This window comes from Sander vitreus, chromosome 1, assembly GCF_031162955.1.
Source record: "Sander vitreus isolate 19-12246 chromosome 1, sanVit1, whole genome shotgun sequence".
NCBI classification, from domain to species: Eukaryota; Metazoa; Chordata; class Actinopteri; order Perciformes; family Percidae; genus Sander; species Sander vitreus.
The window spans coordinates 25,023,363-25,095,092 of record NC_135855.1 but is presented as its reverse complement, the minus strand read 5'-3'; the positions used below and the strand labels follow the sequence as shown (position 1 = coordinate 25,095,092).

Below are 71,730 nucleotides of genomic sequence, written 5' to 3'. Positions count from 1 at the left end.
TTTGTTGCTAGATACAACTTCTGAAATATGCATGTACTCACAGTGGTGTAAATTAAAGACATTCACAATTTGGGTCAGGCATTTGCCATTCTTGACATTTTACACACTACAATGCAAACTGATGAATCAAAAAACTATATACAATGATCTGTGGGTCCTCCCCGAGGAAATCTTGAGCATTAAACACTTCATTTCCTGCATTCTGGTGGTTTTTTTCCCTCTAATTTATAGTGGATTGTCGTTATATTTTGAATTGTCACCCGTGTTTCCTTTACATAAATAAAGGAATATAATGCACTAAGGCTCTCAGGCAGTCTGTATTGCTTTCAAATATGTATTCTCCTGTAGATCAACTTTTCTTATTTAATGTTATCCCTGCTGAGTAAACACACATGTAGGCACGATATACTATTCCCTTCTTTTTGTGTCTTTTGTTTGAGGAAGTAATTTCTCTAAATGTGCATGTTGCACCTGTTCATGTCAATTTTAATTATAATTTAATTCATTTATAACCACCTACATTTTCATAGCTCATATGCGTTTCAGAAATATTTCTGCAAAATGTGCACATTCAAAACAAACTTATCCCATCCGTGTTCTCGGAAATTTGGAGAATAGTCATATTTTAATAAATATAAATATTATGAGGATAGCTATAATTAAATGAGAATGAAGTCACAATGTTATTGCTCTGCTGATATCTCATTCAGACCGCCGGTCTGACAGACACAGAGCCCTGTTTCAGACTTTGGATGAGACAAATTTTAACAAAGTGGCTGTATGCTGCTCTTCTTAAAAAGGAGGTGGAAAACTATGGTAGAAATACATGGAGCGACACGTCTGCCGCAGTATGCCCGCAGCAGAGTGCGTTCATTATAATCAACTGAAGCTGCTACACTGACCACGGAAGCCGCGCTGCTCACCTCTATTTTTACAGAGACAGTGGACGGATGGGTCTGCTTCAGAGCTGTGTGTGATTGTGCCTGAACACGACGAGAAGACGGGTGGGCGGTGGGCGACTTTGGAGGCGGGCTGTAGGCTGCCCACCCAATCAGAAGTTAGAAACAGTACTGGTATTTTCTGTGCTATTTCTTCCATTGGCTGAACACATTTTCTTAACTTTTGATTGGGTGGGCAAGACACACATTTGGGTGGGCTGAGCCCACCCCTGCCCCTAGCTACCGCCGGCCTTGATTTCACCTGTACTGGACAAGATAAAGAAAATAATAAAAGTTCCATGACACAACATATTCAGAACTCTGATGAAAAAGGAAACTAACCTGACAGTCATGGACAACAGTAACCACCACAGTAGACTCATCGACAGCTCCCATTAAGGCCATCATGCCATACTCCAAGTCAGCAAAGCCCTCTCCTTTTCCAATTCGTAAGCCTGCAGGAGAAGACAGGAGAACCTTTTTAAAAGGCAAGTTCTGCCAAATGTGATACAAAGAATAACAGTCTACATTAATCTCCAGTGTAGCAATTTCTTGGTTGGACTATGTCACAGATCCACCTTGCGTATACGGTCAGAAAAAAACAGCACCTGCATCATATTCATTGTTTTTCCCCCCCAATACTGGAAAAAACAGATTTTAATCTAAAAACTGCACTGAATTAGAACACAATGATACGTTGAGAGCGGCTGTAGTAATGTTTTCAATTCATAAAAATAACTAGACTGATAGGAGCATGGATGACCCCTGTGCAACAAACGCGTAATGAGAACCATGTGGAGTGGTACACTTAGAGCCATTTGGAAGTACTGTACACGCATTATGATAAACATGTCTGTTTCACCGCAGCACTGCATCACTTATCTCAGGCATTTTGAAAATGAGGATTGAAATGTATTGTGAGTGATGGGACAATTTACATGGAGGGCAGAGCACAGCAGAACCCACAAGGAGCAAAATGGATCTGATTATGCTCATCTGCCCCCATTCCCGTTTCTATTCTTCTTCACATCTCCCTGACAGGGTGTCCTGGTGTCTCAAATGGGCTAGAAACACATTAACTGATCACATCGCAATATTTAATGTCTTAAGGTCCTTTCAGTCTCCTGTCATTTTCAACAGTGTAGTAAACAACCACTATAGGATATCATTTATCATCTTCCAAGTACTGGGTTAGCAGAGTCAGTATCTAATAACAGACAGAGTCTTCAGTCACAGTCAAATTCTGCTGCGCCTACTTTGCACAATACATAAGTATTGGATGGAATAAAATACTAATGATTTTGCTGCTCATAGAGTCTAACCAGTCATTAGTACTTAAACTAAAATGAATAATTTGTAAGTTATCTAAATCAGCAACAACACCGGCCACACATGTGGCTTTAACTACTGTTTATTTATGGGTGAGGCGTGTGTTTTAATCTGGTCTTGTTCTGAGGCCTGTACTACGAATCAAGATCAACATGCCTTGGATTGATTTCAGTTACCCGGCTTCACCTAACATAACAACCGCGGTCCCGCATAAACTGTGTCACGACGGTGGTTAACAACTAGTTCAAACAACCCAGGGTTTCCCAATACAGCAACACGCGCGTTCACATAAAAAGAGGCGGTGTTTGCGCAGCAGGGCCAATCACAAACATCTACCAGAGCCGCATATTTTACATAAAATAGAGCAAACTATAATTCTGCCCAGAAGACACGGTTTTACAGGCAAAACAGTAGCTGCTTCCTAAAACAGGAAGGAAAGCTGGCAAAAAATAGCCAACACTGTAAATGCGTAAATCACAACGCTTATCAATGTCACTTCCCCAGCAATCCGGCACAAGATCTGACCACAATTGCACTTTTGCTTTCAATAAACTGTCGTTGCTTTAGCCTGTTATTTCAGTTGCAACCCTGGCAGTGGGAAGCGATCGTGAGAGAAAATAAAATATAAAAACATAATTCAAACCGATGTGCGCATTGGCAACACACGGCTCAAGAAGCCGACAAATAGCCTATACGTAATTCCCTCCGCTGAAAATATATTTCTTTCATAAAAATACCCATCAGGGAATGTTAACGGGGTTGTCGGTGTCTTGACTTTTATGAGCGCACCCCTCTCTCTCTGCGCACCGAGCTCCACCTGATCTTCTAAGAATGGTGACGATGTTATCAATCGAGTATTGATTGGTCAGTAGGCGGTGCTTTTACACCGGTTGATCTCTAATCTCCAACATAACCTGCTCCCGAGCAGGTTAGGTGTTCAGCATAAGTTACCACGGCGATTTAACCCGGTAACAAGTGATCCACCGTTGTGATACACAAAACCCTGGGTTGAACCTGAAGTTACCTCGTTAACGCCAAATCTTGCTTCGTAGTACAGGGGCCCGGTCTCGGTTAAATTTGACTTTACTGTCCGTATGGGGAAATTGGTCTTTGGCTCACAACACTTTTGATTTACCATACTATATCCATAAATACATCGATACATTATTAGGCATGAGTTTATACTAATTGGCCATCTGTTAGTGAAGCACATTTGCAATTTCTTTAGGCTCCCGGTATTTAATTGAACTGGTATGGTGAGGAGGTAAATTGTTGGGTCACCTTTCTCTGACACCGCCACAGAGCCGACCACCACCAGGTCTACCTTCACCTTCGTATCCAGGTCAACGGGCACACTGAAGTCTTTCACACCCTGAAGGAAGAGGTTCAGAAGACAGGCAGAGAAGATAAAATAGGAATAGGTTAATGAATCATAGTAAGATTCCGTGTTAAAATGTTCATGACAAATATGTAACATCAGAAAGTTGAAACCTGAGAGGAAGAGCATATGCGTAGCTGTTCTTTGCTGGCCCCCTGGGGAGGAGTGATATTATTGAAAAGGCCGGTACGAAGACGAGGAGTAGGGACCAATAATTTTTTCTGCGCCTGCGAAAGATTATCCCAAAAATTAGCAAACAGACATTTACAGTTATTTTATGATAAGTAGATTAATACTGGATTTGGGGGGGGTGGGGGAGGGGGATCAGTGAGTGATGGTGAAAATAAATATGTACATTCAAATTCAGTAGATGCAAAGCAATGATGTGCATGAAATGTCACTTCAAGAAGGGAACCAGAGGATGTAATACAGAAACTTACATACTTCTTTAGCAAGTTATGGAGTCTAAAAAAGGATTTGTAATCATTCCTCTTAAATAATTCTTCTGAATTTCTAACACAATTTGTAAAACAAATGTCGGTTATACAAAATGAGGTTCCATGTGTGTGTTTCCATAGTGAAGTGCTACCTCTAGCACTGCCAGCCGGGCACCTTCCAGAGGTTTATCAGGATCCACCTTCACCTCTGTGGCCTGGGTGAACACCAGCAGTTCAGACACCTTGACACAGGCTGTGAAAGCACCCTGGTTGAGAGGAGAGGAGAGTACAAGCTGACAGCAGTTGTTTTTTTCAGAGTCAACTTACTTCCAGAGTGACAAAACGCGTCTGCAGCTGGGGTCTGTCTGGGTTTACTTTGACTGTCTGGCTGGACTTAAACTCCCACAGGTCTGAAATCCTGTTGCATGCTTGAATTGCACCCTGGTCAGTAAGTACACAGTAGTAGTAAGTACACAAAAGAGCATTGAAGCAGACAGGACACCAATAATCATTAAAAATTCAAGAATGTCAGTCAAGAGCTGCTGTGAAAACCACATACCCTGGTGTCATTACTGTAGCATTGATTTTACCCATACAGGCATTTACTTCCTAAAAAAATGTGAGTGTATGATCTCATTTTCAGATTCATACTTCTATTTTGGGTTTCTACTATAACATGTTTACATTCTTTAGTGTTTAAAAAAAAAAAACATTTTCCTCACTCTGTCAGTCTGAATATACCTGTATTCCCACTCTGTCTCTTTAAGCCCCCCCCCCCCCAAAAAAAGAAAAGAAAGCTCAGTCTGCTCCAATTGGTCAGTGTTTTCATGTCTTCCATTGGCCTCACTGCAATGAGAGCACAGAGACTCACAGCGTGCAGATGTGGATATGTATAGTTGTGACATCACAACCATACAAAAGACGTGACGGTTCTTTTAAAGCCACCGTTTCTGAATACGGGCTGTGTACATTTCTCTGTGGATTGAGCATTTTAATATTTTCACAGTATTTATACATCACCCTGACCTGCTTTATAATACTAAAAAGACATTATCTACACATATTTACTTTCGCAACATATGGAACATAACAGAGCCTTGTGTTCATTTACATACCTGTTCAGTAAAAGATTACTTTGTTCAATAATTATATTTGCTTTAATTATGAAACTGAGCTTTATATTTATACATTCATATTTAGCTTAATGGTCTAGGAGTGATTGATCACAATAGCGTTTACTATGTAATTGCATAACCTATTGTTTTTGTCCAATTATATAGCTCTCTGTGTGTGTGTGTGTGTGTGTGTGTGAGAGAAGTGTTTGGACTCATATTTGTAATACATACTACCACGGAATGTACTGTCCTATATACACGTGCCCCCCATGCAAAATACAGTTAAGTATGAGATAAGCAGATACCAGCCTTCGCAACAATGTTGACAGTAATGCCACTGTATATCTGAGTTAACTGTTTAGGAACTGCTAGTTTCATAGCAACACTGTGTTTGTCAGTTAAATTGCGTTAACCTACCTTGAAATTTGGGATTCTGTTGTGAACAGGCCTGGGGAAATTGGCCAGATTATTTTCTTCGATGTAGTCCCAAACTTTCTCACGAATGTCCCATTTCGTCGCTTCTGGAAGAGAAAATGACACAGGCTTTTATGACCGACTCAAATTGAAGTAAACGCTAGCATTAGCCAAACATTTACAATGGCTATATTAGCATGAGTTGGCGTTTATTTATAGCCTCAAAACAAAAGTCACTAAGATTGAACCGAAGTAACTTCTATAACATGTTCTATTGTGTTATTTCGGGATATAATTTAGTATCTGCTACAACGGATCAGGCTTTATAACAACCTCACCAAATAGCTAGCTAAGCAAGACGACGCAGCATTAGCCAAACATTTACAAACGCTATACATTAGCATGAATCGACATTCATTTTTAACGACATAAGAAACGCCACAAACATTCAACCTACCCGGATTTATTTCTATAACAGGCTGCATTGTGGGTTTTGGTGATACAAATTAGTCTCTGCTACGACACTCAGTTACACTACACGGAGCAAAGCCTTACACGTGAGCTCGGTAACATAACACTGATGGAACAGCTGCTTGTCAGTGTTTATTGGTGCTACGGCGGCTCAGAAAAGTCAGTTTTAACGTTTTAACTAATCGCGAAGCCGAACGCGTCAAGGCCTAACTGTCAGGGATACATTAGTAAAAGCAATACGTTTAACAAAGCACTATATTACAGCACAGTTTTGAATTACCTGTTCTCACACCAGTAGCCGTTATCCTGTAACGTTACGCACTCCACATTTTTTATGATTTTGTACAGCTAGTTAGCGTAGCCAGTCTTTCATATCCTGTGGGGATAGGTCTGGTAATACGAGACAGGACTCCACGAGAATCTCCCAGCTCTCTGCCAATCACGGGAATGCATGGTACATGCATGGTCAGTGTGTGCGTGCGTTTGGTGGAGCTGTAATTTCTGTTGTTACCAGGGCTGTTGAGTAAGAGTAAGGGCCCTGTTTCTGTAAGACATTACGACACGTGTAAGTTTTCTAGGCACTTTTCTTAGTGCTTTAATAAACCTGTAATGTGAGAACTTTACTCGTCTCCGACTAAGTGGAACATTGTGTGCGCGTATGGACTTCTGTGAATAAATGGACATTGGACACTGGACGTTGATTTATTTTTAGCCCAGAACTGCGTTCAAAACAAGTTAGATAGGTCTATTAGTTTTGTTGAAAGTCAAAGATATGACTGCATTATTTTGTGGTGTATTTGGCCTTCTGCATGACTCTTGTGGGAATGAGCTGTACGAGCTGCAATTTGTTTCGTGCGTGTGAAAAAAAGTCACACAAAATGGGATTTTAAGGAGTAAAATAATATAGAAGCTAAAAAGAAGAAACACATACAATTGAGGGCTTCTCAATGATTGTAGGCTAACAATATTCAGACATATGCTCATAAAAATATGATGTAGGCCTATTGCTAAACACAAGCATATTTCTCAAATAAAATACATGCAGCTGTCAGAATGAGTAGTTGCATTGTGATCTTTACTTGTAGCATGTGTTACTCTACTTTTCTACTCTATTCTTCTAGATCTAGCTGACATCATGTAGTAAAGTGAAGATGGATGCTTAGACTGCTGATGAACAGAGAATTTGTGGATTGTACTGACAGATGAGGGCAAACAGGACTGGGCTCTGAGGAGCACCAGTGGAGAGAATACAGTATCCATACATGTTGGTATTCCTGTGTGGTCTGAAAATGTAATAAAGTAGTGGTTGCCATAGGTGTTCTGGTCAAAGGCTTTTTAGATCTGGATCCCCAGCTATTGCAAGTGTTTTGTCATACAGATATTTGGAGGGGCTATTGCTCTAACCTGGAGCCTTGTGGTAGGGCCTCATGTTAAAGGACAATTCTGGCGCAAAACGAACCGATGTTCGGGGCACAGGGAAAGTAAAAACAAATCGCTATTTTGTACCACTAAAAAGGCTCAAAATATCACCAAACTTCAACGGTAGCATAATGAGGGTCCCTAAATGTAAACTGAGGCATTGAGAACTTTGTAAGTGTACAGACAGTTTATTGAACGAAGAGCTGCGGGAGCTCCATGAAAGGGCTACGAGAGAGAGAGAGCTACCGGTAGTCAATCCCGCAACACAGCCTCGTAGGCTACTTCGGGAAACTGGTGGTGTACCTGTGGACATTGTGAAGCTATGGCCACCGAACAAGAGTTTCTGTGTTGCACAGAGTGGGACCTGTTGCGTCGCAACACCCAAGAGACGCAGTGTTTTGTACAGTCTGAAGATTTCCCCTCTCTGATAAACAGGGCTGTACTTGAAACTTTTTTCCATGTCCAGAAAATAAAATGGAGACGGCGACCCCAGACCGGAGGGACCAGATGGACAGTTATCCACCGAGTAAGTACACTAGACAAGTTATATTTTACATCGGTACGATTATTTCAGATATATTAAGCAAATTGCTTTTGATTTTAGTTTGCATCGCCAGCTGTAAGTCATGACTGGTTTTCATGACGGCGACCACATATAAACATGAACGTGAATGTCTTTATAATCTATCTTTTCAATAAACTACTTGTACACTTACAAAGTTCTCAATGCTTCGGTTAACATTTAGGGACCCTCATTAGGCTACCCTTGAAGTTTGGTGATATTTTGAGCCTTTTTAGTTGTACAAAATAGCAATTTGTTTTGACTTTCCCTGTGCCCCGAATACTAGCATTGTGAGCTAATCAGCGGTCCGCGCTAGCTTCTTTCAAACTACAAACACATTCAATTAGCATGAAAAAATGTCCCAGAGAACGATTGAGTGGGTACACATCTGTTATTAACCCCTAGGTTCATTTTGCGCCGGAATTGTCCTTTAAATAGAATGATTAGAATCAGAATTTTGTAACTTCAACAGTATGCTGTATTTTATGCTACTAAAAACGCAACAGAACACTAGTGCAACCAGTTTGTGACCTTACTTCCTGGTTTGCTCCCGTCATAACTACTATGGCCACTAGAGGGTAGCGCCACTATAAACGTAAATATAGGTTGTAATTGCACAAACGATTTTGGAAATTTTATTGGGGAATGACAGTCTCTTTAATATTAATTATCTCTCTTTCTGTGTTAAAGGTTACATGACACAAACTGTACATGTAACAGTCTGCACACTAAAACAATTTTAAAGTGATAACAATTAATTACTTTTTAAAAATAGAAATTCTGAAACTCATTGAAATTGATGTTGAAAATTCGTAAGTTCAAATCGATGTTCAAAATTTCAAATCAGTGTTGGAAATTCACAAGTTGAAATTGATGGAAAATTCGCAAATTTTAAATTGATGTTGGAAATGTTATGGTTTTGGTGTTTTATTTTGGTAGTCTGTTTCTGTTCTGTATTTTGGTTCGCTTCCTGTTTCATTTTGATAGTCTGGTTTTCTGTCTTGTCTTGTCTGGTTTTACTTCCTGTCTTGTGTTTTCCCGCCTTTTTTGATTGTTCTGCCCAGTCCTAATGTGTTTCACCTGTTTCCCAGCCCTTGTGTCACCTGTCTTGTGTTACCTTGTTACCCTGTGTACTTAGTCTTTGTGTTTTCCCTTGTCAGATCATTGTTTGTAGCATGTCCCTGCCTGTTTTCTGTGTATTTTCCTCATTTTTTTGACCTGCCGTTTTTGTGGACACCTTCTGTTTTTTCATGGATTTTTGTTAAAATAAAGACTCTGTGGTTGAGTCATTTTGTTCCACGCCTGGATGAAATCAAGAAAAAACTAGAGTGTTTTCTTCAAACTTGTTCCAATGACTCACCCACCTGCCTGCTACTTCTTGGTCTGCTAATACCGTGGCTACTGGATTTATGTCAGTCACCCAGCCAGCTCCCTTGCCTATTATTCCTAGTGCTGTTGTTTCTCCACCTGGAGGAGAGCCAGTGTCTTATCTGACTTTGTTCCAGTATTTAGCTAAGTGTGCTAAACGGACTGAGGATGACAAAGCCGCCAGCTTTCAAGCTGGTAATCAGAGGCCCAGTACTGCTGCTAGCAACTCCCCTTATGCAACCTGGTCGGCGTACACCTCCGACCACCAGCAGTCCTTGGAGGGTACCCGTCTGACCATCTTTTTTGAGACCTGTGGAGGCCGAAGACGGGGAAAGGGACGTCATGGCTCCCGTCACCATGCCCCGCTCTTCACCCCAGAGTCCGAGCTGCCCAGTGCCCCCAGCGCTGCCCAGTGCCCCCAGCGCTGCCCAGTGCCCCAGCACTGCCCAGTGTCCCCAAGCTTTCTAGTGTCCCCGAGCTTTCTAGTATCCCTGAGTCTTCTTGTGCCCCAGAATCCCGGCTGCGTAGCAGCCTCTCTGATCCCCGGCTGACTAGCAGCCGCCCTGAACTCCGGCTGGCTAGCAGCCTCTCCGAACCCCAGCTAGCTAGCAGCCTCTCCGAACCCCAGCAGACTAGCAGTTGCTCTGAACCTCAGCTGGCTAGCAGCCTCCCTGGACCCCGGCTGACGTCCAGCCGCCCTGAACCTCCGCTGACATGCAGCCGCTCTCCCAGAGTCTACGTCGGCCGCTCTCCCAGAGTGTTCGCTTACGGGCAAACCAGTGACTATGCTGGTCTCCGGCGCCCCAGAGACCACCTCAGAGACCGCCCCTGAGACTTTGCCGGTCCCCGCCGGCCTTGAGACTGTCACAGTGACTTTGCCCTTGTCCTGTCCCCCAGAGACCTTGCCTTTATTGTCGGTCAGACCCACTCCTGCCCCTCGTACCATGTCGGCACCCCTGTCGACCTCTGTTCCCATTGCCTGTTTGGCAGACTCCAGCCCAGCTGACCTGCCGCCTGGCCCCAGCCCAGCTGCGCCTTTGCCTGCCCGGCCCTAAGAGGGTTTTAGCCTTCGCCGGCCTGCCAGGTCTCCTGAGGGATTCAGCATGGGCCGTCCTGTCTGGCCTCCAGAAGGGTTTCGCCTTCGCCGGCGCCCTTCAGAGGGGGATTCGCCTTCGCCACCGGCCTTCAGAAGGGATTTGCCTTCTCGGGCGGCCTCCAGAGGGATTTCGCCTTCACAGACAGCCTCCAGAGGGATATCGTCTTTGCCACCGGTCTCTAGAAGGATTCTGCCTTCGGACGTCCTTCAGAGGGGTTTCGCCTTCGCAGATGGCCTCTAGAGGGGCCTTCACCGTCCTACTCGGCCTCCAGAGGGGCGCTACCTTCACCAACCAGTTCAGCTGCCTGGGAGGTTTCGTCTTCATCAACGGCCGCCTCAGAGTCCGACGTCCTGTTCGGCTGCCTGAGAGGCTTCGCCGACCAGTTCGACCGCCTGATCGGCTTCGCCTTTGCCGTCCTGTTCGACCTCCTGAGAGTCCTCAGTGGCCTGCTCGGCCGCTCAAGAGATTCCACCTTTGCTGCTGTTCACAGCCCTGGACCCCTGGCTTAGCTGGCCGCGGCACCTTGGTGCCCAGGTCCCTCTGTCCCCAGGTCCCTAGGCCCCCCTGTCCTCAGTTCCCTTGCCCCATTGACTCTTGTTCCTCCCTTCGCCCTCCGGGGTTGCTTTTCTTTTTGTTGTTACTCCTCTGGTCCCCCCCCACCACCCTCCCTGTATTGTACTTTCGCCTTGGTGGCTTTTGGACATCTGGGATCTGTCCCTGGGGGGGGGGAGAATACGTTTTGGTGTTTTCTTATTTTGGTAGTCTGTTTCTGTTCTGTATTTTGCTTAGTTTCCTGTTTTCTGTCTTGTCAGGTTTTACTTCCTGTCTTGTGTTTTCCCGCCTTTTGATTGTTCTGCCCAGCCCTAATGTTTCACCTGTTTCCCAGCCCTTGCGTCACCTGTCTTGTGTTACCTCATTACCCTGTGTATTTAGTCTTTGTGTTTTCCCTTGTCCTTTTGTCAGATCATTTGTAGCATGTCCCTGCGTCGGTGTGCTGTTTCCCTGCCTGTTCTCTGGATCTTCTCGGTTCCTGTTCATCTTGTTTCCTCGTTTTTTTTTTTTGTTTGTTTTTTTTTTTTTTTTCATGGATTTTTGTTAAAATAAAGACTCAAGCTCAGTACTTCACCTGTCATCTTTGCAATTGGGTTCAACCTTCTCCACCACCCTTAACAGGAAATTTGCAATTTGAAATTGATGTTGAAATCATGTACGAAACCACATCCATCACAGCCACTCCTGTGGCTCACCTTAGGCGCGTTTCGAACTCCCATCTACTGAGTGTCAGTCAATGTCATTCCCCGCTGGACCATCTCTGGGGCTGAGAAAGAAGAAACCTTACCTTCATCAACCTGCAAAGAAACAAAGTTTGTCTTTTCTTTCTGTTGCCCCTTAAACCTCTTAAACATGCAGATAATCCATTAAAAACATCTTAAATGTGCTGCTAATCCTTCAAAAAAATTAACACTTTCCAAGACTTGACTGATAAGCAATCAAAACCTTTAATATAGTGTAATACATGTATCTAGTCATTGACTAACCTGAAACCTGCGTCACAGATGTCAATCGACTCTGAAGTTAACCTTAATTAAAATAATGTGATAAATTGTTAGTGCTTGATAGCTCAGTTGGAAGAGAAACTGTTCCACAGTCTTGAGGTCAAATCTTAGCCATTTTTTTTTCTGTTTCACAAAGGATTCTCTAATTGTGAAAAGCCTTTGCCTGAACTCATTTAAATGCATCCGAGGAGGTCCCAACATTCTGTCTTTTAGGACGAGGAGTAAAAACGTTTTATCAACTCACCAAACAGTGACTCATAACTCAGCTAAAATGTCTCAGCGGAGTTTGAACTTGCAGATGGAGGCCACAGTGATGTTTTCAACCTGGTCTCATGGGATATACGTACCTCTGCCCACATTTTCGCAACGCCACAAATACGGACTGCCAGGTAGCCTATAGTCTCACTTTACCAGACCTTCCTCCACCGCTGCAGAGGAGGGTCTGGCTAGTCCACACAGCCTTTCAGGATGGGATAAAAACGTGCTCTTGTTTATTGGCATTTCTTTAAACCAGTCACAATCATCATGGTCGGTGCTAAGCTCCGCACGGAGCAGCTGTAAAATAGCCTCGGCAAGGAACTTGTTTTGGTGGAATGTGTACGTTCAAAAGTTGTTTAAGTCGTGCGAGAGAAAACTCAGATTGGATTAGGTAGTGGTCTCGATTTACCCTGCAAAGATCTGAGGAGCAGTTAACCATAGTCCTCATAAATCCACCAGAGTTAAACATTCCAACACAAAGAAAGCGTAAGGAAACGGACATTGGCGAAAAGACATGCATCCGGCGGAATTTCCTGAGGCACTGGAGCAGTCCCGGAAGTGGAACGTCGAGGATGTAGACTAGGTAGCCTATATTCTGCCAGAGTTTTGAGAAACAAATGTCAACTGGAGGTGCTAAAGAGAAGAACTGTAATGTGGCTGAAATGGAATTATTTTACATTATTTATTATAAAATCATTATTTAAAAAAAATAAATGTTTAAACTTTTTTTTTCGTGTCGCTCAGCACAAATTCCAAACTAATGTATTTTAATTACGAGAAGCCTATATTTCATGCCTGTACCACATATTGTTTCTGTCAGAAAATGTACTCAACTTTACTAATGATGGACTGCCACAACATCAAAAAAAGCTAATTCAAAAATAAAGACATTTATTTTCCAGAGGGTTAACTGAGCCAATAAGGGTAACATTAGCCTGTACCTGTGCACGTCCCTGTTCTACAGGCTTTTCATAAGCAACCTTAAAAATTCTGAAAGATCTGAACATTTGGATTTGGGTTTCAGATGAAGATGTGATGTCCATCTTCAGGTGGACCTCCGCTACCAGTATATGCATTTTAATTTATTGCATTTAAAAACAAAAACAAAAAAAAAAAAATTTACCAGATGTGTTCAGTACACTTCCATTGTTCAGGTGTCAGTTAGACAAACAAACTGAAGGAGAAAGGATGAACACAGTGGTTGAACAGCAGAATGGTGCCTCTGTTGAAACACTGTTATCCCAGTACTGGTTTTGTTTGCTGAGTTTTTACTAGATTTAATATATTTTCTGTTCCTATTTCTGTAGCTTCTGTCGTCTTTCTCTTCTTACAGTAAATCTTACTGTGAGTTCAACTGGAGCACAACCTTCAGGCCTATATTATGTATTGTGTGCTGCTGTTCAGCAGTAATTGAACTGCAGAGAATTATTATAAAAAATATAATGTCCACCCACTTTGACCTTCATCTTCTGCAGGTAGTTATCAATATTTACATCAGTATGTATGTGTATAATCTGGATACTGCATTTCCATGAAAAAAAAACATTTCTTCACAGTGTACTTTACCTCCCTGAAATGACCACATTAAACCTCTGCAGTCTGAATGTGAGCCCTTGTGGTGCTTGAGTCATGTTTCCCGCAGTCATACTGGTAAGGACTTTGCAGTGAAATTCCAGTGGATATAGTTGTGGTGGTTTTGAAGTAGTTGCAGATGGTCTGAAGTATTCCAGTGAAGCCAGAAGTCTTGGAGAACAAGAACTGTTTGACATTCTTCTACTGGTATTCAGAAAATGAGAAGAGTCCTCCTCTGCTGGTGAGCAGTCTTCTATACAAGGAGCTATCAGACATGAGGGGGGAAAAACATTATACTTGTGAACTTATAAGGATCTTTGTCACTTAAATACATAACTGTCACAACTTTATTTAACTGGATACAAATTGAATTAAAGTAAAGTGAATTAAACAAAGTTACACCATACAATCCAGCACTTAGTAAACATGAGAATAGTACTTGTATTTGAAAAAATCAAACTGTGGTATGCAGTATTAAAAAGGAGAAATATTTTTAAAAATTCCAGTAACTAAATAACATAAACAGTAGGTACATAACAGGAAAAGTCATCTGTGGAAAAAGGCCTATAGTAGAGGTCCACAATTAAATCCTCAAATGTAAAGGACAGTGTTTGAAGGAGACTGATTCTGTTCAGTTACAGTGTAATGTTTATGAATATAAATATTCTGGAACATTTATGAAGAAAACACTGAACACACAGCACAGCAACAACAGTCTATAGCCATGCTAGCAGCTCTGAGTGTGAGGCTTTGTGCTTTGAGCTAAAATGCTAAAGCCAGCATGCTAACATGCTCACAACGACAATGCTAAGGAAAGAAAGCATACCAATATTATTCTATCGAAGGAAAATTTACTTTTTTGACCCTTTTGTTATTTTACACATTACACACACAGGCCCTAAATACACACACATGCACAAACACCTATACCAACACACTGTCATAAACAGCCTGCCTATCCCCAAGCATTAATGGAGATGTGTCAGAGCGAGGGGGCTGCCCATGGACAGGTGGCCTGAGCAAATGGGGGTTCAGTGCCTAGCTTAAGGGCAAGAGGCCCAAGAGGAAAACTGGCACCTCTCCACACTCCGGATTTAAACCAAAGTAGAAAGAAGTTTTGATTGTTCTTTCGTTGCATCTTGTGGCAGACTCTAGTCACAGAAGTAGACGACGGGTGTGACCATGATGATGATGGTTTCTGGTGGTTTTCAGGCATGACACCAGTATCACATATGAACAAGACAAATCACATATATCTGAAGAAGTCAGATCCTGCCACTAGAGGGTGACCTCTACCAACAGATTCCCTTCAGCAGAATGAAGCACCATTTCCTGCTTTCCTGAAGGCATGGAATTCAGATTCCCATCCTGTATCACAGACAAGTAATTCCTTGATGGTTATATCTATTATTTGTCATGTTCTTAAACTGTGTTTGATTGCCACATATCTCTTTTAATCACCTGCCTTGCTGTCATCCAGGCACCATGCCTGCCTGAGCTGTGCCTATTTGAATGACCCATAAGGTTTAATAACTTACCTTCAAGTGTTTCCACAAATTGTAATGCTACAGTCCAGCAAATACACACAGGGGTACTCATTCACATACAGGCACACACACACACAATGTCCTCCTTCCAGTGGTCCATAGACCTCCCCTCTTTCATTCAGTCTGGGCAGGCTGCCAGCTCAGCCCTCCCTTCCTTTCTGCTCTCTCTCTCTCTCTCTCTCTCTCTCTCTCTCTCTCTCTCTCTCTCTCTGTGTGTGTGTGTGTGTGTGTGTGTGTGTGTGTGTGTGTGTGTGTGTGTGTGTGTGTGTGTGTGTATTCTGTACATACAAAGCCAAGCCTCACAATGCTGCATTTACTAAAATAAGTGGCTTAGCCATTTGCAGTGATGTCGCTGTTCCCAGACCTCCCTCTCGGTGGTGGAGACGCTCAGTGAGGCAGTGCAGCACTCAGACGGCTCTCATGGCAGAGCGGGTCAGGTGGACTCAGTGAGAGGAGAAACCAACATCACCTGTTTGGGAAATCTAGAACAACGGAGGACGAAAAAAGAAGGAGGAGCGGAGTCTTTGGAGAGCTGAGGTCTCGCTGTCTACCCACCCACTCATCCACCCCACCCTAGTCTCTCTCATATGCACAGACACACTCTCCCCTTGCCTCTCCCTTCTTCCCTCCCTGTTTGTCTCCTCCACTCTCCGATGCTGGTGTGGTGAACAGCAGGACACTCGGCTGAGCTGCATGGAGGCACAGGGAGGGGCCGGGAGCCCAGGTAAGAGACATTTTCTATTCTTTCTTTTCTCTGTGCTACTGCTTTTGTCACATTAGCATGGTTGTTGCAGAGTGTCTTTGTCTTTAGAATAACTTGTGCTCTTGATACCCTACCTGCTGTTAAGTTAATGTCTTTCTTAAAACAGCATGTTTTAATATATAGACACTTTCTCGATGGTGCTACTTAATACTATTTGTCAGATGAGCTGGTTTTAAATCATGTAACTACATTTTTCTGATTGTCTAGCAAGATGTAGTCACTGATATATGTTAGGTTTAAATATAGCAGTCCACCAGTACTCTGTCTTTGATCATTTCATCTCCTAGGATCCAATTATGGAGGGTTAATTTCTACATTCATCTTCGTTTTTAACCTATTGCCTATCAGTACAGGTCATTTTATATCCACACATTGTAGGTCAACCATGCAAAAGCTGGACTGATAAAATACAAATTGCAGTACAATAGTAGACGCATATGGCCTTTGTGTAAAGGCCATCCAGAGAAGCCTGTGCTGTGTGGCAGCACTGCACAATGCCTCTGTGCCACTATTGCTCTGTAACATCTAATCATTCAAAGTGCTGATAATGTATGTATCTTTGTTTATATACAGTTTAGGCTAAGTATTCTATGGTATCAAAGTCTTAAGATATGACAGATTATTAACATTTGCTTTGCTACATTAAAAGCTATCTCGTAATGTGAGGCAAAGCAGTAGAAGGGTAGTTTATTTGTCAGTATATTACATTAGCTGCCTCTGAACCTACAATGTGCATTCAACCACCATTACAATGTTGCTTTATTACTCTATTGTACCTTGGGGTCAAACAATGTCTACACTGCAACTATAAGTTGCCATTTCAGCAGATATAATGGGAGATGCTTTTTTCCTGGCATGGCTTTGTTCCACTTATCATTGTTTACAGACAGTATCTGAGCACTATATGTTCATGCTGACGGCCCACCCATGACGTGTTCTTAACTCATTCCCTGTGCACATCTATTTTTAGAGAATTGTGTATAGAAATGCTCATTGCCGAGTATATTGTACAATTAAAAAACAAATTACTATCAAGATGGACAGCCATCAGCAAGCACAATGACCTAGCGAAAAGGGTGTTGAGAGAGGATGATAATTCCTCCTCCTACAAACGATTGATTTATTGAACTGAGCAACTAAATTTGATTCAACTTTTGGCAAACATACACTACATCATTCTTATCCTCTCTCTCTCTCTCTCTCTCTCTCTCTCTCTCTCTCTCTCTCTCTCTCCTTTAATCTCCATGTATCTGTCTGTCTAGGGTTAGATGATTCACAGCCAGCCACTGCTGAACCTCAAGATAGGTGCCTGATTTGCCTGAAAAGACTACATTTCTGATAACTGACTGTCTTTTACCAGCAGCAACTTATATTCTTGTTATTTGCTCTAGTTTCTTCACAGCCGGTTCGGCAGGTGGTGGCTAGATCAGGCAATCTGTGTTAACCTTCACACACAGATAATCCTCTGACTTTCTTGAAAGCTCTTTTCTTCTGTCACCAATAAAAATCTTGACTGAAAGCCAGACTGGTCTTCTATCAAAATACAAAACACTTAAGAATATATGAGCACACAAACATGTGAGAATAGAACAGCAGGAAGCAGTATAGCTACACAGGTTTATGTCTTGGATGGTAAGTGTATCTGTAGTCTAAAACAGGAGTCATTTCTTTATGTAACTTACAGAAAGGTCATGTGTATTCTACAACACAAATAGCTCATAGGAAACATAGGAAATGTGTTTTCTTTTGTGAATTCACTAAATTCACTCCAACAGCCCACTACTCTTGTGATGACATTTCCCCAGGAAAAAAAAACGGATTTTAGGATTAATGGATAAGATTAGAGCTTGGATGGAGGGATGGATGATAAACTCCCTCAAAACAATGGTAAAAAAAAGTCCTGCATTATTTCTGCAATGAATGTTTGCTGAAGAAGGTGATGAAAATGGAAACCAAAGCTGCTGGTTGATAGTCTAAATATTGAACAAACATTTCATTATAACCGCAGAGGTAACTTTATAGTTAGTTCCGTTTCTGTGGCTCCTCGCTGGGGAAATCAATCAATAGCCAGCAATGAACACTGTGCTTCTCAGGGTGAAAGCAGAATCCCTCATGTTCTGGCTTGGCCTTAACTGTAACAACGCTTTTAATCTGATATGAGAAATTCAACTGTCTTGGAGCATACTGCAAGTAGAAATAACCTCACAGCCATCTGGTGATGTCCATCAGGAATCTGCTATACTCCCACACCTCTTTCCATCAGCTCTGCCGTCATTTTTGCTAAATGTCGCTACATACACACAGATGGGTCTTTTTTCTGTTATGATATTAAATTTATTTTTTCAAACATGTAGTACTCATTCACTTTGTTAATAAACATATGATTTTATCCAACATACTCTATTTGTCACCACATCACTTCAGCCTCCTGTAATTGGAAATTGACATAGTTTACCTCACTCAGCCTCATCACATACCTCACTATGTTTCAGTTGTGTCAAACAGACAAACGGAGTATGTGCATACTTGAAAGGATGCTATTTTAAGAAGCCTCTATTTTCAGACTTTGGTAATAGCCTGTGTGAACTGTTTTCTTCTATTTTGAATGTATTGTAGAGCGTGGCCAGGCTCTCAGAATGCATTTTCTTTATAGACATAAAATGACATAATGTAACAACTGTTGAATTAGATGTCTGCCCACAGCAATCTCCTTCTAAGTAATCACACATCTATGAAACATTTAACACTGTGTATACACATATGCACATAGATTGTGGACTGACAAAAGGCAGTGTGTAGACTTACTGTTTGAATGTTGTAAAGAATATATTAGAGGAAAACAAACATTTGGATACTCAGGCAGGTGATTTATGTTAGGTTTGGATTTGGTAATTGAGTGGGAAAACATAACATTGGTTACATACGGAGGATAATCACCAAACACGACTGACAGACACTGGAACCAACATTGACCTCTTTCAGTACTTCAGGATCAATTAGATTTCTTCCCCTTCATTACCCCGAGATGTGTCTTTGTAGATTTTATTGCAATTTCTTGCTGCTTTAAATTGTTCTGTTTAGATCTAGACCTGAGAACTACAGTTCAAGTATGGAGAGCAAATAATCCAGCATCTCTGTAATCCTTTATTAACAATCTAAAAACCTATGATCAATATCTCCACCTTTTAGTTCTCTTTGCTCCCTCTCACTATCTGTTACTGTGTCTATGTGTGCTGATAGAGCCCAATAAAGACATCCAGAAGCTGCTGAAGTCCTCCAGCTCAGGTGACCTATCCAGGGAGTTTTTCCACCACCCAGCAGGAGAGGAGGAGGAGGGCGGCCTGTCAGGGCACACTGCTAGCCTGCTGCACATCACAGAGAAGAGACGTGAGTACCGGGCGAAGAGGGTAAAGAGAAGGCGATATTAAGAATGTGAAACATTGATGAATATTCATTGGTGGTAAAGAGGCATTACAGGCTAATTATGGGTGGAAAAGGCTTTGAGCAAGATACCTGATCAATAGTAAATGCCTCCATCCAACAAAGAAAGAGAAGAGGAATGTTGAATAAGGAGGGTAGAGGATATCCTGCTTCTGTTAAAGAGTGTCTTATCCGTGACAGTCACTACTGGATCGATCTACAGTAAAATGTAGTAACACATAATGAATCTCACATATACCATTTCATGCATATAATTCTGGACTATCTACATGCTCATTCAGTAGAGTCCAGGTTGATCTTCTCTGAGCTTTAAACACACTGATTGATCGCTGCCTATTTTAGGTTTTCTGGTCCCACATTCTCAAAAACCACCGCAGCTTGGTTGAAAGGATTCATTGTGCATCAGTCCCATACAGAGGCTGCCCTGTATGTGCCAGACTCAGAGCCCAAGGCACAGACACAGATACTGGGGCTACACGAGTGACAAGGCAACCTTTATCTGCTTCACTAACCAAACACTTTTTCAGAGAGACAACTCATTCAGAGGCCAATGTCTGTGTCTCAATGATTTAACGTGACACACTAACTAGCCGTGCCACCTGGCAGGTCAGTTAATAGTATTTGGCTATTAAGCAAAGAGAAGGAAAGGAAATTGAGAGATCAGGAATCAAATAAAAAACATTACCTGCTCTTTAAATTTTATGGAGATTATTCATTAAGGCTTTTGTCCACAGAGCCACATTGCAGTTTCATTCATCACTTTCTAGTGTTGCACTTGTATCTCCAAAAAGGGGGACCACAGTTTTACATATATTTATATATGCCACAAACCAACTGACAACTAAAAACATGCAGGTACAGTACATACATTTTCCTTTTGTTATTGTGATTGGGTGGATGGAATTGATTATTAAAAATGCATGGGGACTGCTGTTCAGTAGCTTTAGAGCAAAAAAGTGTTCATCTGTTTGAATTGATCTTTAATAGCAGAAACCAGAAGTTAAAGGGAAGAACAGAGAAATGTGGGATTCGAAACGCTTATTTTACAGCTTAAATAAAAACATGTCGCACAGCTCTGTTCCAGAGTAAACCATGCTTTATTCATCAAACATTTTCACTTTTTTCCATCAGGGTGATGAATAAAGAATTACATACTGGAGTTTTGCAACATGTTTTAATTTTGATGGACTTAGAAATCACAGCATGAATAGTAAGCTGTCAGTTGTTGGAAAGGTATGGGCAAGTGTCTGAATGCTCAGTCACTGTGAGAATAAAATAATACTTGCAACAGAATATGTTGTTTAGAGAACACATTATTTGGCATTGCTTGTTTAATATACTATCTCAGTACCTTAGCCTTCAATCAATCATCTTCACTCCTGGTCATCATTACAAGCTGCTCAGGCTTGACTGATGACCTCAGCACCCTGATGAGCCATTAGCGAGGGGAAGGGGATTACACAGATCCAGCAAGCAAGGCACATCCCCTCTGCTCCCTTATCCTGTTCTCAAATGTAAACTCCTCCCTCTAAACCATCCTCCCTATTCTTGGTTCCATCAGTTGAATCTGTCTGTGCCTTTCTACATGCAGGAAAATCTAAATGAAAGTAAAATATTTTATAGAACATCAAATTGACAGCATGCAAACAGTTATTTGTCTCACTGAGATTCTGAATTAAAGGAAACATCATTTTACTTTTCACACACGCATTAACTACAAAGACATGGATATTAAGTGTGAGATTAAGGGCATGCGGAAAAAATAAAAAAATATGCCAAGTTGAAGTTGAAACAGATCAGAAGATACACATTTGACTTTACAGGCCACCAGGCTGTATGCTTGCTGTAAGAAGAAGAGGCAGTGGTCTTTTACATTTCCCATCTACTTCAGGCACAACATCTTTTTTTTTTTGTCTCAGTGTGAATTCTCTATTGTCAGTCCTCCACACTGGCGTCTCAAAGCTCCTCTGAATGGGTTTTGAGATGGAGGCAGTTGTTTTCAGTGTGTCTGCCTGGGAGAGAAATCATACTGATCAATTATTCAAGGAGAAAGGGTGTGGGAGAGGAAAAAAGAGGTTGGGAAGAGGTGGTTAAAAACAAGTGCAGCAGAAAGGGAATAACCTTGTAGCCAATTGAAAATAATGCAGTTAGTGTTTTGTTTTACATAATGCCTTCCTTCCTCTCCATCTACTTTATCTCTTTTCCCTTCCCCTCTTATTTGTTGTTTTATTTCCTTCTTACCTAGCTTCATCTCTCCCTCTTCTCCCATCATCCTGTCTCTCCCTCGTTTCTCTTTATCTCCTCCACAAATTCCAACCTCCCTGATTCACTGCTTTCTAGTTTCTTCACTATTCCTGAAAAGGGGGTGAAAATAGATATGCTGCTGATATAGAAGTTAGAAATGTGCATTGTCAGGATGGCACAACAGGCTAAGAAGCTTCAAATCATTTTATATTTAAGTGGTAACCTGTAAGCGTACAAGAAACCATGGTGCTACAAACGACACATGTATGTGGTCTATTTTGTCAGTGGTTAAAACCTTCTATGATCTAAACAGGAATGGGTATTATAGCATGAATGATCACATTAAACCAAATAGCATTATTACTAATTTGCTTTTAATTTGTTCTCAGATATCCAACATTAGAGTGTGTTTTTTTTTGTTAAGATTATTTTTGGGGCATTTTAGGACTTTATTTATAGGACAGCTGAAGACATGAGAGGGGGGACAGAGAGAGGGGGAATGACATGCAGCACAGGTTGAGTCGAACCCGCGGCCTCTGCGTTGAGGAGTAAACCTCTGTATATGGGCGCGCGCTCTACCAGGTGAGCTACCCGGTGCCCTAGGGTTGGGTTTTAATGTGAGAGTTAATGTGTGTGAATATATGTGAATATGTTTGCAATGATTTATCCAATTTATAACATATAGAGAAACAAATAGATGGGGACTAGAATGGAGCCCTGGGGGATCCCACAGGTGATTACTGCAAAGAAGGATGAGAAATCACTTGTTTTAAGGGAATGTGTTTTATTTGGAGTTAAAAATCTGTTGTCAATTTAGGTAAGTTATTAATTGTATTGAAGGTTTAAAGTCTATAAGGATTCAAATAGCACTATATCCTCTATTCCTCTCTTTCCTGCATCTCTTTTCTTAGTCTTCCCTCATCTTTATTGTTATTCTCTTTTCACCATATCTCTCTTTTTGTAGACATTACAATTTCTAATTTTATTTTCCATGGAGCTAGCCACACAGTCACTGGCATTGTTAATGTTCATATGTGCATATCATCCCAGTCCTGGTTATGAAAATGATAGTATAACTGGGTAGGACTATTTGGAGTAGAGCCGAAGGTTTGTGGTGAAATAACGGACAGGCAAGGTTGGTCTTTGTGTTTTATCCCGTTAATCGCCTTAATACTCTTTTCTTATTTGTTCTGGATATTCCTTATTTTTCATTCCACGTGTGTCCTGGCATTTCTAGTGTTGAGTGAATGCTTCAGCATGATGATCAGTCTTCTTTAAATCAATATGTGATCTATCAGGAGGACGATACAGGAAATTAGATGTAACAGCAGACAAAGAGCAGCAGGAGAGTGGGCTTTGCCTCTTCAAGCTGAAGTACTGACCTAAACAGCCTGCAAAACAGCAGCCCAACGACATGGGATAATAACAGCTTTCAACCTGTCATGTAACCCATCGTTTTTCTCCACAAAGTCACGCCCACAAACAACCAGTGAACTGTTTCATTCAGACTTGACGTTGCATGGCAGACAAGCATCCACTGATTCATAAGGAAATACAAACACACCTCCGTTTGCCTCAGTGCAGTCCCTAAGCATCTTTCTTACTATCATGGTGGATTAGTTCAGCTCTATTACACAGAATCGGTTCCTTGACTTGAGCAGATGTTCTTGGACCTTTGCTAGGAATTATGCATGTATTACAGTCTTTGAATACATTTCAGCTTTGGAGGCAGACTGATTGGAATGTTGAGCATGCCACATTGACGCATACCATGTGTGAATTTGAACCTGTTGTGTGCAGCATTACTAGTCTCACATTGCCAGACCTATCTCCACAGCGCTGTGGAGTGACTCCTTCCTGCCGAGGAATCCTGTGCAGAAATGAACAGGTGCAACACACACAGGGGAAAGATGGAGGAGACCACAATGCGTTAAAGAACTGGCTATTTTCATCTCGTTTTACTTTAGCTCTTGTTTCAATTCTTCAGTGACTGCCTGTGTTAACACGCAGGTGTCATGCTGCTGAAACAGAGACACTCACTGACTACAGTGACGAACTCTGAGGCAGATTCAAGATTCAAATTTACTGTGTGAAATATTTTTCCGAAATAGAGAGCAAGAGATGTAGGCTACAAATAAAAGTTAAATAGTAAAAAAGTCTTTGTTGAAATTGATTTAACAATAGTGCTGCAAGAGCCAGCTATTGATCTGATTATGCGTACAATGAAGAGTCAAGAGTACTACATGATGAGCTGAGGAGCTCTGTGTTGAGAATAAATGCAGTTTATCACCAACTTCTTTTTAAAGAGCTGCTTTTCTTCTGCACTGTCAGCAAGAAACGAGTGGATCATTTTAATCTCTCAATCTCCTTTCAGACTAAAAGTATGCTGTTTTCTCTGTCTGCCTCAGAACCACTGAGTAGTGTGTCGTCTTTGGAGGTGCACTTTGACCTCCTGGATCTGACTGAGCTGACTGACATGTCTGACCAGGAACTGGCTGAAGTCTTTGCTGATTCTGATGAGGAGAACCACGAGTCACCATCAGGTAAGGCCTGCTAAAAATAAACATCTTTCTCCCGATCCGCACAAGGAAGCACAAAATCTTTCAAATGTTTTATTTATGACCTGTGAGCCTCATCCTGGCTTCATGCCACCTCAAGATTTAAAGGTCCATCGACACAGTTTAGACAATGTCTTACAAATATTATGTATTCTGTGCATGGACTGTCCCACTTTAAAACATCACATTTTTCTTGATAAAAATGTCAGACTTCCAATTGTAATACTGTCATAGACTAGGGGTGTAACCAATTCTCGTTCTTTGGCTGAGAATACGTAATAGGTTCAAAACAGATATTTATCATTCTGGTGACAGTGACTTAGAAGAGAACCTTATGGTGGACTTCACTGTTTGATCCACTGAAACACAGTGAACATATTTTGGATTGTCAGACAAACCATTATTTAAAACTTCCTCATACTCTTTCTACATGCTTCTATTGCATTTATTTTTCTCTTGTAGTTCTTATTATAGCATCTCCTCCTTTAACAAAAACAGCGTTATCTCCCTTCCGACTCTTCTGTTTATTACTAATGTTCCATATCAAGTGTGAGTTATGGTCCCAGTGAGCCATCTGGCTAGATGCTGCTGTCTGCAGCTCCACAGCCAGTTATTTAAATTAAAGTGCAGAGGCTCATATCATGTGCAAGAAAGACCCATGTTCTTTGTTTTTTAGTCAAACCTTGTGGATTGACGAGTGTAGAGAACATTGTGTTCAAGTAAAATGAAAACTGTTTTAAGTTTTTACCAAAACTTAAAACAGTATTACAGTTTATTATATACTCTGAGAGGATTCTTACTCAAGGCACACACAGTTTATTTCTCACTGCTGTTAGTGCTAAGATGTAGTGTAAGACAGCTTTAGTGTTGTCCAGATCATGACCATCATGGAGTTACTATACCAACCGAGCTACACTAGATCATAGCAACAGGTTTACTTAAACCTGCAATAAAATATTTGTTTGCACACTCAGGGGCAGCAGAAGCAAGTTGTGGACACAACATTGACATATTAACACCTTAAGTTGATATGAACTTGTTAGCAAACAGTTGCCTAGTAATACATCCAGCGGAGCAACATTATAATTTATTTGGAGTTGTGTTTCTGGCCACCTGATGAATGTCTGATTGAAATATCTGGCTCTTTAGCTGCTAAATGCTCTAATATGTTCACCAGCTAGTCGCTAACTGTGTCTGTCTGCTGTTTGTTGCTGAGCACATAGTGTATAGTGTGGCTTGGTAGCACTGTAGTCTGTTAACTTTAAGATTTGAATGTCTTAAACACTTGCAAGCAAGTTGCTAGTCTGGGTTGCACGGTCAAAGAATAATAACATATAATCACTTCTTATCAGTTTTATCATCTTGTTGTTAAACACATAAAATAACTATGCTACTTTAAAAAGTGAAATCAGGGGATTTCTATTATTGTTTTACTTAAGAATTGATGACTTTATATAAAATGGAGGGAACCAATTATTCCAACAGTAATTAGATTCTTTTAGATTTGATGCATCATTAGATATCACATTATTTCATTATTTGATTCACTTCAGTTCAGTTTGATTAATGATGATGGCTCCAAAATGTTTTACAGCTTCTTAAAAGCAAATTCATGTACACCACTGCCAAATCTTGAATTTGACTGGCACAATTTATGCCTCAAACAACAAGTCTGTAAATTATTCCAGTACATGACATACATATTTACCTCCTTACACTTTGAACCCATGTTCCCACAGCCAAGCAGACTAAACAAATTTGAGCATGTCCACTCTTCTCAGCTGTCCTCTCCAACACCACCACACCAAGTTCCCTCAGCCTATTGTTAGTCACAGGCCACAGCTGCTTTTCAGTAGCCAGCTGCAGGCGATGTAACAGCCAAGAGGCTTTCAATCCGAGGCCTCACATCCGCTGCTCTGCTTTCTGTTCACCAAGATGAAGTCCTGCTGTCAGCTGACACATACAGCTGTATTTCACTGTTATGATGTTAAATGATTTTATTTACACAGCCTCAGACCTGTGAGAAAAACAAAATCCCAACAATGATTAAATATTTGCACTCTCAGAATGACATATTCAGATGATGGATTGAGGTGGTCTGTTTGTTTTGTTAATAAATGCAGTGTGTGTCATTCACTCTTGTATTTTTACTTGCTTAAATCGTGAATAAAAATAGATCAGCCAACTGAGAATGTGGCAAACATTTCTTCCTCGTAAAAAAAGTCCTTTCAACTTGAGATGGATCATTTTGTGCAGCGCCTTTCTTTGACTTGCTTCCAGAAATCTCTCATTTCTACCTGTGAGCTGTTTTGTCTTGTTGTACAGAGGAAGATTACCGTCCCAGATAGATGCAGCCACCAACGTTGCTGTAGAGCAGGGGTGTCAAACTCTAACTAAGGGCCACACTGGACATGACGATCACAATAAGGGCCAGACATGTTGAGTTTATTGACATGCTTTTATTTAGCAAAAAAAATCAATTAACTTGGTATTATTGCATGTCTCATATAGCTTTCTCCCATACAGTTTGGTCGACATAAAACCCTAAAAAAGTCAGCAAAAAAGTTTCTTAGCCATCGTAGAATTTAGCAAGTCATGAAAAACAAACATTACATTTTTAAAAGCAGCTGCCACCCAGCCGACTCTCAACAACCTGTTTCACAGCCTGAATATTAAAAAACTCTCTGCTTCTGTGGGGAATTCTGAGTCTCAAAGTCGGCAAATCCGTCAAATTCTGCACGGCAGTGTCGCGTAATTACAGTATGAAAAACAGTTTCCTGATTTTTTTGGTGTGGTGCACAATAAGTCGGGCCAAAATTTGCTGTGAACCTAAACTGAAATGCGGGCCGGATCAAAATTTGCAAGGGGCCCCGGGCCTTGAGTTTGACACGTGCTGTAGAGAGTCTGCAGACAAATTCTGTAGAGGTAGAGGTGTTTTGCATATAGGGCTACACAAGATGTACAAAGAATCAAATGATCACGAAAGACATGAAACACACAGCTGTTTGATAATGGTCTCTGGTATTAAGCACTTGCAATTGCATGAGAGTTTTGGTGTGTAATTTTGGATGAAAGTGTCCATCAAACATCTGATATATTGTGCAGGAGATACAATAAGTTGCTAATGCTTGTCATACAGAGTCATTACACACATTGTCACATTTTGTCATTTGAAACTTAATGCATTGTCATTATAAAAAACACTTTTCAGTGTGATTATTAAAAAACTGCTAAACCATATATTTCACACATGAACAAAGATATTCTATTGTCCTATTCAGATGTTGTGCTGTGCAGACCATGACGGTGTGCGTGTTTAAGAGAAAGGATTTATGCAAACAGCTGTTCTGTTTTATCTGGATTCCCTTAAACCTCCCTCATTATTCAGCCCTTCATGCAAGGCAATTTTTGAGTTTTAGTACGTCCGTTTATTTGCCCACAAAGTCATCAGTGAGTTCAGGGTGGGAGAGAAAGAGAAGGTGTTTGATTTAATTAGTTTGTGTCAAAGGTTGCATTGCAAATGTGGTAGTATTGAGCTGTGCTGTGTGAGCATTATTCTGTATGGGAAACTGCTGAGTGTGTGCCATTGCGTTGAGGGCATGTAGTTGAGGGAGAGGTTAAAGGGAGTTCATGCTAAATGCAGGTTCTTCTTGAATAATTCAATTTTCCCTGCTGGAAACAAGGCCTCGTCCTTTAAAGCCATTTAAACCGTAATCATAATCTGAGTCACCACACAACCACATTATTTATAGATGCTTGTATCTTGTTTGTTTTGTTTACTCTGCTGTCTGTCTTCCATTTTCCCATTGTCCATTCCCCTCTAATTTCTTTTACTTTTAGCTATTTGGCAGCTTAAAGCCTGATTCAGATTGCATGTTTCATGGGCAATTCAACCACAATTAGTGAACTTGATCAGTTGTACTTAATAGCCAAGTAGCTGAAAACATACAGCACTTAGTGCTTCATCAAGCGTCTCTCAAGCAGATCCAAAGGCACATACAAAAGGTTGACTTTGTCCAGTAGGTTTGCTCTTTGTTTTATACTCAAATGAGCCTGACGAACCATAGCGTTTACCCACGTCCCTGAAAAACTACCACAGGCATAGCTTTGGTCTCCTATGCTTTGTCGTTGGAGCAGTAACAGGGTTTTAACTGATGACATTGCAGACTATAACCTATTGTGTTACGTTCTGTCTGGTTGATTTTTTTCATGTCCAAATAATGGGAGTTGTGGGTATTGTTTAATAGGTATTTGTTTTAAGAATTTGGCCAAAGATTTGTAGACAAGTAGACATGCAGAGAGATGAAGTGATGCAGAAAATAGGAAAAGAAACAGAAATTCATTGTCCATTCATAGTAGACAGTGTCTCACAAGAGAGCCCCATCTCTGACAGCTTATGTTTGGTGTTTGCGGTGGAAGGACAGAAACATCTCACTGGAAACACAACTCCAGAACAGACACAAGCAAAAACACAACGGGGCACCCCCTAATTAATGATGCTTAAGCAGGTGTTTCCAGGTTGCTGTCAAACCTCTGCAGTGATGTCGAGGGGCAGTCCAGCAGCATCTTTCTTTCTTGGGTCATTTAGTGTTTTTTTTTTATCCATTTATCCTTTAGGACCTTTATCCTTTAGACCCTCTATATAAGCTCCTTTCAATGTAAAAGGTCAGATTCCAGCTCAACTCACTGCCTTTGGGGCCGCTTTAGGTTTTTTAAAGACATTACAGATTATTATCTTTGAAAAATACTTTTATACTGCCTCAGTTCATAAAACACTGATTGGGCTGTGCTAGAGATAGTAATAAATAAGTGTTTCCCTTTAAATGGGTTTAATGAGAAGGGCATTGTGACATTTACATATGTGCATGATGTTTTTCCTGTGCCTTGACAGGTTTTCTGTAGGAGAGTCTAGTGTCTCAGAACAGAAGCATTAAGTCATGCAGCAACATGCTGACTGAAGAATCAAATGGCTTCTAGCCAGCAGCACATAAGGAATACAGTGCAGTACCTCATCGCTCAGGGTACTCTGTGTATGTGACTGTAAGAGAGCGAGACAGAGGAAAAAGGGAAAAGCTATGTGTACTTTTCCTCTCATGTGTGCAAACACACTTCTGTGCGTGTGCTGTGTGTTCTGAATTCATGTTTATCAGTCGTTTAATTAGTTGACAAGGCAATAACGGGCCAACAGAAATCTGAATGCACACAATGAATGGAAAACAAATGTCATGCCTAACACACACATTGCAGACACACATTTATAAAACCAGATAAACACAACAAGCAGTCAATGAGCAGGTGTTCTTGGCGCTTGCTGCAGCAGACTCCTTCACGCTGCTGAGGAGGTTGTTGTCCCTCATTAAAATCCAGTAGAGACGCCATCAATCTTCTGAGATCAATGTCTTTTCTACCTCCCCCTTTCTCTTCGTCTCTGATGTGTGTGAGGATATGGATGTGGCGTTGGTAAGAAATATATGCCAGGTACTGAGTATGACCTTCAGTTAACAGACCCAACATTAGACTGGGAAGTGATTTTTGTAGCTCTCTATCAGTCTTTCCCTCTGTTGGCTTTTTGTCCTCCTGGTAGGTTGGACATCAGCACCAAGTGGTATAGAGCCGCATGACCACAAGGCTAATATAAAATATGTCTAAAATACAAACAGTTGGTATAAGATGGCTTACACAAAGAGAAAGCAGCTTTTTGTGTGATGAATACTTTTGTGTTCATCATTTTAAAAATGTAATGAGGGTGATCCCAGTAGTCTTGAATAAACAACATTCTGTGGCCTGTCTAGAAATGGTTGTTATGCATGTGTGTGTGTGTGTGTGTGTGTGTGTGTGTGTGTGCGTGGGCAGGCATGCTATATAGACTAAAGGCTTTTAATGGCTAGAAGAAAAGCAAGCAGGAAATGTATCTTACAAGACCCCTAGTTATAAATATTCTTTTAGCAGGTGTTGAGCTGTGTATACTAACAAATAAGGAACTGTATTTTTAAAGCTATTTTAAAGTTGTGTGAAACATAACGGGTGTGCAGAGTGATTTCCTTGTGTCTGTTTACATCTTTCTATCTGCCAAGACTCTGGATTCCTGTTGATAACAAGTTTTGATTGTGTGTTTGGATCCCAGGTTCCCACCAGCCTGTGCTGCCCAGAGGTGGATACATGCGCTCCCCCTCGTGGACACGCTGCAGAAAAGTTGAGCCCCCACGTGAAAGAAAGCACCACAGCGACTCGGACACCGCAGAGCCCTTAATGAAGCTGGAGAGGCCGAAGCAGCCGTGATTCTGATGTGAAAGAGCCAGAACGCAGAGAGAGAAAACCCAGAGCCAGACAGACACAGCCAGAGTGGGAACACAAAGCGGACCAAAAGGCCCCCCATCTGCCATTGCGCACTCACATAATGTTTCATGGTGCTGAGTAGACGAGTTCAGGTTTAGCTCTGGACAACGTGCTATATACTCTTACTAAAGATGTTGAGATGTGCAATACACACACTCTCTCCTCCTCTCTCTCTCTCACACACACACACACACACACACACACACGTGTACATGAAAGGGGTTCTTAATGCATTCTGGGCTGCCAGATGATTTTAAGCTTTGTTTTTGAATGACAGACAGGGTATGAGGTCAGCAGAATAACAGCACCTCCATCCTTACAGCCTCTCAGGATGGGTAATGGCCTGAACGGTGAGATTGGTTCCTAAATTGTGTCGGCCAGACCTTCCATGTGAAGTCTAGACACTGGGATTCACATTGAATTGCCAGGATTTGATTGGAAACATAAATCAATAGAGCTGTTCAAAATAAAATATCTTGTGAGGCTATTACTTAATGTGTTCACTTGAAAATGTGACAGGGTTTTTTTGTTGCCTGCAATAAAGGTAACTTGATCAGTGGAAGTGGATGTCAGTGAGGCCACGCTCTTTATATCCACCACACTTTCTCCATCTTAATGAAATATGTGTGTTGTTATTAAAATTGCCTAAATGAAATGTTTTGCACTTCTCTCACTGAATTGCATTGACAGTGCCCTCCAGAATTATTGGCATTTGGTGCAGATGACACAAAAGATAAACAGATCAAGTAGCAAACTATATGCAATATACTCTTCCATACTTCCATACCGTACTTATTTTTTTCAAAATTTGTTTAGAGAAATGTTTTCAAATTTTTTTTATCATTAAAAAAAGATTGCTGACAGAATTGCTGCTGCTTAGGTAATTAGAGTTGGTAGATGCATTGACTTGATGGGTGATAATTAAGGGAGAATTGTATCATAGTCAGGTGGACTTCCATGAGCTTCGCATGAATGCCAAAAACACAACAAAGTGCCAACAATTTTGTAATCATCTTTTAAAAGAATCAAACTCATGATGCAATATGTCACATCTTTGTAAGCAAAGGTTATAGCTGATTACTTGATTTATTTATCTCACATTTAGCTTGTCTTTACCAGGAGTGTCAATAATTCTGAATGCTATAACACAATGGATCAAAAGTGACTCTGGGATGATAGAGGAATAAATAAAAGTCTTGAAAAAGTGCATTTTATTGTGTCATTTAATAGCTACACTTTGGAAATGCAGCCCCATTCTATGCCGAGCACAGTTTTTAACTGTGATATACAGTTCATTTACACTACTGTATACAAATCTGTGGTCTTCCTTATATAAAATTCATTGGTGCAGTTTAACTTGGCTGTAATTGGCAAATACATGAGATGAGAATGCAACATGAGTAGTTATCAAGTTCAGATCGCTTGGCTCACAATAAGAGAAAACATTTAAACATAAGCCACAATTCACCAAAACAAATGATTTCCTGAATAACACCAACGCCTAACCAGACTATAGTGTGAGTATTGTGACAAATGATGATGCCATTTTAAGAGGCAGTTAAGAACACAGACTGTGAGGTAGTGTGAGAATAAAGAGTGTATGGTATGCCATTTTGTTAGTCTGTTCCCAGTTCTTAAGGTCCCATGGCATGAAAATTTCACTTTGAGGTTTTTAAACATGAATATGAGTTCCCCCAGCCTGCCTATGGTCCCCCAGTGGCTAGAAATGGCGATAGATGTAAACCAAGCTCTGGGTATCCTGCTCTGCCTTTGAGAAAATGAAAGATCAGATGGGCCGATCTGGAATCTCCTCCTTATGACCTCATAAGGGGAAAGGTTACCTCCCCTTTCTCTGCTTTGGCCACCCAGAGAATTTGGCCCGGCCATGAGAAAGAGAGAGACATCATAGCTTGAAAACAAGCGAAGCATGGCAGTTGGTCAAGGCCACACCCTCCACCTTGCCCCCCACTCTCTCCTCCTCAATAGCATTTAAAGCTACAGACACAGAAATGGCACATCCTAAGGAAAGCTCATTGTGGGACTGGCTCTAGTGGATGTAATTCTGCACCAAGGCTGAATTTTCGGGAAAGAGACTTCAGATACAGTATTAGGGGACCACTAAGGCCTATATAAAAGCATCCAAAAAGCAGCATGTCATAGGACCTTTAAGTAACCATCAAACTAAATTAATGAATGTCTACATCAATGTTGACTCCTATTAGTATGGGACAATGAGGAAGAGACAACAACCTACATATATGTGAGCCGATGACATTTGTAATATGTGCAAGCAAATTTACAAACACTGAGTTCTAACAGGTGTCTTTACTGCTAAATAAAGAAGAACCAAGTTGAGGAAGGTTGATGTTTGCTGATAGACTATAATGGTGATCAAAATATATTTAAGTTGAGACACAATGTCACATTGTACAACAGTGTGAAGAAAGATTTAAAACATTCAACGTGCCTTTGAAATCTTAAACATCTGAGAAACGAGAAGAAATCTGGTTTCCCCCACTTAGGGAAGAAATTATTCTTAATAAATTTATAGATTTAAGGTTGGATAAGGGCAATGAGCCTCAGAATAAAATGCAACTCATATGATACCACCACAACAAATGTATTCCACATGATGTCAACTATACTACTACAATGCTGAATATTAAAAAGCATATCTCATGTGATATCAGTTTTGTAACTTGAGCTCAGTAACTTTCCTGACCATCAGTACAGATTATTCTGTGGTATGATTGTCAGTGTCATTGCCCTGTAGGACTGCATCCGAGCATTGAATTAAGGCACCTCCAGTGAAATGAGCCACAAACTGCACTCTTCAGGTTACAAGAAACATCTCTAGGATGCGCTGGGATGCATCATCAGTGATGCTCTTGGGGTCATTGGGGGTTTTCGGGTCATTCAACATCATACCCCCTCCCCCAGGCCCTCTTTATCTAAAGCCACCTTCTGGCTTTCTCTGCAGCTTCAGTTATGGTGCGGATGGCCCACCTCTTCGCAGCTCCAGTTACTCTGAGCCCAGTCAGAGCTTTGCAAATCAAGCACCCAACAAACCCCCGGCAGCCAACTTTGATTGGTTCGCAGAGGGCCCACCAGCCTCGGCTCCTACACTGCTCCACCAGCTCTTGGTATTTGGCGAGCTTCCTCCATATGTTCTTCCCAGGGTACTGTCAACTCCCACCTAGTAATAGTTTTGTCGATTCTGCGTGTGTTTTTCCTTTCCTTTGTTCTTGTTCCAGTTCTTTAGCCCTTCAGGTAGAGAGGTGTCTTCTGCAAATTCCCCCAGCCCTTCAACAAACTCATACAATGACTTATCTTGAAAGGGACGAATTCCTAACAGCTCCACCATGTCGGCTTTGTCTAGAATCTCCTTTTCTAGCAGACGTTTTGCCACCTGCAACACATGACCAATAATAGTAAACAAGAAGCATTCTAATGACGATGGCTAACTCCATCAATGAAAATGCAAGTGGCATTACTGATTGCTGAGTTCAAGAACAGATTAGCAGTAGTTACAACTAATAGTAAAAGTAACAATTCTTCCAACCAGTTTTTAAAAATACAAATTTAAACAGACCATAAAAGAGTACGAGACTCTTCATGTTAACTTCTCTCCATCGTTTTGTTCGTCAGTGATAATACTTCTCACCTTCTCCACCATTTCTTTCTTGTCGGTGACGAGCTGAAGTGTTCGCTGGAAGGCAGCATCTATAAGCAAGCGGACCTCCTGGTCTATAAGTTGGGCTTTAGGTTCACTGAAGGGCTTCTCAGTTACTATGTCACCCTGCTGAGGGAGGTCAAAGGACATCTGACCCACCGCCTCATTCATTCCAAACTGTACAACCTAAAATATGAAGAGAAATGAGTCCTGTTAGTCTAAAGACAAACTGCTTCTTATGTGCATTTGGTTACAACATCATTCTCTGACTAACAAAAAGTGCAAAGTGACTTAGACCAGAACAGTCTGGGCAGTAAAAAAGGAATATAGTCTAATCTTCAAGTTGGTACTCTAGCAGTTTGTCTGCAGGAAGCTACTTGTTAGTGGAATTCAACTAAAATAATAGCTAGTAGTTACTTAGTGTACAGTGACAAAGGAGCTGCTATTTCACATGTTTATCTTGTCACTACACTTTTGAGAAAATCAATCTTGAAACCCATTTAGTATACTGAAGGATAAGCAATAATTTCACCACATCACCACAAAGTAAACAACTTCTATTTCAGAATGTGAGAGTTTATGACTCAACACTGGCTCCCTCATATACAATTTACATTACAATGTATTTTTGTATCACATACGGAAGTTTCCTGCCTTGTGTATCTGTTAACATGCCTGTTGTAAACTGTGGGGATTACCTGTGCATATGCAGACTGCGTGACCTTCCTGAGGTCATCCTGTCCCCCGGTGGTGATTCGCCGAAAGAAAACCTGCTCAGCCACTCGTCCCCCCAGCATCATGCACATTCTGTCAAACAGCTGCTCCTGGGTGAAGAGGTACTGTTCCTTAGGCAGATACTGCGCATAACCCAAACCTTTCCCTCTGGGAACAATGGACACCTGAGGGAGTACATTATAATTAATCAAATTATCAATATGGTAAAATACTTGGTCAAATTCTAGTTTGATTGTAGAGGGTAAAAACAAGATTATGCAAGGGCTGCAGATTTCACATAGTCAAGCAGCAGTGTGAGGAAAGAGAGGAAGGAAAAGCTGTGACTACCTTAAGTAGGGGGTCTGCATGTTCTAGGAACCAGCCTGCCACAGCATGTCCGGCCTCATGATACGCCACAGTAATCTTCTCTGGAAGCTGCAGTACCTGAGTCTTTTTCTCCAGACCTGAGAGCACGGAGGATGTCACTAATATGCATATGTGTATTTTTTTAACAAGCAATAAGTTATCTGGGTTGATGTGCCCTTCAAGCATGCAGTAGATACAGTACAGTTGAAGGGTGGGTTGGTGCATGAGCTTTGAGTACAGCATGAAATCACACAATAAGTACAGTATAATCAAATCCTTAAGGGAAGTCTCAATGAGAAATATAAGGACAGGCTGTAAGTTATGGTTACTGCATTAAAAGTATGTATATCTCACATTAAAGCACTAACTTACCATTTATAGATGTATTTCAAATATAAATCAATATCAACAGTATACAAGAAATACAGAAATGTATAGCAATTGCTTTTACTACTAACTAACTTGATTAAGGTGTAAAACCAATATCCAATAGTCATTCTATGAATGTTGTCATAACATCAAGTGCACGCCAACTTACCTCCAATGACTCTCTCGACTGCCTGCTCAAAGTGCTTAGTATTGACATGTTGGTTGAGGCGTCGGGCAGCTATTAGCGCGGCCTCATTACACACATTAGCAATATCAGCCCCTGAGACACAAAATAAGCCACAACAACCAAGTTAGACTGTGGTATGATAAATACAGCGAGAGATGCAGAAGACAAACTGTATGATCCCTGTAGATAATCCAAAGACGAACATCAACACACACAGCTCTTGTTCTTACCAGTAAAACCTGGGGTTAGTGCAGCTAGCTTCCTGGCCAAAGCCTCTACTTCTATACTAGTGTCCAACTTCAGAGGTCTTAAATGCACCTTAAAGATGGATGCCCTGCCTTTAATATCTGGTGGGCCTGTAGAAAGAAAAAGGAAGAAAAAAAAAACATCATGAATTTTCAGGACATTTTCTTTTATAATCCAAAAGAATGATAAACAGTGAGCAACATTAAATTAAAACAGATACTGCTAAAGGAACACCATCACATGATAATGTTACTGATATAGAGACAACACTACTCTGATAAACTGCTAAGCTCAGATTCTGTACCTCATGACGATGTCACATTTACAAATATTACAGAAGCTCATTCAACTGGTCCTGATAACTACTTTGCACTTTTTCTGCGTTCAATAATTAGTAGTGTGGCTGTATTATATAAACCCTTACTGTTTACATGTAACAACAAAAGACTGAAGGAAAATAGACTCAACAACACAGAGAGGAGCAGTGTATCCCATCCCTTATGTTGGCCTCCAGTCATCTAATCCTTCTTTTATAGAAAGCCAGCTCTCTCATTTTGACCCAGTTTTCTTTGTCAGATAGAAAACCGCTCCCTGCCCACCACTGTCCAGCACTGCTGGCGTAAAGCAAATTAGATTTTAGCAGGCAGAAAAAGATCAACCATTTTAACCACAAAGATAAAAGCGCACAGTGTGCAACACACGCTTTTAATGAAATCACAAGTGAACAGGTGCAAAAAAAGAACAGAAGAAAATCTTATAGGTTTGAAGCTAATTTCTAAGGAAACTATACAGTAAGTGTGTCAGTAAGGTCAAGCTTAGCACCTAATTTGAAGCAGGCAATAACACTAACAAAGTTAAAACTGCATGAATTAGTGCCACTGAATTGAATTTGTTCCATAGTGTCTGCTATGCAGTATTAGATCACATGCATGCACCAACATGGAATTATAGAACACCAGTGGGAAAGAACAGGAGAAAAAAGACTAAGGCTACATTAACATACAGTTTTGAGCCTAAAGCGATCTCTATGCAAGTGTTTTGCTACAGTAGAAGAAGAACTAATCTGCGTTTAAACTAACACGCCCAAACCGCATAGCTCATGACCATTCACGTATACCGGGCATGCGCGTGCCAGGGTAAACAGGAGGCAGCATGTATACTCCGCCCGTTGCTGGTAGTTGCCATGGTAACGTTAGTAGCTTAGTCTCAAAGAACGAGACATCATGACCCAATCCGGCGGCGAAACATTGGCGTCAGTGTTTGTGTTGCCAAAGTTCTCCGTTTGCGGCCGTTGAGACAGAAACACAACCCCCGAGACGCCAAACCAAAACAGGGTCACACGTGTTTTCAAATTTCTTCGTTTTAGGGGCTCTGAAACACCAGGGGCTCATTTATAAAACTGTGCGGCGAATTTGCGTCAGAAGTGGCGTACGGACGAAACATAGAATGAGTACGCACAGAAATATTCAGATTTATAAAACCGTGCGCATGCACGTCCTACGCCGGATTCCCTTTATAAATCACATTTGACTCTAAATGTGGCGCAGCTTTGGCGGCTTCAACATAGTTTCCCTTAAATAGTCAGTGAAACGCCCCAAATTAATATTCATTCATACCGACATCATGATCAGAGAGGAAAACAAAGCAAAGGACTTTCACTCAATGTGAAGTTGTAGTTCTTGTTAGAGAGGTGCAAAAGAGGATAATATGTTTAGAGGGCACAGTGTGGGCAGTACTAATGCCAAAAAGCTGTAGCGTGGCAACATGTTGCAGACGCAGTTAATGCCACAGCCTCAGAGGTCGGACTGTGACCCAAATTAAAAAGAAATGGTTTGATATTAATGTTGATGCAAAAAACCCGCCTAGCGCTACACAGAGAAAGTGTTTATGCCACGGGACGCCGGAGCTGACCCCTCTTGAAGTGGGACAGGCACAGCGTGGTTTCTCCAAGTGCTCCTCTGTAACGCTTCAGTGTAAACATTATTTGTCCAGTTTATCGTATTATTCATGAGAATAAATTCCATAACATGCCAATATAATTACAGAACATTTGAGTTTTTTTCACAAATATATCTTCATTTGAATTTATGATAGTATCTTGTTTTATTTTGTCTGTTTTTCACCGCAGATGGATCAAACAGGTGTTTGTGTAGGATATTAATTATAAGAATGGCTTTGTGAATTCTCATGAGTGAAATCAATGAGAGGCAATATTTTGAACGGTCTCAGTTTCACGTGTTTAATCCATCTGCCGTCGGTGTCATCTTTTCTCATTTCACCCATTTCTGTGCATACGCCTGGGTCAGATTGTCCGTGGAGGACCGCACATTTTCCTGTCAAGTTTGCTTTTTATAAATCCCAATTCTTGTGTAGAGAGCGGCGTACGTCTTCTTTTGTGCAAACGCCACGTTTACAAGCCCCAGAGCAGTGTGAATGCGAGGTGTAAATCTAGCAAAAGATTCATTTTTAAACCAAAACGTAGCAATGTAAATGTAGCCTAAAACTCCAGAGTTGCTTCTAAGTCTAGAGGAAACGGTGACGTCCAAAGAAACAAAAACTGCACCACAGAAAAAGGAAAAGTCAGCTTGGTTATTTGGTATGATTTCAGGGGCAAGATGTACATCAAACCCTGCAGATAACTTCACTTGCAAATGATAAACTGAAATGTTCCTAACAAATTGACCCAGTGATACATGATAATGTAGAGAGAAAGAGTTATTCAGGGGAGAGCTAGAGAGGAAGCCGACCTCAGACAAGTGCTACTCTTTACCTATGTATATATGTCGATCAAAGCGCCCTGGCCTCATCAAAGCTGGATCCAGGATATCAGCTCGATTGGTGCCGGCTAAAACGATCACGTTAGTGCTACTGTTGAACCCTGTAATGACAAAAACAAATAGCATACAAAGATCTTGTGAAATATTGCACCCAGAATGGGAGAAAGGCGTGAACACTAAAAGAGGTGACATAACTACCTACCATCCATTTCCACAAGCAACTGGTTGAGGGTGTTTTCCTGCTCGCTTTGGTTTCCAAAGTTCCCCCTGCCTCTCTTCCTGCCAACTGCGTCAATCTCGTCAATGAAAAGGATGCAGGGGGCATTTTTTCGAGCCGTGGCAAACGTATCCCTTATCTAATACAGGACAGAGTCAAGAGAAATCACTTACATAATCTTATAAATTGAGTCAACCTCTAGCTCACCCAGTAGAGAGTGCGCCCCATGTAGTCTGAGAATCAAGAATCATTGTGTTACAGATGATGTTGCCAAACAGCAGCATGAACTGCATGAGACCCATCATATAGCTTCAAAACTTGTTGGCAGAGTCTTGCATTTAGCCCGGTACTGACCCTCGCTGCACCCACGCCAACAAACATCTCCTGGAACTCCGAGCCGTTGACGGTGATGAAGGGCACGTTGGCCTCTCCTGCAGTGGCCTTAGCTAGCAAGGTCTTGCCAGTACCAGGTGGGCCTGATAACACAGCACCCTGAAAAGAAAGGTGTTGCTTAATGATCAATACCAGTATCTCAATTAGAGATGGTCTGATACCATTTTTTGCTTCCCGATACCGATTCTGATACCTGAACTTGCGTATCGGCCGATACCGAGTACCGATCCGATACCAGTGTGTCATATATTTTATTATGTTTTAACAACTGTATACTACTATCCCTGTATGGATGTGATATTATTTCTATCTTTGTTGTCGGTCTAGCTCAGTTTAAACTCTTTGTGAAACATGAATGCCCCAGAACTTTCTTTTATTATGCAGTTTGACAGTCAGTTATAACAGAAAAGAAACATAAATAAACTACTTTAACGTAGATTTTCTTTAGGGCTTTATTACGTGGTATCTGATCGGTGCATAAACTCCAGTACTTCCCGATACCAGCGTTTTAGGCAGTATCGGAGCCGATACCAATACTGGTATCGGAACATCACTAATCTCAATGAATACTTCACTAGGTGGAGTAACTTCAAAACTTAATTCTTAGCCCATACTATGCTTCGGAGGGAGAAAGAAATCCATTAATTGAAATGTTCCTGTCACCTTCACCCCCCGACCCTATGCCACAATACTTGATTGATATACAGTGTGTCACACCTTTGGGATCTTGGCACCTAGGTCCTGGTACTGCAGCGGGTACTGCAGGAAGTTGACAAGCTCCAAAATCTCCAGTTTGGCCTCCTCACAGCCTGCAACATCCTTGAACTGAATGCCGACGTTGCCTTTTATTACCTTGGCTTTGGATTCACTCATACTGAAGGGGTTTCCTCGCTGACCTCCTGCCATTGGTCCCTGCCGCATGGCAAAAAGTAAAAAGCCGACCAGCAGTAAGGTTGGGAGTAAGCTGAAAAGGAGTGCCCTTTGGGGAGAGAGAAAGAAGCTCAATTAAGCCATCATTAACCAATCCAATTTGCATAAGAGTTACTTTGCTTTGAAAGTTTCAGGAACTCATCAGATTCAACTCTCACCCATCGCTTTCAATGTCGTAGAATACAGGAACTTTCTGTGAGTCCAAACCCATTTCTTGCTGGGCCTTCTCCAGGTTATGCTCAAATGAGTCCACACTGCCAATGTTGAACCACAAATAGCTCTGAAACATACACACAACATAAAACATAAGCATGACTGTGTAACTTTTTAAAGAAGAAATAACAAGGAGGACATACATTCTTCCTTTTACAAATAGAAATGAGCAATAAATTGCACCATTGCTCATTTCAATGCTGTCGGGGGTTTTGCTGCTACAGTCAGACTTGGTCTGGTAGGATTCGCATCCCATGAACGTAACTAGTGAAATGGATTTGGATGGATTTTGCTCAGTTGTCAGTCGTGATTGACAGTTCAGGAGAAAAACAGTAAGAGGGCCTTAAATTAAGATTATTTGTCAAATGTATGACTCTTCTCTGCTCGTGTTAATGTTAAGCTATACTTTGAAATACCCCTAACCGACCGAGTGACCAATATGAAAAGCAAAAGGACATAAAAGCATATTTATGCAACTAACCACTTCTGATGTGTTCACTCCATGGGCAGGAATTACTTTGACGTATTGTTTATTGACAACCTCTAGGTGATCAACCTGTTTAGAGAGCACAAAAAACAATTTCTTTACATGGTTTCAAAAACAAACAGATAAAAGACGGAAGATACCAAAACTAAAACACTCTCTGCCTCTTACCAAGTCTTTATTTAAGTAGTGCTGTACAAAGTCCTTCCAGGAGATCTGCATCCCCGTCTCTCGGAAGTAAAAGTACAAAAAAGCTGAGGTCATGCCGGCAGCACCGATCTTTGCTATTTGCATCTAAATAGTAACAGAAAATCAGTCATACAGTGCAGAGGAAATGAGAACAGAGGATGTCTAAATGCTGCTTGTCCCTCACCTTCAGTTGATTTGTTGGCGCCAGTGCTTTCTTCACTCTTTGGGAAAAACTTTTCAAAACCTGAACCAATTCAACAGCAAACAACAAAATAATTAAGTGCAACTGGCTCACATCCATTTAGGCCACTGTGTGCACTCATTTAGCTACATTACATAGTGTAAGGAGGTACATTACCTCTTGGTGGTTTGTTTGAGCTAAGTAACCGAGCAAAGGGGAGACTGTGTTGATATAATCCTCCACGTCTCCTTTGGATCAGTGACGCCTTCTGAAATGAAGATACTGTATCATGAATATGTTAGCAGTGAGGGCAGGGCCAAAAAAAGACAGGTGGAAAAGAAATATACAGCAGAAAGGCATCAATTAAACATGCTATATGTAGTAGATGTTGTTGACAGGCGATACAAAACTAAATATGTAATCCACAGTAATCTACAGCTCTTCTGAATCAGTCTTGCAGACTAGCTTCTGTGTTAATATGAGAAATCTGTCCTGCTACATTATTCACAGGATTACTGAAATCTCATTTTGACATGAGCATACTGGACTGTGTAAGTCTAATTTCATTACAACACTGTTGCAGATAACCCACTTATACAGTGAACAGTTGCTTTAAAGCTCACATGGTATTTATTCACATATCTGTCACTATGTGTGCATATCAAACACATTAAATTATATTTAAGGGGTTATTTTAGGTTATGAACACCTTTGGAAGTAGCTAAAATATCAGTTTCTTCCACACAACTGCAAAATCTTTGATTGTGGTTTATCGTTTTTGCGGCCAATATAATATTGATACTTGAGAATCATAAAAAATGACAATATTATGTTAACTGATCTGACATTTTGTTTACATATCAAGATATATCGTAGTAACAATATGTTATTGTTGAACAATAATATATTTTTAATGAAAGATGCCAGAAACAGCCAATTAAAGATTTTGGAGATATCTTTAAATATGAACTATGACTAAAAACATAACAAACCCAATGAAACTTGAACTGAGAAAACTTTAAGTCAAGTCATGTGTTTAATAAAGTGTCAGCTCCCAGTGGAAAACATTCCTCATGTGACATCAACAAAATAATGTACTGTCTGTATCTCTAATACGTATTCATTCAGTAAACACGGTTTGGGACACAATAATGAACAGGCAAAACAAATCAGACTGAACTTTAAGTTGCTCTGGTTTGATTGTTCTACTTCAATAGAAAAGCAGAAAGTCTACTGAAGCAAGTCAGCAAAGTGTAAGATACCTCATCCCAGCCAGTGACCCTCTATTCAACCAAGTTTTATTTATATTAAATAACTTGCATGTCTGATAACATTCAAGTAAATGCAACTGAATGAATGAAAAAGAATGAAAATGCATGGGCCGACAAAGAAACGCCCCCTTCAAACAAAACATTATGAAACTGACTCCTAAACTAAACATTATCAAATGGACACATCGTGAGATTACAAACAACTGAGGAATGATACACAAACAGTGCTGCAGTTTGTTTGTTTACATGTTTGAGGGGCTCTGTAGCCTCCTGCACCGAGGAACACTGTTCTTTCCCACGACAAACCTTATACTGTCACACAGGGCTCCAACTCCTGCGACACCGCATATGCAAGTAACGTTAGCTGTTGCAAAACAAGTTTGTATATCTATTTTTTTTTCTAATTCTATTTTGAGAGGACCGTAGCGACTTTACATTATAAGAAATACAAAAACAATGTCACCGTACCGACGGGAGTGCGCTCCCGTTGCGAAAAGTAGCTGAAATAGTGGATATGTCTCGAATCCACGTCCGAACCGCCCACACTCGGTCCCGAAAGGGTCCGACACTCACAGAGAGCAGCCCCATCGTGTGTCAGCTACTTTCATTCGGTCGCATTGACCAGACCTATCTCCACAGTGCTGTAATTTCGGCCATGGCTACCATGGATGTAGATGGCTACATATGGGCTACACTGGACGTGTGTTCTCCGGGTCAACAAGTAGTACCGTACACACTCGTCATCTCGCGAGATTTCGATTTCTGATCATAGTCCGAAGGCCCGATTTTTCTTGATCAATTTTGGGCTTAAATCATGTCTGGACGGAACCTCTACAAGCTAAATCACTTAACGTACAGGAAAACTTAACGTAGGCTACATGTCGGTGTAGTACAAAACCTGTAAGGTAATTATGTTTAAAGCTCATATTTTTTTAAGAGCCAACTTTTTAAGAGCCAACCAAATAATGGGTGGGTTCATGGGTTCTACTCATGCAGCCAACTCAATGCCTACTCGTGCAATGCATCAATATGTTTGAGACCAGAGTTCCTGTTTATGATAGTGCTATAGTAAATTTACCTAGGTCTATATATTGCCTAGCCTATATATATATTTTTTTTTTATCTTGAATTGTAACATTACACAATGATTGGATTTCAATTTGGGTTCAGCAGCAACATACTGTACTTGTATTTGATTTGTGGAAATCCAAGTCCTTGACCACTCCTCATGTACACTTACATTATGCTTTTTGAGAGCTGTATTTTACATAAGTAGGCTATTTCCATTTTTTGCGATTTTATACTTTTACTCCACTACATTTCTGTTTCCTTTGTCTTCTACAATTATAAACTGAATATCTTTGGGGGTTTGACAGTTCCCTTGGACAAAAGAAGACATTTAAAGATGTCACCAGCTTAGATTCTGGGAAAGAGATTTTTCACCATTGTCTGACATTTTATAGACCAAGCGATTAATCAAGGAAAGTTTCTCATTCAGCTGCAAATATTAATCACTGTCAATCAATATAAGAGTAACATCAGGCCAATCTTGCATTTTGGGGCTACTTTTGTTGACAGTTGAGTAACGCATTGTATTATTTAACATAATAGGTAAATGAATGGATTACCAAATGGGCCTACCAGGCAGAGGTCCAGGGGCCCAACAGGTGCAGGTCAGGAAGCCCCTTAGGCAGAGCCTGTTTTTAAACTGAAAGTTTAAAGTTATCAATATCTGTCCTGGAAAGTCAAACAGTTCTGGGATGTCAAGGTGACTGAGCATACGTGTGCAGATACTGAGCACAGATATTTATTTTTATTATAAATGTGCTGCTGCTTAGTTAAAAACAGCAGTGTTACACATCTATGCCAATGGGGCCCAATATAATAATAATATTAGTCATAAATCATCCATAAACAGGTGAAAATCGAACTGGAGTTAACCACAACACTGCAGCTTTAATGCATCTTATCACTTTATTCAAGCACTACTCCACGTTTTATAACAGGGCATGGGTTTCACCTACACCATGTATGTCCATTAGTTTGAAAAAGAAATATGATACAGTACATCATGCTGAAAGATAACACAGCCACAAGTCATTATTTTAAAACAAATACTTGAGATCAACATTTACAAATTACCAAAGGTGTCACTTAACATCTTTGTCATCTCTGGACAACATGTGCTATGGGTACTTTAAGACTAAAACCATTAACATGATGGCAAGTGTATTAAGACATTAAGATAACAATGTAACCTGACTATCTTAGGCACACAATGTTTATAAGTCTTCACATGTATTTGCTACACACTACATTAAACTGAACCGTATTAAACACAGAGTAAACTGTCTAAAATAAGTTCAGTTTTGAATAAAGGGAAAGCACATTTAACTTCCATATTCCTTTTCTTGTATGTATGTACTGGTGATGCATGCTTTGATTATATATATGTTGCTAATATATGTATTAATATTTCAAATTATAGTTTAATGATTGTATAGACACAACCTGTCTTGTCAAAAAATTGCAAGCAATATTGTTTTTCCCGTATTCATGGCGGCTAATTGACAATTAAACTCAAAGCAGGTCTATGCTGAAAGAAAATATTGCTTTAAGGCCTGGAAATATTTTCTGAAGAAATGTTAAACAGATCAACAGATTGATGAATACAAATCTGAAAGGAAAACAGGCATGTAATAGAATGGAGAGTGGAATACTTGTAAGATAAGCAGTGTTGGGACTGATGATGAAACGTGCTTAAAAAGGGAAAGTCAAAGAGTGATGTTATGATCACATAGTGTAACAGATTTAATTGATTTCTTATTGTAAACTAATTAAACAGTATACATTTTTTGTTGTGGGATACTAACTTAAATACCCTAAAATACAGAGGCTTGGAAATGATAATCAGTGCAAGGTAACTCACTTAACTTTCAAAAGCATGTTTACAAGATTTTGTTATTAAAACAAAAGCATACAACTGGCAGCTGAAAGGCAAATTTCTGGTTAATATATTTTTGTGATTTAGTCTTTGGAAGCTGGAGTTATAATCCTTAAAATTCAAAATCATTTTCCATACATGGCAACCTCAAAGTTTCGTATTCAGGGTTGGCAGTAGTAGTAGTGTTTAATGCAGCCGAGGTTTGTAACAGTTAATATACAACAACTCCTGCATGCATACTCACCTACTGATGAGGTGGCTTTTGTCTATAGGGAATTTATTTTGTACATTTATACAAGCAGCTGCACACATTAATGCAAATCACCCACACAAACACACAAACACTGTTCAGTACATCTGATTTTAGTATGAATTAAAAAGTTGGATAAAAAAAATATATATATTAATTTCCAGATGGGTTTCTGAGTACCCTGCTTCATTGTGTAGTGCACAGGACGTTAAAGACACTACAGTATAAACATTATACATAAAACAAACCAAGGACAAAGACAAAAAGCTAGTCTTCTGTTAGACTTTCATGATCGAGTAGAGCACAACATGAAGCAAAGTGCAACATCCAGTAACATCAGATGGTCCTCGCCAGACTTATGCATCTTTCACATCTGGAAAGTCGTCCTGCTTGCGTTCAGTCATTCGGGCACATCGTGGACAAGTTGTGGAGTTGTCATAGTAGCAATCTCTGAAGAGACACATAACAAACACCAATGTTTTGTTACATAAAATGTCATTAATGGTGTCCATGAGTTGTTTTTCATTTAAAAAGGGATACTTATTAGTGTTCAGGCAATTGTATTGTTTTGCTATCTACAGTATTTTTAGTGGGACAAATTCACGAATGCCCCTATTATTACTCTGAATGCCGTTTAAAGGTATGTTAAAGGTTAAGTGGGTAGCTTTTATAAAAGAATGTTTGGGTATTTTTGCTGAAACTGCCACTTTATCTTGACAGTAGGACAAATGTAAACATCAGAGTAAACACAAAGGAAGATGGCTATCAGGTACAACCTATGGCTACGATCCTGACCACGTGGACAAGCAAGATCATCTCTGCGCCCATCACCATCTCTACATCAGAGGGGACACCGAGGCAAGCATGGAGGAATTAAAGACAGTCTGCAATCTTCTCGACTGAGCATCCTGCTGGCCAGTGTGCAGGTGTTGGACGATGAGCTGGCCTCCATGCCTGCGTCGGTTTCCATCAGGATGTCCGGAGATGTGGTGTCCTTTCGCCAAAACTTGGTTTGCATCCTGGAGTGCCGGTGCCATTTCACCGGCTGACTGATGTTTCTCTGCCTCCCCCTAGTGCTCCTAATGGCATTTGCAAGTTTCCACTGCATCCAAACTTAAACAAACAATCGGAGCCTCTAACGCAGTTTCAATGAGAGCTTTTGAACTGGAAAACTAGGCAGCGCTGATCAAATATGAATCAAGATTCTGTTACTGCATTGTCTTCAAATGTTTACAGAAACATATTTTAGTGGCTGTAAAGTCAGACAATTTGTGACTCGGCCGCCATGTTGACATTTGAGCCGAGAAAAAGCCAATAAATGCAGTAACAAAATCTTGATTCATATTTGATCAGCCCTTCCTAGTTTTGACCGCAGTTCACAAGCAGCCATAGACACTGCACTAGAGACTCCTCAGCCTGATTGGTTGTTTTCCTTATGCCAATGAAAGAACCAGGAGGCAGATGATTTTCACAGCTGATCTGATTCATGTAGTACTGTCGGGATACAGTGGCAGTTTGAGCAAATATGACAAAAAGCTATTTTTTTATGAAAGTTACCAACGGTAGCTTTAACTGGTGATTGTAGATTAGATTAGACCAATAACTGAACGTCTTTGGGATTACGAGGAGCTTCACTCAAAAGTAGCAAAAACATGTTTTTATGTTCTGAGGCTTTAATATTTCGTACCCGTTAAACTCCGAACAATCACATTATTTGCTGTATTTTTCAGTCTGACTGGTTGGTGGGGACTAACCTGTGGAAGACAGCAGAGCAGTCGTGGCAGACTGAGGTATGACTGTCAAAAGGGAACAGTATGTCTCCTTCCTTACACAGCTCACACACAAATCCTTTGGCCTGACAACGCTACACACACACACACACACACACACACACACACACACACACACACAGGGTTTCAGGGAGGCTACATGTTCTCTAATCCTAAATAATATTGTCAATCAAGTGTCTATTGCCTAATGGTAGATACTGCAAGATTAAGTTATACGTGATACATAAACAGGAAATAAGCTTACTAACACAGTGAAGTCATTAGTATTGTTCTTTGTGCTGTATGTAAGCGCTCACCTCACAGTCTAGTTTGATGTGCTTAGCAAATGTGGTGTGGATCTCTGTGAGGGAACAGCTGAGTCTGCCACTTGAGATGTCAATCAAATCCTGTAGTGAGTACATGTCATCATTCTCCACAAAGTGCTGCCGATCTTGTAGCTGGGGAACACAAATACAAAATACCAAGAACAGTCAAGTTACGTTTATGGTATTTCACATACAGTACATTGTCTCAATTTTACAACAGGAACCTTTCTCGATACAGCTCAAACTCTCCACTCCCACCACATGGTAGTGCTGTTGTAACATTACTTATTGGTCACATATGTCATGCCAGTGTGCCAATATTACGCTTTAACTGCACAATGCAAAGTCAATTTAGTAAAGAGATGCCCACCTGTAGTAATAGCCGAGCCTCCATGGCCTCCTTACAGGTTATAAAATAGGGTTTCATCAACAGAATATCTTGACGGAGTTTCTGTAAAGGAAAACACACGTGCACGCACGCATGCATGCACGCACACACGCCACACGCACGGGCTAAAACTGAGAACACAGATGTGAAAGATATGTTGAAATGTGGATTTTGTTTTATCTACACGGAGAACATTTTCAAACTCCACAATTTCTTGCAGCATCCTTACTAGTGCCTCCAAAAAAAGTGAAGCTACCCACCCTGATCTCGACTAGTTCCTCCACAAAGTTAAATAGCAGCGGGTTGATTTCTTTCAGCTTAAGCACAGGTCGTGGTATCATCAGGGCCAGGTAGCGCATTGAGGAGCGACAAACCTGAAACATAAATACACTGTCAAAACCCAATGACTGGCTCAATATGCCCACATTAACATATTAAAACTCCTTTGATACCAACGCAGTGAGGGGTTAAACCTGTATTTGCCAGGAACTCGCAACCCTGCAATGTAATGCTATGGGCAAATGCGCACTGTCAAGATTTTTTTCTCCTCCTTGGCCAGCAGTAGTCATCCCCGTCAAAATGGTCACTGCAGACCCGATGGTGTGCAAGGCGCAGTATATGGACTGGAGTGTTAGCAGGTAGCCATAGCCATAACTTCAGCCTGTCCGTATCCAAAAGGTAACGTCTATGAAAGCTGCCCGAAGTGTCGCTTGACATTTTGTTGGCACAATTCGGAAATGCACAATTGAAAATCTTTTAGAGAACACAAAGCTACTGTGTCTGTACTTCAAAAAACAAACTCCCCGGGACTCCTCTCTCTCCACACTATAAACACAGCTGTCTTCCCACCAAAATACCCCTTTAACGTGTTAAATAGACCCACATCATACAGTCATCTCCTGTTTAACTTAAAGAAAGTTATACTTTAATATAATCATAGATTGATATATAAAAGAAGAAGGGATATTTTTACATGGGGAGTGTATTTTGTTGCAGCTGTTTAGGGTACCTTGCGTGATTCAAACTCCCAGTTGTGGATGACACGAGCTGGGACGATGGCGGTGTCATTCCAGTGGCATGTGCTGCAGTAATACTGGCCAGTGTAGTCACACTGTCTGGCTTCAGTCGGCACGCCCCCTACAAGATAAATATGGGACAGTACAGTCAAACTATGACACAAAAACAAGATGTACTTTAATCCATTTAAAACATTTAAATAATGTTTTATTAAATATGTAGTATTTAGATATGTAAAAGAGATAGATTTCCTGAAATTTATATACATTTTGTAGCTATGTAATTTCTAGTCAGCAATTTGTGGATGGCGGTAGATTTACAACTGTGTGTACAAACTTAAGTTCGATTAGCCTACATATTGCTTTTAGATGTTCCGTTTCCCTATTTCAACTTGCCAAACATAAATCAACACAGTCAATTTGTACTCACTCAGGGAAATGGGTGTGCGGCATTCTGCACAGCGGTAGTCTTGCCGGTCTAGTCCTATCTCAGGGCAGATGCTGAGCTCGTACTCCGACTGGTGGCTGACCTTTGATCTGACACAGGGCTTGGTGATCAGGTTCATACACTTGCTATGGCAACGATAATAGCAACCTGAAACAAGAAAGGGATAATCAAATGGCATGCAATGGCATTATCATTATACTGAATGGGTTTGGTATGAATGCCAGGTTAACGAATATCGAATGGCTGCACAAAGATTCTCCACCATTCAGGAAATGGCTTCTGAGAAAGTTAAAATGGAAACCTGATAATATAAAATGAAACAGAAAAAATATGAATCACAGTCTCAGAATTCCTGTTATACTACTTAATTATAAGGACAGTCCGTATATTTTCCCATTACTGATTGGTTCAGATATTTTAACACGATACTATGCATGTTTGAGGAAGTATTGAACTGATGCCGTGCATCGGAGTGTAAATGTGTGTGAATGTTTAAGTGATGAGCAGGTGGCACCTTGTACGGCAGCCTCGGCCACAGCGTGTGAATGGTGAATGGTTCCTGTACTATGTAAAAGCGCTTTGAGTAGTCGTTAAGACTAGAAAAGCGCTATATAAAAACAGTCCATTTAAGTTTATACATGACGTTTGAGAGAACAAAAAAAAGTTATTCAGATAGAGCTAGTATGATCTTGCACAGAAGTCTGAGTTTTGAACAATCTGTGCCCTTTACACATCCTATTCCATGCACAATGGCATGCTTTACAATTTTGGAACTTGATCCATCAGACTGATGCACTGCATAGTAGGACTGGGCAATATATCGATATTATATCGATATCAATATATGAGGCTAGATATCATTTTAAATTTTGGATATCGTAATATCCTGATATGACACAAGTGTTGTCTTTTCCTGGTTTTAAAGTGGCCATATTATGCTCATTTCAGGTTCATAATTGTATTATGAGGTTGTACCAGAATAGTTTTACATGCTTTAATTTTCAAAAAACACCATATTTTCGTTATACTGCACATTGCTGCACCTCCTCTTTTCACCCTGTGTTAGGTCTCTGTTGTAGCTACAGAGTGAGGCCTCGCAACTTCTGAAACATCTTTGTTGTCAGTCACACATGCGCATTAGCTAGGTAAGGATTACATGAGCTAGCTAGCTGTTTCTGCTACTTCGGCCTGTACACGGCAGAATTAGCCGGGAGACTTCTTCTACATGAGGGCGCACTTCCAACTTTGTGTGGAATACCTGCAGAACAGGGACATGTAAGTAGTTCTATACAATTTATTTTGTAGATTAGAGTGAATTTGTGTGTGTTGTAGCAGTGTTTTGCCATTGAGAACGAGCTAGCATGCTAACAGTTAGCCCCCTAGGCCCCTCGTCTCGGCTAGTTACGTAGAAAGCCGTGCAGATTTTGAACAGCTCACCCGGAGACTGAAAGCAGGACACATTCAGAAACCGTATCTCACTCAAAACAGCATGGATGTTTTTTTTGCAAAGTTTGTATGCGTGTGGAAGCACCAGAGACACAAAATAACACTCCAAATCCCAGAAAATGTGTTTTTTTTTCATAATATTGGCACTTTAAAGGCTGCATTACAGTAGAGTGATGTCATTTTCCAAACACACCAGACTGTTCTAACCGTTTTATTATTTGCCTTTAGCCACATAGTTATTATATCAACATAACTGATGATTAGTTATCAAAAATCTCATTGTGTGCATATTTTGTGAAAGCACCAATTGTCAATCCTACAATATCGCCACAATATTGATAGAGGTATTTTGTAAAAAATATCGGGATATTTGATTTTCTCCATATCGCCCAGCTCTACTGCATAGTGGGTCTCACCTGTGCAGGTATACCAAGTCTGGATAAGGCCCCAGATGATAGCGCTACACTTGTCACACGTCTGTTTCACACTCTTGCTCTTTTCCTTCGAAAAGCGGTGCTCCAGTAGGACTCTCAGATTAGGCTCATCATCCTCAGGGTCCTTTTAAGGGACAAAGTGCAAAAACAAAATTCACCAAGACCACTAACATAGCAGTATCACAGTTCATGTACAGTAGTAAAAGAATGATTACTGCAAAATATGTGAGGCGTTTACACCTGCTCCTAGACTAAATAAGATTTTCATATTTGCCATAAATGTTACTGTGCGTGTTTGCCTTAAAGTTGTGATATGATACAAACTCAATAAAATAAGGAAATAATATGCAGTATTTGCACTTATTTATTTTTACGTATTTTCAGTACTCCCTCTATGACAAATGTATATTCCTCATTGGCAAAACAACTTGCATCACATGGCAATTTAACAGCTGCTTACATAAAATGCTCAGGGAAAATCCCTGACAGTATACAGCACTGTATACTGTATGACTTTCAGCTGCTTCACGTGATTTGCCTCAACATGACACAATATCAGTGAAGAGCCCTCTGTATAAGATGATGTGGATGATAAGAAACAAGCTGCGTGATTCAATTTTTGACCTAAAGTATGGTTAGTGACATCATTAAACCACTGCAGCCTAATTCGTTAAAAAGCTCCTTTTATTTTTTGTAAGTTTACAGTAATAAGACCGAACCATAAGCAGAATGCCACCTGGACAGTTTTATCAGCGATACCAGAGGTTCTGTAAAGGTGGAGAAATTAATGAGGTGCCCCTAAATAAAAATCTCTCCTAGGGCCAACAAAAACCATTAAGGATGGGCCTGGCTATTGGAAATAAACCAATACACAAAAAACACAGCTCAAACATGCCCCAGAAGAGAATTAGTAGCCTAGAAATATAGACGCACCCTAGCGGCAGCAAATGTAATTTGCAGCCAGGGTCCAACATCTTGATGTGGGTCTGGCTTGTGTAGGCTAGAGAATTAGCATACCCTTTTCTATAAAAGGCATTGAAATCCTAACTGGACTAGTAACTGATTGATTGATTGATTCAATCGATTTGTTTAAAGTGGCTATATGTTACTTATAGTTTGTGTTGATTTTAGTGGCCGCTTTGGACAGAAGCGGTAGTGTTTTTACCATACCTGCTGATGTAAAGGTCTTTTCTTTACGGTGCTTTATTGCCCACTGTAGAGTACTGAGTTAGCGTTACAGAGAGGTCATATAGTCGCGATGAATATGTTGCTCAGACAGAAAAACATTAATTTACAAAAAGAGAATACATTACACATGCATCGTTGCATTTCAAGTGTTGCATACGGCAACTTGGCCTACTTGGATGCTTTTCCGGTGTTTAGCTGAAATCTGTGACCCGTCAAAATGTGTGATCTGTAGCACCATCACCTGCCGTAAATCATTTTGTTACTTAGCGGGAAAAATCGGACCAGGGCAGAGACTTTACTAAAAACTATATAAAACTAGCATTCTTTTCACTGTTAGTCTCGTTTGCTGTTACAGGTCATTTATGATCATCAGATTTATGATCATCAGATGGAACATTACACAGTTTCAGAAATGTGTAAAGATATATATATATAGTCACTTTAAGTCTTCTGCAAGACACTAGATTGTAAGTTATACTGTACTTTCTGTAATTTAAAGATCTTAGAGAACAAACTGTGCCATTTGAAACATGAGGAGTTTTTGCAGAAAGTTGCTGCCCTCCACAAACTTGTTTATCATCTTATCAGTCTCCAAGAATGTCTGCAATGTTTGCCCTCATTTACCTCATACAGGGCAATGGCTAAAAGGCCAAAAGTCATACAAAGAAAACCTTTATTTGAAATGTGCCCAGCAGGAAATATAATTATCATTATGCTCTCTGACACTGACCTCCATCCAGAAGCACAATTTCTCAGCTACAGGCCAACAATATCATTTAATTTGGTCCTAAACTTGTGCACCCATAAGATCATTCTTCACCCCTAAATTACAAATGCACTTGAATGCAGCAGTAGTTTCATGAAGTTTCTCCAGAAATACAGTAAAAAGCCACGTTTTACATAATACATTTCTATCTGCAAACATTTGTGTACAGATGTGCATTCCACAAAATTGAAAAACATGCAAGTGAAATTGGTCAATTATGAATTTCTTTAAGTTTTAATGATTGTCTCTCCAAGCCAGAATCAACAATTACAATATCATGTTATGCACTTGTCCATTCACTCCTCAGTTCCAACCTTAAGTTCTTGCAGTTTCAGACGAAGGTGGATAAGCTTCACCACAGTGTCCTTCTGTCTCTCCGAGTGTTCTGGCAACTCCAAGATCAGCTTTTTACACTCCTCTATGGCCATTTTCAGCTGTTCAATATCTGACGCAACTAACGAACCCTGAAAACAGGTGAACAAGAGCAAAAGCATGTACAGTAAATTAAGCACTCAATATGACTCACTTTAATGTAGTGTGACACATTATTTGTAGTTGAGGCAGACCGCAAGAACAATGCTTTACTTACCATAGGCCTTGAGAAGTGGTCCTCAGCTAGACCAAGGTCCATGGTCCGGTCTGAACTCTGGGTTCTGGTCGCAGAGAACAGCTCAGGCCTTGCTTCTAAAAAGAAGGGAACGTGGCATAAAGCACTGGTTTTCTTGTAAGCATACACACTATGGTGTGGTAAGTGCACTCAGTCATGCATGCAAATTTAACGCACATGACTGTGGCCACTCAAGATGATCCCTGCACTCGAGAAGTCTAGAAGAAGGACAAAAGCTCAAAATGGAATTGAACTTTAGGAATCCCAGGTAGTTGTCTTATCAGTTCTGGTAATGTGTAACCAAGCCAGTTGACAAGACAGACTCCTACTGTGTCATTAAAACTGCTGCTCAACTAGCTGAATGAACTTCAGAGTACGGATCACTTTCACATCTAAATGTGTACAATATCTGTTCCGTAATCATTCATATGGTATGCTTGTAAAATCAATTAAATCAATGTGCTAACATTCTTCTACTGCTGCTGCTCTCAGTAGAATGACTGCACGTGTGCCATGTGCATTGGTCTCTCAAAGTCCTGACAAATAAGAAATGATTCTGATCCTTGTTAGTTACGTGACTTAAAACCATTATCCTAACTTTAATGATAATACATTAAGTGAAATGCTTATGTGCAATTACACACAAATATCTGTAAGATCAAGAGTTAATACTTCCAAAAAAATCATTGTATGATGAAAATATTAATAGAAACTGCAATGTTTTTAGGAAATGCAGAGAGTGGTTACTAAAAAGGGATGAGCTTGTGCTTTCTGATGCATGTTACCCCTCCACTCCAAACTTCGTTATTCGAATATAATTCGAATATTTAAAAAAAAATAATGATATTCGAACGAATATTAGGCAGCCCTTAATATTCGAATTTCGAACCTGTTACGGGCATTATTTTTTGTAAATGTGATGGCTTGTAAACCTTGTTTTCAATTCAGATTCCGAGGCTTTTTCACGCATTTCAAAATGTAACTACACGTCGCGGCGACGCACGTCGCTCGGCCGCGGCTTGGTAGCGCATTTCCCCCGACTCATTTCCTGGTTCTCTTTCTCCATAGACAACGTAAAATCAAGGAGAGGGTTAACTTTTCCCGCTCCAGATTTCCCACCGTGGTCAGCAAACACAGAGGAGACGATTTGTTTCTCTCACCATGTCTCTAGAGTCGCTACTCGCTCTGAAGCTACCGGTAATCACCGTCACTCTCTCTCACAACACACACACACACACGAACATCAGACCACTTACGTAGGCTACGGTGAAAGCTCCGAAATTCTTGTTGAAAGCATACTGTTTGCGTTTAATCCAGGGTCTGACTCCTCATAAAATCATTTTTTTTAAAACAGTTGCGGCAATGTGTTTTTCTTCTGAAAACATAATTGCCTGCCTATTGACATTGACTGATACACTGCCCTCTGGTGGACAGAACATATACAACTTATACCAATATAGGTCTTACTGAAGGCATTTAATATCAAATGTCAAAATATTATTAATAAATATTCGAATATTAATATTAATAAACAAACCAACTTCGAATATGATTTTGGGGCAAAAGTCAAAGCCCTAGTTACCACTTTAGCTACATTAATAGATTTTATATTTTGGCCACTTTGGGGGTAGCAGAGCAGGCTAAAAACTAATTTGACTTATCACCTCAAAAAGTTGTTACGGCAAACTAATACCTTTATACACATCCAGCAGAAACAGAGCAACAGTACCATTCATCTGACTGAAGAGAGGTTTCTGTCCACCTGACAAATGTAAGTCCTGTATTCATTCTCTTATTCTCTGTTTTGGTCGCCACCAACTCCTGAGGATAAACATCTTGCTCTTGAGTTGCTAAATGCAACACATTTCCAAACAAAACGTTTGATCAGCCTCCACGCTTTACTTATTTTGAAAGGTAATATTTAGGAAGTACTTTTTTGAGGTTTTGCTTGTCTACATAAAAATAATAAAATGGAAAAATGAGAACAAAATTATGCAATATACAGTACACAGTCAACCCAAGTCTGTATCTCAAATCTGTGCAAAATTACCACTTAAGACACTCTGATCATACCTACAAGGTATCAACAGTGTATATTATACTGAAATTATTAAGTATGATGACTAAAAAAATGTGAAAATCAAGCAAAAATAGAACTGAGCAATCTATAAAATGAAACCAAATGTCAAAAGGCCTTCGATTTATAATCTTTCAAATAATACATAGTAAACCACACTAATCACATAAAAACTTACTCTCCATCTTACTGAAAAAAAGTGCAGACAAATGCTGTCGTTACCTGCATACACCTCAGAACAAAACATGTTGGGTGAATTCAGCTTCTCAGTGCCAGACAGAGAGAGGACAATGCAGCGGAAGAACACAAATGACACCAGTGAAATCAGCTCAATGTATCACGTTTGCCTGTCAAAATTATTGTAATTGAACACAAATGCCTTTAATTCCCAAATCCTAAAATACAGGAAGTGTTTCTAAAGTGCTGCATACACTTATGCTTTTCGTTTCCTCTGGTTGAGCTCTCGTATTTCCAACTTCCCTGTCCATAAGCAGTGTCCAGTGTACTTGTTATTTATGCAATAGGCTCTGTTCTAAACTAGATTAATACTTGAGGGAAATCATTCGTAAAAATCAGTTTAACGAGGGAGTAACTGCCCCATACAGTGATTGAGTTATAGTGACATGATCTAAGCACATAGTAGCCTCATTGTATTTGGCACTAAAGGGAGCAAGTCTACATCTGCAAGTAAGTGACATTTAGAAAAGCAGAAACCATCATCTCAGAAAACACCTCCCACTGCAGCTCCCATTTCCTCACAACAGACCACAGTCAAAGAACATTTGTTATTTTTTACACAACAATTGCCAATAAGATTTGCGTTCCACAGTCTACCAAACCAGACATCCTTTCAGAGCATAACAGAATATTGAAACAATGGCTGGATGTCTGTTAAAAGTAGACTAGACACAGTTCCTAGCCAAGGTAAAAAGTTAGCTTCATCAACATAGGAGCTGGATATCATTCATTTCACATTGAGGATCAGAGTAGCATTGATGATGCAGGACAACAGTCACCAAAATTGTCCAATGAATGAGGTCCAATAAATAATGTCCATATGACTAAATGTTTACGCCTTTTGGTTTGTTAGTAATAACTTAGAGTGTACATGAAACAGACTTTAACATGAAGCAACACTATTTGTTTTTCCTTAAAGTTAACTACAGGTGTGAAAGTGACCTCAAAGTGAGTTAATATTTTACTCTTGAGATGGCTGTGTCATGGTTTGCCTGTGAAGACCTTTACCGTGCAGTGGGGGCGTCTTGCCTTCTTGGGGACCATCTTCTTCTTCTCCACGATCAAAGGGATTGAGGCGAGTTTGGCGGAAAAGTGCAAGTCTCTCATCATACTCCATTTCATCGGCTACATCTAAAGAAGAGAAAATACATTAGTCAAACTGACAGGTTGCTTAATTTCTGTGTATTTTGTTGTATTTATCAATTGAAGCAGGAAGGCGGACTATAGTTGTCTTTTAATGGAAGCCAGATACATAATGTGTCTGTTTGGTTATTGCTTATTGTGCAGTATGTTCCCATTCAGATCCAACTCAATTGTGCCGCTGCTAACCAGTAAACAGGTATTTTAACTTGGTTATAATTCAGACTGTTAAAATGTCGTAGTCTACCTTCCCAAGCTGAACTTTACATAGCCACACCAGAGCCACAGAGAAGACAATATACAACCGTTTTCACAAGCTCAGAGTAGTACTCCCTTTAACTAGTAAATTTACTTTTTTTGTTAACATATGCTCAAACTGAATAATGTACTGCTATGTAAAAAGGGTTTAGAAATTGGTTCACAGATCTTTTAAATACAAAAATATCATGACTAAAAGGTGGACTGCTTTCCATAACCTCAATAAGGAACAAAGGCCTCTTAAAGATGGCAGTGGCAAATGGGTAGCTGCAAAAGATCTGAAGTAGCTAAACAGGAAACCTCAACATACAAGTGAATACCTCACCTTCAACTTTCCCTTGTCCCTGTTTCTTGTTACCAAAAGGCTGTGGTGTGATAGGACATAAAAAACTATATGATTTACATTATGCTAGTGTTTTTAGGATGTGTGTCAATTAAAATGGCATCAAAATATAAACCACAGCACCCTATACACCCTATGAAAATCAATATGCTCTATTCAGATAGACAATATCAACAGTTACTTAGCAGGCTGTAAAGATGGTTAGCAGGAAGTGTTGTCTTAATAATCCAAATACAAACATTTGTAGTTTTCACATTTGATGTGTCCATGTGGGTGTCCTAATGTGTTGTTGTGCTATGGAACATGAAAGAAGATGTGTGGAAATGACTATCCCTATGGGACAATAAAGACTATCTATCTATCTAATCCACTATTTATCACTTTTTTTTTAATCATACATTGTTTTATCATCGATCTCAGTAGATGGGGTCAAACAAGAAAACACTGCAAAGCCTGAGAAACGTTATTACCACAGACTGAAGCCTCACCTCACCGGCTGTAACCAATCAGGGCTGTTGTTGACAGTAAAGCGGTCACTATTTTGTTTCGATTAGCTGTAGCTAGCTAATACTGCTCAACATGTAGGATATTTCACAAAATTAATCACAGCTATAATACCAATATAAAAAAGCGCCCATCAATGCACAAATGTCAACAGACAGCTAACGTTAGTTAGTTAGCTAGCTAGCTAACTACCTTTAAAAACAAAACAATCATCTGCCTGGATGCTAATGTTAGCTAATTTAACAGGTCGGTCTGGTCAGAAGCTTACCCCGTTTTCGACCTTATTATTACATTAGGGACTCGGCAACTGTAAAATATGTTTAGCTTGTGGTTAAAAGAAACAGTTCTTCCCGTGTTGTTTTTTTCTCTCTCTGCCATCAGCAAGGGCATCACAAAGCAAAAAGCGTCAAGTCATCTTAAAGAGTTGCTTTCCGGTTAGTATTTTCAAAGCTAAAAACCTTTATATCTACCATGCAGTAATGCGATTAATACAAGATACTTACGTATATTTCGACACATTATCTGTATTTAACAAAACATTAAATAAAGACACGATTATTTTGCCTCCTATATAAATGTGGCATGTTAATCTACATTCTCTATTTATACTGTTTGATGCTTTTATTTTGAAAATAAGCATACCTTTCCCTTTCAATGAAATTGAAATTGGTAGAGGTGGTGTCAGGGTACCTTCCAGGTTCTTGTAAAATGTGGAGTTTCCTGTGCTTTGGCAGGGACAAAACCGGTTTGACGCTGGTATCTTCAATATGAAAACAGGACCACATATTACGAATAATACATTATCAAATTACTAATTTAGATTACTACTGCTACTACTACTCATTCTCAGACACTCTTTTTCACGATAGTATGGTGTCAGTATTAAACTTGCATAAAGGTGATTAAAAAAAAGAAAGGAAGTCCTTCAAGCAGGTAACAACAACAACAACATCAGTGCAATCTGATTGCTGAGCTGGAGGTTGTGATCATGTGCGGTTCACATTGGAGTTTATAGAGCAATTCACAGAGGATAAATTTACCACCAATTACATCTACCATGTAAAAGGCAGCCTTTAAAACCAGATAAATCAATGTAAAGGTCAAATGATCAATGTTAAGCCAAACTATTGGAGAAGAATCTCCTCTGCTAGAAGGCAGCTTTGATGTAGAGGCAGAAAGATGGGAGCAGACTTATTTTTTTTCATTTCAGCATTAAGTATTACAGTTACTTGGTTATTTGGCAGGCTACATTTACATCTAAGCTTGTTTTGGTATTTGTATCAAAGTAAATATACAGTATTAGGTGTGTCCATCCTTGAGCGTCTGTCCCTGGGTCTTTGCTGTGAACAGAGCTGCTTTGGCTACACGAAGGAACAAGTCCTAACCTTAGGCTAACTGTAAACATGCTGCTCCCTGCAGATTATCCAGTCACACTTTGGTCATCCTTTGGGCATAAACAGATGTTGGCATATGAATGCAGATACATTTTTAAAAAGCAAACAAAAAGTGAAATTGTTGACAGGCGATATCAGATGGGTTCCAAGATTGCATTTTGGCCAATGCTTTCCGCCTCTTTTGCTCTCCCTTTAGGCTGTTTACCTGCATGAAACCAAAACTGGCTCAAAAATGTTTGGTCACTACTACTTGGACTACAAATGGAAACAAGAACACACAAAATCGTGTCTCATTGCCTCCAGATTGTGCATTCATATAGAGATTCTGTAGTGCCAAGCAAAATCAGCACAACTCTCATGTACATGGACTGCATGTTTGAGCCTATATTTTTAAATCAAATATTTATCACAAAACGTTTTTTGCAAGGACATTGCACTTATATTTTATATTTTAAAAAAAATAAGGAAGAAAGACCCACTCCAACCTCGAAACTGCAATGCCCTTCACTTGATATCTCAGCACCAGGGACGTGCACAGGTACGGGCTATTGTTGCCCGGGCAACAGCCCATTTGCCTGCCTCTGGAGAAAGAGCCTAAATAAACTTTTTTTTCTTTTTTTCTGTTGTTGTGGCTGCATCAATACGATAAGCCCATCATTAGTAAAGTTAAATCAGATTAAATCCTCACAGTACAATGTATTGAAATCCTATTACTGCATTTTAACCCATCCTAAGTATTAGCAGTAGTGGACAGCTACACATAGGCCTACAGCATCCAGGGAGCAACTTGGGGTTCAGTGTCTTGCTCAGGGGCACGAGACATGTGGCTGGGCAAGCCTGGGATTGAACTGCCAACCTTGTGGTTATGGGGCACTACTCTACCTCCAAGCCACAAGCAACTTCAACTTCAACTTTGTCCCCCTGAAGGGCAATTGGGTGTGCAGCAGGTACAAACACATAAAAGACACATAAATACGAGATATACACGCAGTCACGAGTGGGGGGTAGAGTAAGCCTGAACAACAGGAAAAACTGGAACACAACCTGAGCAAGGTGCATGGGTAGCAGCGTCAAAGTAGCAACCCAGAGTAGGAAAAGTGCATATCAGCCTTACAAAGTTGACATAATATAATCAACAACAACCATCGTCAACAACATCAGCATCCATTACATCACCAACCCCATTGTCATCGTCTCTGACATCCTCAACAAGAGGGAAATGGCTGTCAGCTTATACCTGTCAGCAAATAGCATTAGCTTTCCTAACTATCTGTCTACGGAACAGGCCTGACAATGTGCACTGTTGAACTCCCAATATCTTGTTGATTTTCACAACTCAAGTTTTGGACTTGATGTAAAGATTACCGAACCAACAGAGCAGAGAGAAGGTCAGGACAGATTCAATCTAAGATATGTAGAACAGAATCATTTTTATTTACCTCTCTTCCAGTGCTCAGTAAAACAGCTGTATACGCTTGCACTTTCTTCCATTTCTCCTCTTTTCAACAAGTACAAGGAAGAGGACATAAAAAGGCTTGTTATCCACATTTCACTGTGAAATGTCCTTGTATAAAACAGTGGCTCATGCTCTAATAAGACATAACAGATACTAATTCTTTTTTTAGAGCAATATAAACGGCTTTTCTTGTGACTTATCGACATGAATATTGGACAGTTTCCTCAGGCAGTAGGCTACAGACGCTGCTGGCCTTTTTTTGCATAAAGCTCAAGAGTGGAAAGTAAATGTAAGCTTGTTATCCACTATAGTCCCAAGACAGGTATAGGTGTCAGCAGAGTCTACAGTCTGTCCCTTGATATTGGTATTTTGGTTGATGTTATTGGGTTTGTGTCTAAAAAAATCAATGCACGTCCTTAGTTTTCTGGACATTTAGGTGAAGGAATGCATTGTCACACCAATCTACAAATGATTCGACCACAGGACCGTGGCTGTTTTCACTGTCATGTAGGAGGCTGACTATTACAGAGTCATCAGCGAACTTCTAAATCGACCCGTTTTTGTGCCGACTGCGGCAGTCGTCAGTATAAAGAATATAGAGGAGAGGGGAAAGGACACATCCCTGGGGTGACCCAGTTGATGATATCAACTCCCCAGACGTGCATCCATTAACCCTCATTCTCTGAGTTCTGGATGTTAAAAAGTCAAGAATCCAGCCGACAATGTTAACATCTAAACTAAAATGATTGATAAGTTTATCAATTAAAATGTGGGCCTGGATCGTGTTGAAAGATCTGATGAAAAGTCCACCAGTAGCAGCTTGGCATGGTTTTTGTTCCCTAGGCAGATGTAACGTTAGTATGACACCCACAAATGTGTGGTCACATTTGTGTTAAGTTATTTGTTTTATAATCAGCATGTATAGTACATACTATCACACGTTTTAAAAGTAATTATTATGCTTATAATTTTGGGTTATTGGATACATTTACATTTTAATTTGTACTTTCCTATGTAGTTTTCTCAGAAGCAAGTGCTTAAAACAGAGGTTATGCTTTCATGAATTACATAATTTAATTTAATGTTTACATAATTTAACTGAATTGCTTTAAGCAAATATGTAATGTTTACAGAATTGAACTAAAGTACTTCAAGCATAAATGTAATGTTGACATAACTTAACTGAAGTGCTTAGAGCATATACTGTATGTAATTTTCACGGAATTTCACTGAAGTGCTTAAAGCATAAATGTTGTGTTTACATTGTTTAACTGAAGTGCTTAAAGCAGAAATTAGTTATGGTTACATGATTTTGAGTTGTTTAATGAAACAACCAGAGAAGCGACCTGGAAACACAGGACCTGCCGCATCTTTATTGCTTCTTGTTTGTACCTGCTTTGATATTAATCTATAATCTGTTCACTGGGTACCAGCCGGTACCCGTAACATTAGTGAAAGCTAATAGAAGTCACCTCGGCCTATTTTGTTATGAGATGATAAATGAATGTCCTAATTGGTTAAGGTAATGAACTTTGTATTATTAATTTTTATAAATGTATAATGTTTTTGTGTGTGCTTAAGTATGCCTTCACAACAATATATATATATATATATATATATATATATATATATATATATATATATATATATATATATATATATATATATATATATATATATACACATATATCACACACACACACACACACACACACACACACTACCGGTCAAAAGTTTGGGGTCACTTAGAAATTTCCATTCCACTCCATTATACCAGCTGAGATCAGTTGCATTGTTTTTTTTAACCAGGGCAGCAGTTTTTCAGATTACATTATCTCAGCTGGTATTCCATCTGTAATGGAGTGGAAATTTCTAAGTGACCCCAAACTTTTGACATATATATATATATAATAGTGTCAGTCATGTCTGTGTCCAATGAAATGAGAGCTGAAGTGGGTGTGACCTTTTGTCTGAAGGCGGGACACAGTGCCAGTAAGATAAATATAACTTTTTAACATCTTTAAATTAAAATAACTTTACATAGGCCCTATGCATGTGCAGGAGTAGGCCTATGTGAAGAAGTATGTTTGATTGATTGATTGATTGAAGAATTATTTTGATTTGGTTTATATTAAAACTGTGCCATTCATCACATTTGCCCAGGGAAATATCAAAACCCAGGTTGATCACCGTCAGTATCGTGAGAGGGAAACAGTTGTAGGATAAATTGCACGCGCTCTCATGCTGAGCCACCGCTAAATCAGTTTTTTATGCACAAGGTAATTCGTTTTAATGCGTAAAGTGATGCATAAACGGAGCTCTGTATATTGGTAATAATAAAGTGTCCGTTTATGGGATCGCCCATAGACTGAAGAAAACGCGCGCGCAGAGCTAATCACTATCTAAATCACTACTATAATTAGTAATGTTAGCCACAGTCAACATGTTTCATTTCAGGGATTAGTAAAACTAATTGGCAGCGTCTGATAATTTGCACTTTTACCAACAGTAATAAACAAAATGTCCTTACATAGTTGATGGAGCACAGATGGAGGATATCCTGGGGGCAGCTGCTTTATTCCAAAATATTTGACTGGATATAGGCTACTTGAATGTCATTTATCATTAGATCCTGACAGATCCTATTGCCGTGACGGGATAATTAATCATAAATAAATGAATTTGCCGCTGCTGCTTAAAAAAATTGGGAAAAGCCCATTAGTAATTTGGAGACGCTCGTGATTTAAGTCTGTGCGCGCGTCACCGCCAACTAAACCTACAGTGGCCCTGAAGTGCAAATCACAACAGCAAATAGAAAAACGCAACAGCAAATCATAAAACATAACGGCAAATAGGAAAACACGAAAGCAAATATGAAATCACGACAGCAAATATGAAAACACTTCAACAAATCATAAAACACAACGGCAAATATGAAAACACGACAGCAAATACGAAAACACAACAGCAAATATGAAAACACGACAGCAAATATGAAAACACAACGGCATTAACTTCTACTGGAAAAGGTAAGGCCTATCTAGTAGAGGACGGACCCTCCTGATTGGACAGACGTACTGTCTGTCTTTTAACAGGAAGGAGAGGTGAAAAACACGGAAAAGCGCCTACTTTTAACAGAGAGACAGTCCGTCTGTCCAATCAGGAGGCTCCGTCCTCTGCTAGATAGGCCCTTACCTTTTCCAGTAGAAGTTAATGCCGTTGTGTTTTCATATTTGCTGTTGTGATTTTCACTTCAGGGCCACCGTAAAAAGCCACACAAATTGTGGCTTTTGTCTGACGAAGTGTGTCTTTATTGCTTTCGTTGTGCGGCAAAACGTTTCAAGTAGGAATGAAGGTAATAAAACAACCATTACAATCAGTACACAAATCTAAAGAAAATAGAGTAAAAATTCGAAAGAATTAAAAAACTGCATATGCGAAACAATGCACACAAAGGCCTACTTTTTATTACAGTTTTATCAGATTTTTGTTCTCTTGCTTGATCTCCGCTAAAAGTGTGACATGAAATTCCAGTTAGTTCTTCTCAATGGTGCCAATGCAGATGAACTGAGAACACCCAGTTATTTACGGAATTATTTAAAACATTTAAGATTTGTTTTTAATTTCTTCCTTGAGAACAGGATGAGGATTTATATTTGTTCCAGTTGGAATTCCCCTTCTTTTCAATGGTGTTATTTATTACACAGCGACTGAACTTGATCATGAGTTTTAAAACCGCATTTCAAAAATGTCTCTGTTGTCTTATTTATCAATGGCCCTTCTGTCTGCTGAGAGCAAATGTGATATTGCATTTTGTTTCCTACAAGGCATAAATAAAGTGTTGATGTAGCATGTAATATATTGAAATTTAAGGACGTGTGGTGGAGTTCATCGACAGATATTGCAAAGGTCTAATGAATCAAGATTTTTACAGTAAAGAAACCACAAACAACAGCCATGGGCAACCATCTATCTTCTTATTTGGCACACAGCCATCTCCTTACTCTTATCTTGCCAGCCTTTAGTGTGAATATTTAGTCTCCAAATAATGAAAACAGCCTTCTAAGACAAGCATACTATGTAATAACAAGAAGAAAAATCATTGAAAATATCTTGGAGGGGAGAACAATCATAAGGCTGCTGTTTTTATTAATTTATCACAAGCTTTTGTTGTTTTTGCCTCTTTCTTTGAGACTAATATTTCAATGATTACATAACACATACGTACTCCTATACATCCTGTTTTGCTCAGTTTCAAGTCAACATGGGATTCATTCTGCAGTTTCTTATACCCACAGCATTTACAATATGTGTTGAATCAATTAGGTTTACCTCAGATCATGAAGCGCAGAGTACCACAATCTAATTTACCTTTAAAGTTATCTTTTAAGATTTATATAGCAGATATCAGACGACCATACTGTACATTCACAATCCTTTGTAACAACTCCCATGCCAAAAAGAAAAAGAACAAAGTTATGGTATTAGAACAAATACTATTAACAATACTACAAAAATTTAAATAAAAAGTAAATTCAGTCATAATTCAACATTGATAGAAAAATGACACTGAATTCAGTTGTAACAGTGGTCAGCAGCATATAATCTGCAGCATTATTCAAGTACTACAGTGTAAAACAGTCTACATTATTGTCAATATTAAAATGCACCTTTCATACTAGTTGGTAGCCATCATCTAACTAGTAAAGTTGAATTATTTTGTCTTGTCTTGACAGCCTGACTGTGGAATCAGTAATCTTTTTCCATATTTTGGAAACAACTGTGCCAATTTATACCCTAGCACAATGGGGTTTAGAGCCTTCAGCCATTCTGCTCCTCGCCTTTGGAACTCCCTTCCGCTATCCATCCGTACCATAGTCTCTACCCACCTTTACAACCTCCCTCAAAACCCACCTTTTCCAAAAGGCCTACCCCACATGACTCCACTCATCAAAATAATGGATAGATTGCTTTATTTTAATTTTCTATCTCAATCTTTTAAATGTGTTTGTTTTTACTTTAATTATATTTGCCTTGTTTACTGTATTTTTGCTTGTTTTAACTGTAAGGTGTCCTTTAGTGCTATGAAAGGCGCCCATAAATAACATGCATTATTATTATTACTATTATTGTTATTATTATGTATGGAAAATACTAAATACAATTTTACACTTGATGGCTCAAAGGCACATACTGTATATGACTGTGTTTCAGTTTTTCTAAAGGCCAGTTAGAGTCTAAAATGTAGGTCCTATTTACAACAAATTCTTAGGCTCAATAAAGAAAGGATATAGGATAATAATAAAAAGAAGATAAGGAAAATAGTAAGATTCTTATTTTACAGATCAATAGGTTGTATCTTCATTTCAGGACAATTCATTTATTATCTATAGACATTATTAAAAAGTCTAGGCTGTTTTATATGTTGGCTGTTTCTGTTCACATCTGCACCAGCTACATAGACACGCAAGTATGAATTGGTCTGATAGCAGTGTTAAAAAAAATCTATTTGACAAAAACTTCTTCCCACTTGTTTAACCCACATAGTAGCCTAACTGAAATAAGGCTCCAAATCTTTTGGAAGCCGCCCGTTTGCACAATTCAGCGAACCACACACACTTCCACTTATATAACTATGATACTTCTTTCATAAACCCTCTCATGCCTCCGGCCCACCAAGCGAGAACTCGTTCATGTGATTTTGCCTATCAATTATTTTCTTCAGTCTTCCGGACATTTATTTTTGGGGGAGTCATTCACACACAACGCCACCATTTAGACAGTAACCAGTGTTTTGATGCTTCATGTTATTTATAGGCTCACTACAATGTTTTTCTCATATAGGCCTATGTCATTTCCTGCCCTTTGCTTGAACAAAGTAGCCTATCCAGACCAACTCATTGCAGAATAAAATAAATTGTATTTGTGTTCTGGTGCGCCTTAGTACTATACAGAAGGCCTTTTTATTTACGTGTGACTCTCTTTACAGCCATCTGAAGGCAGCGGGTATCTGTTCAGTCTCTCTTACTGGAGTGACGATGTCGCTGCCAAGCCACAGCTTCTGGCACAATGTACATTATTCAAGAAGAAGAGGTACTGCCAATCTGAGGCTTTTGTTATTTTCCTAAATGTCACACACCGAAGCACCAAGAACACAGGACCAACTCCTGCAGAGTTTTACGCAGCTCGTGGCTGCGGTAGGCGTAAATGAGCGGGTCGATGAGCGAGTTGCAGATGATAAGGATGAGGAAAAGGTTAAAGTTTCGGAAGAAACAGTTGCAGAAGGGGCTAGTGGGGCAGGTGAGGATGAGGATGAGGTGGAGGAAGAAGGGGCCCCAGCATATAATGAAGACCCCGAGCAGGATGGTGAGGGTCATCGCTCCCTTCATGCTCGTAGATTGGCGCCTGCTTTTGTGGAAAACCACGATGCGCCGGGAATGCAAGTGCGCCAGGAGGAACATGTGCAGGTACAGCACGGCGTTAAACACCAGGGTGGTGCAGAAGAAGGTCACCAGGCACACGATCACAGCGTTGTCGGTGTGGTACACGATGAAGAGGATGCTGGAGGTGATGCTGGCCAGCCACACCACCACGATAATGGCGGTAGCGCGCTGCGTGGTCATGATGCTGTGGTAACGCAGCGCGTAAAAGATGGTGATGTAGCGGTCCGCAGCGATGGTGCACAGAAAGGAGAGCGAGGACACTACGGAGCTGCAGATCATCACGTCAATGACGTTGTCCAGGTGGCGCAGCATACCAGGGTGCATGTCCATCAGGCCGTGGTCGTGGAGGAGCATGAATATGGTTTCCACCACGTTGCTGACACTGACCAGCATGTCGGACACCGCCAGGCAGCAGATGAAGTAGTACATGGGCGAGTGCAGGTTGCGGTTTTTGATGATGGCCAGAACCACCAGGATGTTCTCCACCAAGCTGATGAGCCCCAGTGCCAGGAAGAGCTCCTGAGGTATGCGGATCTGCACGCAGCCCATAGAGTTTTGGTCTCCGGCGGTGGAGTTCGTTTCGTTGTCTTCCATGAAGTTATTTAGCGGGCTGAATTCCACGTGGAGAATGGAGGGGTTACGATGGGACCTGTTGGTCATTACCATGTCTGACTTCTAGATGATGATTGATTTAGATGCTGCCCTGCTGGGTTTTACTGCAGCGCAGCAGTGCCAAGTTCGGAGCACCAGCCAGTTGTAAAATTCAAGCGAGTCGTTCAGTTGTTAAACCCATCAATGCGCTGACTGTCAAATATCCACAAAGCGCCTTTTCCAACCCTAATTAACAGAATTACATGCTGTTACTATTTATTTCAGCCTTTGTCCGTGTAAAGTCAGTCTCCTCCTCGCCTCAAGTTTTCTTCTTTCCTATGGATGCAACTTGTACAGCACGGAGACCCATAAAAGGTCCTTCTCCATCAAAACATTGCGCTCACAGTTCATGGTTTTTAAGTCTCATATATAGGGCCATCCACTAAACTTCTTGTATCAGCTCGGACTGTTCTGACCAACATGGTGAGAGTGAACAAAGTGTCTGTGGTACCTCGGTGACTTGCTTGAACATTTCTCAAAGTGATGCTGTCTGAAGGACTCCTCCTCTCACGCAAACGTTAGCTGGGCTGTGCCATTACATCATTTGTGCCGAGGAGCATTCAGTTACTGAACAGATCACACACAGGCACATATACATTTGACATGGTGTACGATTGATTGATTATTTATTTAATTATTCATGGAATCATTGTAGTTATTGGATTGATGATTGCCTGTCCCCACCATTGCTGCGTTGTTGATGTCGTTATGTTCTGTTTTTCTGTTTTCCAGACTTCATTGTTGTCAGATGTTTGGTGTGGTTTTTATTGTTTTTATTGTTTATGGTTATTTACTGTTTACTGTTGTATGTGCTTAATGTTTAATGTTTAATGTGGCTCCCTTGAGTGCAAAACAAATTCCCCTCGGGGCAATAAAGGTTTCATTCAATTACAAATTTGAGGTACTTTACTTTACTTGAGTCTTTTCATGACACTTTCTACTTCTACTCCACTACATTTCATAGAGAAATGTTGTACTTTTTACTCCACTACGATAATCTAACAGCTTAAGTTACCAGTTACTATACACATTAAGACTTTTGCACACAAAACACATATAGTTTATAAAATACGATGTTTTATTATTAATAAAACTACCCAACACTATAACGGCCTACAAGTACAGCTGAAATGATTAGCAGATTAAACACTTAGTTGACTGAAAATACTGTTCTGATCGTTTCCAGTTTCTAAAATGTGAGGATTTTTCTGAATTGAGTCCTTTTACTTTTAATACTTGAAGTAGATTGTCCTGACGATACTTAGGGGAGAGTGGGGTAAGATGAGCCAGTTTTTACTTATGTGGATCTCCAGGCAAGGGAAATTGAGACAGAAGTATAATGAATACATCTACTGTGAATTTGGGATGTTGCCTATCAACTGAAAATATAAGAATGCACCTATGACAAAGATCTTTGGAAATATGACCTCAGAAAAAAAAATGTTCATGTGACTCAGTTAACCCCAGGGTAGGGGTAAGTTGATCACAGTCAGTGGGTAAATTGAGCCATCTGGGGGTAATTGACCATCCTATTTTTTACGTTTTAATGCAAGTATAATAAAAAAAAAACTTGCCTCTTAAAAAAAATTATTTAATAATGCACTTACCTTTCCAAACAATGCTTTTTAAAAAAAAAAAAAAAAAAGCTACCTAAAACAACACAAAACAAACCAATTAAAGTTTAATTTTCCCTTTTAATCTTTTTTTTTTTTTATTGGTGAACAATAGTTTTAAACATTTCTGTTAGGTGAAGGACTGCCAGCATAGCTTTCAGGAGCAAGAAATATGGTTATATGCTGTATTTCTTATGCTGTTAATCAAGTCATGTCCACACACACACACACACACACACACACACACACACACACACACACACATATATATATATATAAACGTGTTTGGCAGAAAGAACGTCCCTCCAGTGTGTTCAGTTCTAATTTCCAATTTTGTTAAACAGTTTCACAGTTTTGAACTTGTGAGTAGAAAACAACAGTTTGAACTTCCAGACCTCAAAAAAATGAAAAAGACTATTGGACATTCCATCCATCAAGGTTGCAGGGAAATATGAGTTGTTGCTCCGTACATAAAACAAAGACAAGCCATGATGAAAAAAATCAGAATCGTTAAGCTTTTAAAGCTATGCTAAAATCATACTAAACAGCCCTGAATACATATCCTGGTGACTGTCGCTGATAAGTAAACACATGCCAATTTCTTGTACAATAAATGTAATTTACTCTTGTATCTTGCTTTAGTTGCCATTAAATTGTATTAATATTATGGAATATATTAATTCTGTCACCTGTCCATCACTTTTGGTCAGATTGTCAAAGAACCCCCCCGACTGTAGTTTTGTTGAAGGCTGTAGCTCTGGTTCAATTTACCCCACATCATCTGGCTGACTTTGCCCCACAATCACCATTTAGGTAAAAACGGCCTAGCTTAGCAATTCAGGCTAACCTTTAGCTTAATGATTCACATGGTTTTATATGTTGACAAATCACCAACATGTACCATACACAGCTTTAGACCTAGATGAATTTGCTTTGGCACAACAGCTAGTATACCTGCAATGCAGAAAATTAACTTTAACAAGCAAAAAAGTGTTTTTGTGAAAAACAACAACTTACCT

The 71,730-nt window shown here is 40.0% G+C and overlaps 5 protein-coding genes across 9 annotated transcripts in view; 1 reads left to right on the top strand and 4 right to left on the bottom strand.

Moving 5' to 3' along the window:
- mthfsd (methenyltetrahydrofolate synthetase domain containing) overlaps window positions 1-6,206 on the bottom strand; it is an 8,831-nt gene extending 2,625 nt beyond the window's left edge. Inside the window, exons 1-6 of one of the 2 annotated variants that reach the window (XM_078249985.1) lie at window positions 6,069-6,206; window positions 5,615-5,718; window positions 4,410-4,523; window positions 3,759-3,872; window positions 3,549-3,639; window positions 1,281-1,393 (exon numbers count right to left, since the gene is read on the bottom strand). In XM_078249985.1, coding sequence (XP_078106111.1) covers window positions 1,281-1,393; window positions 3,549-3,639; window positions 3,759-3,872; window positions 4,410-4,523; window positions 5,615-5,718; window positions 6,069-6,096 — 564 coding nt within the window. In that variant the 5' untranslated portion in view covers window positions 6,097-6,206. Of the gene's footprint in view, window positions 1-1,280; window positions 1,394-3,548; window positions 3,640-3,758; window positions 3,873-4,234; window positions 4,349-4,409; window positions 4,524-5,614; window positions 5,719-6,068 lie in introns of both variants that reach the window. The other variant, XM_078249978.1, reaches the window with a different exon arrangement.
- Window positions 6,207-15,639: 9,433 nt separating this feature from the next.
- On the top strand, window positions 15,640-32,010 carry dbndd1 (dysbindin domain containing 1). The gene is made up of 4 exons (XM_078249964.1): window positions 15,640-16,185; window positions 19,465-19,611; window positions 24,318-24,452; window positions 30,592-32,010. Exons 1-4 carry the CDS (start codon window positions 16,155-16,157, stop codon window positions 30,744-30,746), a joined length of 468 nt encoding a protein of 155 aa, XP_078106090.1. The 5' UTR covers window positions 15,640-16,154; the 3' UTR covers window positions 30,747-32,010.
- On the bottom strand, window positions 31,998-43,565 carry LOC144517796 (mitochondrial inner membrane m-AAA protease component AFG3L1-like). The gene is made up of 16 exons (XM_078249951.1): window positions 43,482-43,565; window positions 41,920-42,007; window positions 41,746-41,805; window positions 41,544-41,666; window positions 41,370-41,444; window positions 40,834-40,955; window positions 40,463-40,724; window positions 39,707-39,844; window positions 39,338-39,491; window positions 39,129-39,236; window positions 36,343-36,468; window positions 36,095-36,205; window positions 35,539-35,654; window positions 35,175-35,375; window positions 34,468-34,662; window positions 31,998-34,212 (listed from the first exon to the last, which is right to left on the bottom strand). The coding sequence occupies exons 4-16, from the start codon at window positions 41,664-41,666 to the stop codon at window positions 34,000-34,002; spliced, it is 1,944 nt and encodes a 647-aa protein (XP_078106077.1). The 5' UTR covers window positions 41,746-41,805; window positions 41,920-42,007; window positions 43,482-43,565; the 3' UTR covers window positions 31,998-33,999.
- Window positions 43,566-44,968: 1,403 nt separating this feature from the next.
- def8 (differentially expressed in FDCP 8 homolog) lies at window positions 44,969-59,577 on the bottom strand. Of its 4 annotated transcripts, none has more exons than XM_078249908.1 (12): window positions 59,423-59,577; window positions 57,918-58,040; window positions 54,578-54,672; window positions 54,303-54,452; window positions 52,017-52,158; window positions 50,137-50,301; window positions 49,700-49,827; window positions 48,951-49,064; window positions 48,673-48,753; window positions 48,294-48,434; window positions 47,962-48,071; window positions 44,969-46,657 (listed from the first exon to the last, which is right to left on the bottom strand). In XM_078249908.1, the coding sequence occupies exons 2-12, from the start codon at window positions 58,024-58,026 to the stop codon at window positions 46,564-46,566; spliced, it is 1,329 nt and encodes a 442-aa protein (XP_078106034.1). In that variant the 5' UTR covers window positions 58,027-58,040; window positions 59,423-59,577; the 3' UTR covers window positions 44,969-46,563. The 4 variants fall into 4 exon arrangements, with proteins under 4 accessions (XP_078106034.1, XP_078106054.1, XP_078106043.1 ...); XM_078249928.1 differs by having other exon boundaries at window positions 54,578-54,669; XM_078249917.1 differs by lacking the exon at window positions 59,423-59,577 and adding an exon at window positions 59,139-59,397.
- An 8,558-nt stretch (window positions 59,578-68,135) lies between these two features.
- mc1r (melanocortin 1 receptor) lies at window positions 68,136-69,113 on the bottom strand. The gene has a single exon (XM_078257736.1). It carries the CDS (start codon window positions 69,111-69,113, stop codon window positions 68,136-68,138), a length of 978 nt encoding a protein of 325 aa, XP_078113862.1.
- Between the last annotated feature and the right edge of the window lie 2,617 nt (window positions 69,114-71,730).

Coding starts and splice junctions, on each gene's coding strand:
- def8 (XM_078249908.1), bottom strand. CDS start 58,026: ATGGAGTATGATGAGAGACTTGCACTTTTCCGCCAAACTCGCCTCAAT. Junction 52,159..54,302: donor TGAAACTGCAAGAACTTAAG/GTTGGAACTGAG, acceptor GTCCCTTAAAAG/GACCCTGAGGATGATGAGCC. Junction 49,065..49,699: donor GGGAGTTTGAATCACGCAAG/GTACCCTAAACA, acceptor TTTATGTTTCAG/GTTTGTCGCTCCTCAATGCG.
- mc1r (XM_078257736.1), bottom strand. CDS start 69,113: ATGGTAATGACCAACAGGTCCCATCGTAACCCCTCCATTCTCCACGTG.
- LOC144517796 (XM_078249951.1), bottom strand. CDS start 41,666: ATGCAAATAGCAAAGATCGGTGCTGCCGGCATGACCTCAGCTTTTTTG. Junction 41,445..41,543: donor ACTACTTAAATAAAGACTTG/GTAAGAGGCAGA, acceptor CTCTCTAAACAG/GTTGATCACCTAGAGGTTGT. Junction 39,492..39,706: donor TTGGCGTGGGTGCAGCGAGG/GTCAGTACCGGG, acceptor GTCCTGTATTAG/ATAAGGGATACGTTTGCCAC.
- dbndd1 (XM_078249964.1), top strand. CDS start 16,155: ATGGAGGCACAGGGAGGGGCCGGGAGCCCAG. Junction 19,612..24,317: donor GCACATCACAGAGAAGAGAC/GTGAGTACCGGG, acceptor TGTCTGCCTCAG/AACCACTGAGTAGTGTGTCG. Junction 24,453..30,591: donor GAACCACGAGTCACCATCAG/GTAAGGCCTGCT, acceptor TTTGGATCCCAG/GTTCCCACCAGCCTGTGCTG.